Source organism: Phacochoerus africanus, chromosome 15 (genome assembly GCF_016906955.1).
Source record: "Phacochoerus africanus isolate WHEZ1 chromosome 15, ROS_Pafr_v1, whole genome shotgun sequence".
Taxonomy (NCBI): Eukaryota; Metazoa; Chordata; class Mammalia; order Artiodactyla; family Suidae; genus Phacochoerus; species Phacochoerus africanus.
In genome coordinates, this window is record NC_062558.1 from 120,642,780 (window position 1) to 120,714,868 (window position 72,089).

Sequence of the window (72,089 nt, forward strand, 5' to 3'; positions counted from 1 at the left end):
AGAGGAGAGAGAAGTGGGGGAGGTTTGTAGCCCCCACGCACTGAGTCTTCACAGTGATAGTAAAGAATAGTTTCACCTTCCCTTTAGTTCCCTGGTGGTGCAGGGGGTTAAGGATCCAGCACTGTCACTGCAGAAGCTCGGGTCACTGCTGTGGCGGAGGTTCTATCCCTGGCCTGGGAACTTCCACATGCCACAGGTGCAGCCAAAAATAATAATAAATTTAAAAGACTATATGAAGAGGGGAAGGATAAATTAGGAGTTTGGGATTAACATATACAAGTTACTATCTATGAAATAGATAACAAACAAGGATAGCACAGGGAACTCTACTCAGTATTTGTAATAACCTATAAAGGAAACTCTGAAATACATATGCATATATATTCAGTGACACACACACATATGTGTCACTGAATCACTTTGCGGTACACCTGAAACTAACACAACATTGTAAATGAACTATTCTTCAATTAAAAATTAATTTAAAAATAAAATTAAAGGGCTAGATGGGGCTTTTTACAAAAAAAGGTAGCATGGAAGTCTGTAACCCACTTACAGGACAGGACCAGAGAACAGAACAAGAAAGCATCAATCAGGTTTGAGAGTCCTCATCTCAGAAATTCAGGAAAGAGGGGGCTAGGCCATGGGCTGTGTGCTCAGGACATACTTAGAGCCAATGTGGGACTTTGAACAGGCTTCATTGCCTCATGCCAGGGACTCAGTTGAAAAAAAATGGATGTTGTAGTGACTTCTGTGGCACTGTGCTGCCACAAACATACCAGTTGTGGTGGCATCTAAGTCGGTCTGCACCAGCATCCAGCCAACAAGCACCCTGTGAAGAAACCGTAAAGGAAAAATTATTCAGCCTCATCCCCTGCCCTAAAGGAGCCATGGAGGCAAAAGGATAAACATGAAGTAAAGAAAAGTAAGAAAAATCCCAGAGCTCCCGGTTCTTCAGAAATAATTATCTGGTGAGATTATGGAGTCTGTGATGGAGTCTTCCATTGAGATCGAGTCAAGGGGAATGACCATCAAGGGGAGACTCAGCTCTTTCTTCCCTAAGCCTGTGCCATTACAGATGCAGCAGGATCTCCTTTGGAACAATGGATAATGGGACAATTCCACCTAAAACTAAATCCATCTGAGGCTATGCTTTGCATCATAGCTGCACAAAATAATGTACAAAGAGTGCCTCTTAATAGGTGATATCCTGGTCCATCCAACATAGTAGTCTTTATAAATCTAACTTTTAAAAACCTTCTATATTGCATAAAGCAATATATATACTAGACTCTCCCTATAATTCATTGGTTTTGCCATTATTTTCACAAGCAACAGTTTTGTTCTGGTTTGGCTATCCAGCCTTCAACACCCGCCACTGTTTCCACCCCTCTGTAGCTTATTTGGGAGAATTCCCAAATGTGCGAGGTCTTGGCAGAAGTTAAATCCCAGTCCCTGCCACTGCACACCCTCAACTAGGAGACATCAAGGGGCCACATGGTTTCTTCGGTACCCACTGAGGCAACCCAGTGATGCAGGCTAGACCAGTTAGATGGTCTTGCCTGGAACCTGGACGCTGAGACAGATAGTGCTGAGTCAGGGGGAATGTTTGAAGGTCAGATTCAGCAGTGACAACAGTCTTTTGACACCAACTGTTCCTGATGCTCCAATACCAATAAATCCCTCCTCCTTCCAGAGTTTTTCCTAAACATGGTTTCTTCAGTAGTAGAGACACGTTCAATTATCTCTTCCTCTTCTTCCATCAGTGAAATAGATGCTCAATGAAAGGGCCAGGTGAAACTAATGAACAAAAGATGAAAGAAAGAAAGGGATTAGAAGACCTCAGTGTATCAAAATTTAGTATGAAGTTCATGGAAAAGAGGCCAGGTAGAAGCACCTTAAATCTCCTAGAGTGGATTTGGTTTTAAATGATACAAAAAGTTAACCATACTAAAGTGCAAGAATATATAAGTAACTCCACTTCATGTCTGCCTCATGAGACATTATGTCTTAGGTATTTAATTTTAAAGTCACATTGAGCTTTATGTTTTAATTAATGAATCCTGCTTCATAAGGCAATGAAGAGCATTTCTGCCAATTAGTGTCAGGTCTGTCTCTTACACACCTTCTAATCTGCCCTTGCACACCGGGCCGGGAGGTGGAGGGCAAACGCACATGGATTTGCTCACCCACCAGTACCTTGTGTTTTGTCATCTCCTGGAGTGTCTACATCTGTGTGTGTGTGGATGCTATTCCTTGACCCATGATCATGACAAATACAATTTCCTCCAGAACAGCATCACTAAGTGTGCACCCCCAGCTCCCCAAGCCTTGTGCTACAACCAGCTTATGCAAGAAGTATGTTCACATCTGCAAACGTCCACTGCCTACATGAGATGAACATGGACGCGGGGCTGGGGGCTGGGGTTGAGGGAGACAGCGTGTGTGGTGTGGAGGGAGGAGGCAACATTGCCTCTCAGATAGAGGTGTGGAGTCTCTAAATCAGAACCTGGCAAAATTCCCGGTTCCATCATTAACTGGCTGTGCAATCTTGAACAAATCATTTCATTTCATTTCTGCCTTAGCTTCTTTACATATAAAATTAGAGCTGTTAGAAGAATTAAAGGAAACAATTGTGTAGCACCTAGAAGACGACTCCCTACTTAGGAAGTACTCAGTACTCTGCAAGTACTTAGTAAATGTCTGCTATCCCTCTGCCTCCAACATGTGCACTTTATAGAGACCTCCTCGCCAGTCTGTACAGCAATTTCATAAACTCTGATGCTTCTGATCGTCATTCTTGGGGAGTTCTGGGTTTGTTTGGCTTTTGCAAGAGATCCACTTTCCTCACCAGATGCTCCTTGAACCAGCCGCCCAGGGGCTGCACTGTCACCCACACCCCTCACCAGTGCTGCAGAAGGGTAAGCAACGTGTCTCCTGACTGCCCTTGGAAGGGACGTGGAGGCCACAGCAGGGAGGGGACTGGCAGGGTCAGGGATCTGACCTGTGATCCCTGGGGCAGGTGGCAACACAGAATATGGCGGGAAGGATTTCCCATCCTGGCTCAGCGGAAACAAATCTGACTAGTGTCCATGAGGATACAGGTTCAATCCCTGGCCTCGCTCAGTGGGTTAAGGATCGGGCATTCCGTGAGCTGTGGTGTGGGTCGCAGACGTGGCTAGGATCTGGCATTGCCATGGCTGTGGCATAGGTCAGCAACTGTAGCTCTGATTCACCCCCTAGCCTGGGAACCTCCATATGCCATGGGTGTGGCCCTAAAAAGACAAAACAAAAACAAACAAACAAAAAGCGGCAGAGCAAGGGTTTTGGAGAGGGGGATGAGGGGCAGTATTCCAGGCTGGTGACAACTCTATTGAGTCCAGCAGAAGGAGAATGTCCCCCCAGGTATGGAGTAATATGGGGTTCTGTAGTCTGGGGTGAGAAAAACACAGGCAAGCTGTTGGTATCAGTCAAGCTGGGGCGTTCCAGGCTCCAGGAAGGCAAGGTCAGTAAAGGTTGGAGAATGGGCACTAGTTTTGACTGCACATATTTTCTGTAAGATTTGTACGGAGTAGCATTATTAACCACGCCCATCCCTTTTAAGAAAGGAAGAAAATGTGGTTCAGAGAGGCCAGGAAACCAGGCCAGGGTCATGCAGTGGTAAGAGGTGGGTGAGTTCCACCCCACCTTGTTGGTACCCCTGCACCGCCCCCAGCTGGAGACCAGGAGGCACCAGAGGGCTGAGCAGGACTCGAAACCTGGATCTCAGGCAGGAAGGATAATTCAGAGGCTGAGGTCCTATCTTAGAAGTGGGTGCAAGGGGGGCAGGGGTAACAGGACTGGCAGAAAAAGGATTCAGAATTCAGTGATAGACAATGGGACTTGTCCTGGAGTCTGGGTGAAATGGTCCTGAAGAGGCTAAGGGACCGATGAGGGCTGAAGGGATGGGGACGAGGGAAGAGAAGCCAGAACACCATGACAGTGAGACAAGGTTAAAGGTACTGGCTATGATTGTGGAACAGAGAAAATCCACTGGCTGACCTGGGGGCTCAGCAAAGGATTTTGGTCTTTTTGGTGCTGAGCTCCAGACCACTGAACTAATCAGACTACCCAAGGCTACAGAGCACGAAGCAAAACACGTGGAGAGGCCAGAAAAAGAGGCTGGGGTCTGAGTGAACATAAACCTCTAGTGATCTAACCTAGCCTTTGTTTAAATAGGAAATAGCATTGTAGAAGGATGCTACTTGTTGCAAAGGATGGAATCCACATGGACTCTCCTTTTTTAAGACAAAATGGGACGTCAGGGGGAAGCCACAAAGAGCTACAAAGGATGAGTCAATTTATTTTTTAAGGCTAGGGAGTGAGCTTTGGTGACGTTCTAGCATCTAGCATGGCGAGTCATCTTAGCAGAGGCCAAGGGTAGGCAACTCCAACTAAATGGACTCCCACAGCCTGGGAGGTCTGAGGCAGACACGGAATGTGCCCATGGGACAGAGCACCAGGGAGGCCCTGGAGAGATTCTGTAGAAACCACCTGCCTATTCCACTTGCATTATAAACTGCCTTGTGCTGTAGGCACATTTGGATACGCTGTGTCTCTGTGAGGGACCCTGGGGGGATGGGGGGTGCATCTTTCTGTTCCCATCATACCCAGCTGAGGGTACCATCAGAGCTGGCATTTCAGTCCATCTTATTAAATGAACCCTATCCATATTCCTGCCTACAATCATGGACTGGGTCCAATGACCTCTAGGAGGACACTGAGTGGCAGCCACATGAACCCATGTGATTCCTCCCCTGTCTTATAGTCTGTATTATCTGTAATTCAGTGCCCTTCCTCTGGGGCTGGTGGTCTCCATGCTCTCTAAAGGTCTACACTGCCACCTGCTGGCTGGATGCACAGGCCAGCCCAGATGCCACTGTGCACCCCCTGCAGGGGTTTGCTGGGAAGTCCTAAGGCCTGACTCCCTGAGTTAGGCCTTCCTACCCCCTGCCTGGTGACACTGTGAGCATGGAAGCCCCAGGCTCTCATCCTTATGATTTTCCAAATATCTCATCATCCTTTTCTTCAAAAAATTTTAACTTGTTCAGAAACATGTGTCCTCCACCACTCCGCCCGGACATATTTTAGACTCTTCTGACGCTGGAGGGAAAGAGAGCGGGACGGTAGAGAGAGCCACATCCCTTCCACTCACCCCTTGTCCAAGAGGCTTCAGTGCAGCCCCTGATCACAGCGCCCACGGCAGGGCCTGGTCAGGTTTTCTGTAATGAGGTTTGTTCCACATTCTCACAAATCAGGAATGAGGATGCAGTCTTAATCTCTGTATAAAAACCTTCTCTGACACCTGGATAGACCAAGGAAGCACCAGCACCGTAGTGTCCCCCTGTAAATAGGTGAACTGTATGGCACAGGAATCTTATCTCAATAAAAGTGCAATTTTAAAAACAAGGTTGAGGAGTTCCTCTTGTGGCCCAACAGGATCGGTGGTATCTCTGGAGCCCTGGGACTCAGGTTCAATCCCCGGCCTGGCACAGTGGGTTAAGGATCCAGCATTGTCGCAGCTATGGTGGTATAGGTCGCATCTGTGGCTTGGATCTGATCCCTGGTCCAGGAACTGCATATGCCATAGGGCAACCAAAATGAAAACAAAAACAAGCAAACAAAAAAACCAGTGTTGGGTTGGAAGACAGGTATACATGCTGAGCTAAGTCTGGGGACACACTCTACATGAGCTTCCTAATTCGGTCCTCACAGCCACAGGACTTGCCACCACTAACCTCACCTTACAGGGAGGGAAATGGGGGCTCAGAGGGGTCGTATTCCTGCCCCAGGACTCACAGCTGGTACACGGCATATGCAATTGGCAGTCACGCCCTCCTTTAGCAGTGGTCAGCTGGCTTCCAGGCATCCCACGGAGGCTACTCACCTGTCCTTAAGGAGCTTACAGTCCAGTAAGACACAGCAGCTGCCCAAGAACCAAATGCAGCTCGCACGGGTGTGCTTGACCCACACATTTTCTGTTTTGGTTTATTTTATGTTAAATTGGCTATGAATATTTAAAAACTAGGATAAGCCCCACACACATGCACAAAGGGGTCTCAGCTCCTCTTTAAAATCATGCTTTAACCCTTCTCCTGTGAGTCTTTACCACATGGCCAGTCAGCTGCAGATGGTACCTCCCCTCTCCTCACACAAGGCACTTGCTCTCCTCTCCCCCACATCATGGGTTTTTTTTTTTTTAAGTTCATTATTGTTAAATTTAGCACAGATACAAAAGACAACAAGAAAGACATTTGGGGCTTAATGAACTATAACGGACACCCTTATAACCACAACCCCTGCTATTCCATTTCTTCTGCCCTAAAATGTTGCTGTGAAAACTTCTAAGGGCAGTCTCATGTTTTTCTGCTGTAAGTGACCACATCATTCATTAGACTACTAAATGATTTTTTTCTTTAAAGTACAATGAGTTTTTCCTGATGGTTATCTTGGGGTTCTCAGGTCCATCAGACACCCTATTGCTTCCTTCAGTTTCCTCCTGCACAGCTGCTGACAACATACTGGTGACCTTGTGTCAGCTCCCACTAAGTTTGTGGGGATATTTGTCACCTGTATTTGGTGTAAATCTCATGCATGAGTTTTAGTGTACTATCCTGGCTTCGCTGTGTTTTTATGGAGTGATTTGAAGAGATTCAACAACTAGGATACAACTGCCACCTTGCCAGAATCTGCATTTTTTTGTTTTCAAATTCTGAGCCTATGAATTTCTCACTCTGTGCTCCATCTGCTTTCAGTAACTAGCAACTACAGTAGAGGCATTAAAATTGTCAAGCACCAGAGTTCCCACCGTGGCTCAGTGGGTTAAGAACGCTATGTAGTCTCCGCAAGGACATGAGTTCGAACCCTGGTCTTGCTCAGTGAGTTGAGGATCTGGTATTGCCATGAGCTGTGGTGTAGGTCACATATGGGTTCACATGTGATGTTGCTGCGCCTGTAGCGTAGACCTCAGCTGTGGCTCTGATTCCACCCCTAGCTCAGGAACTTCCATCTGCCACAGGTGCAGCCCGAAGAACAAAAGTCAAGCACCTGCCTGCCCTGTCCTCAGCCCTCCTGTTATGCCCTTCTGTCTCCCCCTAGTGGTAAACTTGCTCAAGCTGGGAAGGTGTCACAAAGCGCTACCCCTGAGTGTGTGTAAATCCCAAGCTGCTGGGAAACACCAAGGGCAAGCCCTCCCTCACAGCTTGTGATACAACAGCGGTTCCTTTCACAACTGCCCACTTCTCTCTGATGAGAAATGACGTTTGGTACCACTAGACAGCTAGAGCCCAGGCACTAGCCCTCAGGGCAGACAAGCACAGGCCCCTCTCATAGCACAAGCAACAGAAGGATTTTTTTAGCAGAGTGAACAAGCTGAGGAAGGCAGCCCCTGGGGTAGTCACAGCAGAAGCCACACATCCATTCCTTTTATTAATTAATTTAAGGGCCTCACCCGTGGCATATGTAAGTTCCCAGACTAAGGGCCGCAGCTGCCTGCCACAACAGCAACACAGGATCCTTAACCCACCGAGTGAGTCCAAGGATCGAACCCTCATTCTCATGAATACCAGTCAGGTTCGTTACCACTGAGCCACAACAGGAACCCTTCCGTACCCTTTTTTAAATCCTCTCTTGTACCTAAGACCTAAGAGGGCATAGAGTAAGCAAGACAAAGAGCAGCTTCCTTGGTATTCTTCCGTAAATTTAGCATAATGCTCTTTCTGCACCCAGACGTCTTTCTAGTCACTTATTTAAAAGTGAAGAGTGATTCTTTTTATCCGTATTTTTAACTCTCCATCATCCCCCTGAGCACATTACAGTTTTATTTTGGTCCTCGCTCTTTCTGGGGCCATGTCACCTAGTTTACGGCTCATGAACTTCATGCCAAGACATGCAGGTCCAGGCAGGAAGCTCCCAGCACCAGGAAACTCTGCTTCTTGGGCTTGAGCCAGTTAAATGAAACTTTGCTCTGAGCCTGCCTTGGGAAGTGACAGGCTTAACAGTCTGGTGAACAAACAGTGGAGTTGCCGTCACACTTGACTTACAGTCTGTTTGAACTCCAAAATCAGCTGCAATTCACGGCTCCCATTTCCTGAGAAATAGGAAGATTCAGGATGTCACAGAGGAGATGACAGTCTGGGTCCTAAGGGGAGGGCCTCCTGCTTTTAGAGGTGATGGATGAGAAATGTAACTAATAAGCACTATTATTTGAAAAGTCCAAGTCCAATCTTATGGGACATAGTAGAAATATGGCCAAAGGTGAACCAAAGGCATTCCAGAATTGATCTTAGGTGGGTCAGAACACATTCTGTTACTGTGAGGCACTGCTTCCATGTCATCCTGGTCTTGTTACAAATATAACCTGAGAACTCGCCATCAATCATGCTTCCTTCCACACAGCAAGTTGGAATCAATAATCCTTGGGAGGAGAGAAGGCAGGAGGGGTGGCAGAAATGTTGATAAATCTGTTTTTAGGTGCTTGGTCAGTTTAGACTCACCCTATCGGTAAATTTTTTTTTGCCAACACCCCGGTTCTGAATGGTAAATATAGTTCATTTTCTGCTCCCCAGATGGAAAGCGTAATGGCCCTTGCCAACCATGCTTTGGTGAAAGGCTAAAGTATGCTTACTCATCTTCACTGCCATTCAAATCAAAGATGTGGTTTCAGAGTCAATGAGACTGGCTTTCAAAAGGACACAGCCATAAATAGAATTGTCTATACTGATTAATAGCTGGATCTATACATACCAATACGGAAAAATAACTTGGATATATATTGCCAAGTTAAAAAAGGAAATTGCATATATAGAGAATAGCCCAATGTCTGTGTGTGTGATGTGTGTGTATGTGCATCTGTGTGCATAAATATTCCTTTATCCATTCCATATATTACTGAATACAAAGAAAGAAACTGGTGAAAATGTTTAGCAAAGAGTGGTTTTATCTGCACGGTATGACTTAGGTTGGGTTCCTAAAGAGGAAGACCCTAAGACAAGGATCTGCGTGTAAATGGTTTAATGGGACATGGCTCCAGGAAACACTGGTGGGAGAAAGGGAAAATAAGACAGAAGAGAAGGAAGAACACAAAAGGTGTGCTATTGAACTGGTTCCCACAGTGAGCAAGGAAGGCTCAATCCCCATCAGAAACCTCAGCAGACAGTGTAGACCACGCCTCAGACATCCCAGCCAAGGGATGGAGAGTCGGTTTTCTCCCACCTGACCATGAAGGTCTGAGGCCTCAGGGGCATTAGCTCTGCCAGCCCTTCAGGTTGCCCCACATGTGCAAGTCCAGAGAGAGCTGTAGGACAGGGAGTGGCAGGCACCTGCCAAAGACCACTGTTTACAAGTAATGAAACAATGAGACATCCACAACATCTACTCTAAGGCAGATCATGGAAGACTGTCATTTGCAGTGTGATTTGTGTGTGTGTGTGTGTGTGTGTGTGTGTGTGTGTGTATCAATGGCATATTTCAAAATCAGGAAAAAAAAACTGATAGTAAAAATATTCAACAAAATATTAGGTTTTCTAGAGGAAAAAACAAAACAAAATGAGGCTTAAAATTAAGTCAGAAAGTAGGCAGGGAGGCCTGGGGTCTCTCCTCAAAGGGTCCTTGCACCAGAAAACATGCCCTGGAAAGGAGCCCGCCCGCCTCACACACAAGTCAGACAGTGCTGGGAGGAGCGAGACGGTGGAGACAAAGCCCATTCTGACATTTTATTCACTGATGATAAATACAGTCTCGTGCACAGGAAGGTGGCCATGAATGATGTACTAGCACCGGAACGTGGCGGTCGCAGACCGCTCACTGCTTCGCCATCGCCAAACACTGGATCCCCTGCGGCTGCTCAGGGCATCGCCCCTGATCCGAGCACTGGGCTTTGTGGGGAATCCTCCTCTGGGGCAGCAATTTATTCTTTGCTAGTTCTCAACAATTTAAAAAAAAATCATAAAAGATCAAGTGTTTTCAAGAAAATATCAAAGAGGATAAGAAGATTTTCAGTTCTTCTTAGAGTCTAAAAGTAAAAAGGGGAGGTAAGGAAAGAGAGAAAAGGGGGAAGATGTTGGGGGTGTGCCAGGCTTCTTCCTTTCCCCAGAGCGTTTTTTAAAAAAAAATCAGGGAGATATTAATGCTGTTTGGAGATGGGCTGTGTCTCTCTGATGAGCCACTCGAGCGCTTCCTGGCGGCCCTGTTTTTGCAGTTCCTTCCCGATTACATCCCTGCAGGTCAGATGGTAGTTGTTGAGCCAGTCACACTGCAACAGAGAAGAAAGAGGAAACTTCAGTAAAGGCTGCCTGGAGAGCAGCGAGGCCCATGTGCTGAGGCACAGGAGCAGAAAACCCTTTCTCCCTGCTCAGGGACAAGTGACTTCCTTGTGTTCTACTTCCCTGGAAACAGATGGGATGAGGCCACATGGCTTACGGTAAGAATGCTCCCAAAACAGTCTGGAGTGACTGGGGGTGGGGGTGGGGGTGGGGGGCAGCCTCAGCGGCCACAACAATACCCCAAAGGCCCTGGCAACCTGCAGTTCTCATATTCACAGCCAACCAAAGTCCTCTGCTGCCACCTGGTGAAAAGTTGATGGGAATGCAGACCCAACCCCAAAACTGTAAAGTTTCTAAAATAGTCTATTTGGAAGGTGATACAGTGCACTGACTGGTATTTTAAAAGCCCAGTGGACAGAATCTTGATCTTGTTGTGTGATATGACTATGCCTTACTACAGAATGAAGCCCCAGATTTACTGAGTGGTATATATATTTACTGAGTGGGAAAAGAAGCCTTTTACTAAAAGAGAGAAACATACTCTGCTTGGTATATTAAATACTGTCCTCTACTTGTTATTTGTGGAAACCTGCTAATGACCCCAAGGCAAGAAGATATTACCTGTCCTATAAAATTGAATTGGCTAAAAGAACAGTTCAGTGATTTGGGTATGTAAGGTACAGTAATAACACTGGACCAGACAAAGGCCACCAGTCCCTGTCCACTGTCATGGGGTGGACTGTGAGACACAGGTTAACAAAACTTTCTCCCTTCCTGCTTAATCTTCCTCATGCACCATTTCCCTGAATAAAGTGGAATGTGTCGCATGGGAGAAATGCCTCCTGACTGGCACTCATCCTGTGGACAGCAAAGACAACGGGACCTAGAATTACTTGGCAGAAACCAGAGCCTTGGGCTTCCCAAGTGTGCCAAGTGACTTACTAGTGGAGTCCCTTGCTAACACCCTGGATGCCGTGCCCAAGGGCCACTGGAAGAGATCGGTTCCTTGGGGCACAGGGCTTTAAGCCAGGTGGCGCCCGGGTTCACTGCTGTGTTCTCACTCCCTGTCACCTAAGCCACTGCTGAAGTTCAGAGGAGTCCAGGACCACAGGAGAGACTCTTCCTGCTGAGGAGACACACCTGACACTGTGCTACTGACAGGCCGCTTCCTCTTCTGAATCCACACACTGAAGAAAGCAGCATCAGCAGGGCCTCTTTGGGTCCTGTGAGCGGGAATGATTGGCTGACAAGAGCACTGATGGTCAAGGAGAGGTGCCCAGGCACGGAGGGAATCGAAACAGAAAGCGGATGAGCTTCCTATCACCATCTGTGAGCTGGACAAGGCAGAAGAGGGTGCTTCTGTCTGGAAGAACCAACTTCCCTCTAGCACCAAGCATGCAGCCCAAGGGGCTCCATGAGGACACGTTTCTGCCTCAAGAGGCATGAAGGCCCCTGGGGTGAGGCCAGTAACAGAAACGTCTTATTCCTAGAGTAACCCCCACACTTGTCCTGCCTTTGGCTCCCGCTAGTCATTTGCTTATTGCCGGACTTCTGCCCACCTGCCTTGCTATGAAATGTGTGTTCTTCTGGCTTCTGGCTTCTGGCTTCCTGGCTTGGGAACTCTTCTGTCCATGAATCAGGCCTGACCACTTCACATCTGAAGGATGGGGTGGTGCTGTTTCTGGCTCCCTGTTTTGGCCCTCGTCCCTGTTCTGATCTTGATCACTGTCTGATTCCTCATGTCTTCCTCCAGGTTCCTGACTCTGCCACTTCGCCTGGCCTCAGGAGCATGGGGACCCACACTAGTATCTGAAGGGGTTTCGAGACTCTGTGACCCATGAGCTTGACAAGTGAGCACAACAGTGAAGGGTTTCACAGCCCAGAGGGACCACCTCTCGGTCTGGGTGAAAACCAGGCATATGATAGATTTTACTTCCCATTTCCTCCATGTTCCATGCGACGTGAGGAAACAACCTAGCACGTGCAATAGCCACCAGGTCCCACCAGCCGTCTGGAAGGGAAGACACACGGCCCGTATTTGCTAAACACGCATCAAGGCAGCTATGGCCCCTGCCCTCCTGGAAAGCAAAGTACACTATTCCCACCCACAAAACTACAGCCCCACAACGGCAGGGAGAGCAGGCCTATCTCAGCCTAGAGACCCAAAAAACACAGGAAAGGGACCTACAGTCCTCAGAAGACATGGGATTTTCATTCAAGTGGCCTAGACTCCACCCCACACACACCCTTCTGCCTCCCCCGAGACTCCCTCATTACCTCTTTGTCTGTAAGGGAATCCACGTCTATCATTTTGGTCTGTATGGGAACCAAAGTTAGAGGTTCAAAGGTCAGGCTTCCCCGGTTATTAAAGTTATACTGTGGGAGAAAGAAGGAAACAGAAGCTTTTACTCCTCTTTACCACAATGAGCCACCATGAGGTCATTCCCACCAGACAGGACTATCCCTCAGAGCCAAGTGTGACTAGGAATCGAGAAGTGGTTAGCGGGTCCCCATCTGTAACAGACAGAAGCCACAATGAACACAGTGGATGCCACTTTCCATGAGCTGCTCCGCTGTGCAAACCACAGCCCATGGCAGCGGGAAAAGCCAGGCTGGGAGCGCTGGAGGCTCCTTCCCGGCAATAGATCCAGCCCGTCTGCTGTGATGCAGAGGAGGCAGGTGGGGGCGTCTGGAAGCAGGGACAGCTCCGGGTTTAGTTCTCAAGACTCCGCTAAGCTCTAAGTCCCCCAGCAGATTCCATGCGGCCTGGCCTAACTCAGCCAGGCCCATCAAGTGACGTTTAACAGGTCTGTCCAGGGCATGTGGCCTGGGAGAGCCGGGGCACACAGAGCAGGCAGGTCTCTGTTCCCGGCAGGGCTTGCGGGAGTGAGGGGAGAGGCCGCTCTCAAGAATGGTGACTTCGGTGTAGAAACAGCAGACCCCTGCAGTCTCACTGCAGGCTAAGGAAGCCACTTCCCACCGACCGTTCCAGTTCCAAAATCAGCCATGGAGAGGCGCAAACAGGCCTTCCAGGTAAAGCCTAGCACCTAAAGGCTGCGGTCTCTTAGTAATGTGATGGGGAGAGGGCACCACACCTGCCTTATCACTCCTCTGCAGGGCCAGACCCAGGGGATAACTCAGGCTTCCCCAGCTTTACCTGATAAAAATCACCTGGGCGCTTGTTAAAAATAGTTTCCAGCCCCTAGCCCTGGAGATTCAGTGTCTGGAAGGAGGCTTCACGCAAACATCCCCCACAGCAAAGGGGCCTTCACGACAAGAAGCTGCCTCCAGTAAACACAGAGGCCTGAGGAACATCAAGCAGGGGTCTGCCTAGGGCTCTCTGAGGTCTGGCTCAGGATCCCAGGTCACAAAGGATTTTCTTCCTGACTTTGAAGAGGAGAATGAATTCCAGGAAAGGCCTCAATATCAAGGGAAGGAAGCTCCATTTTGGCCACAGAATGGCATACTCTTTGTTCTAAGGACAAAAGTCTTCATCTTCCCCATCAAGGAATGAGGGAATTTTAAAAATAAATAACTACATAATTACTCACCTTGGTCTTCACAGGAACCACCAGGACAACATTCTCAATGCGAATTCCAAAAGCCCCATCTTCGTAATACCCTGGCTCTGAAACAAACCAAGACCCCAAGTGAGAAGCAGCCCACGATGAAGATAAACACGGAGACGCTTTCACTCCTGGGATGACAGCGCCTGTCCCAAGGAGAAGAGAAACAGGAAGAGCCACTCAATTAGGGACAAGAGCCCTGAGACACTCCTTCCCAGGTGGCTTTTAACAGGCACTTGAGGTACAGAGAGAGGAAGGCTCGGAAGTTTCTGAAACAGGGGATCCACCAAATAAATTACAGGGCATATCTATCCATAAGACCTAACGATGCAAGCGTTAAAATACATTCACAGATTTAATGGGAAAAGGCAATATCTGTTAAGTAAGGATGCAGAATATAGACCATATGACCAGTATAATCTGAATGATTTTAAAAAAAGCTACGCACATATATAAACAACCAGAAGCTAATAGATCGAAATATTAAGCCGTGTTTCCCCCAGGTGGCTGGATCACAAATGACTTTCATTTTCTTCTTCATACCATTCTATAGTTTCATGTTTTCTACAATGAATGTTTATCACTTTTATAAACATAAAAGGTTGTTGTTTGTTGTTGTTTGAGTAAAAAGTGACAGGAACGGGAAAGTAGTTTCAACTTACTCTATAATAATTCAAATATTAGAAACAACAAAGAGCTTTCAAAAAAGCCAGAGGATCCACGCGCACCCTCTGGGTAAGAGAGACCTACCATCGGTGACAATCATGCCCGCCTCCAAGGGCTCATCGGAGAATGTTTTATAACTTATGCCACAAGGACCCTCATGAACATTCAGAAAAGACCCGACCCCGTGTCCTGTTCCGTGCAGGTAATCCAGGCCAGAATCCCACAAAGCAGAGCGGGCAAAGGAGTCCAGAAGGTGGCCTGGAAGACATAAAGAACCACTTGACGATATTTATACAGTACTTTTCAACTTGAGAAACACTTTAGAGATTAGATTTGCTATGTTTGGTTCCAGAAGGTGAAACAGAAACCAGTGGGTAAAAGTCCCTGGAGGACTCAGGTTTCAGTGCAACACAAAGAACTTTCTAACAATCAGAGCTCCTGAGGAGGGCAGCTCCCCACCAGTCCGAGCTCAGTGTGAAGCTGGAGGATGCTGGTGGCAGCTAAGGGCTGCGTTAGGTGCCCGGGACATTCCCTTCCCAGTGCTGGGACCCCACAGCTTCAGAATTACAAAGGTGAGATTCCAGCCAGACTGCAGGCAGGCCTGACAGGTGAGGAAATGTGCCCGGGAGGTGAGTGCCAGCCCAATGCCCGGGACAAGCCCCACCCACCAGTCCTCAGGCAAAAAGGGGTAAATCTGAAGTCAGGTTCCCAGAAAAATTAATCCCAACAAAGGTCCTGAAAGGAGGCACTGGCCCAGCACAGAAGGGCAGACAAGAGGCTGCGCCAACTTCCACGGAGGCCCTGAGACCTTCATGCCCTGCTGCCCCCACACGGGCCACCCAATACCAACAGTGGTCAGGAGGTGGGGACACAGCTGACCCTGCACCCGGTCCTAAGCCTGGCTCCCTGGAGGTCCTCTCAGCTCAGTCCGTGCAGCACCCCACTTGCCCTGGCTGGGCCTGAAGTAGGCTGGGGGCTGGTGAGAGAAGGACAGTTCTTCCACTCAGACTTACACATGGCTGATGGCTGCACAAGAAAAAGGCTGCCATATGCAGGAAGGGACCACCTACCTTTGGTCCCGGTCGGGAAAACGGCAGCGCTCACAGCTATGTGGCCCTTGAGGACATATGTGAAGCATTCCTGCCAAAGAAAATCCAGGGGGCATGTTCAGAACAAATCCTGTCCTTTCCTGGGAGTTCAGAAAACCTTGCCTTGTTGTATCAATACCACAGAGAAAAATCAGAGGAAAAATGGAAAAAATCTGGCAGGAGAAAAAGAACTTGGCCTCGGGACCAATTTTCCAGAAAATCTTGAAATTAGATCTAGTAAAAGAGAACTGTCCAAGAGATGACCCCACCAGCCCTTCCCTGACATTCTGAATTACTCTGCCATCTGAGCCCCAGGAAGGCTGGGGCAAAGTAATAAAAAGTACCGGTGACACTAGTAAGGTAACACTTACTGAGCCTCTCCTCTGGCCGGCCATTGCTACTCAGCCCTGCACACTTAATCCCACACTTCTTGATGGAGGCACTCCTGTCCTCACTTTACAGAGATGAAGTAGGCAGCCTGCCACACTGCAGAGTTCATAAGTGGCACCATCTGGCCTTGGAGCCGGGCAGTCCTGCTTCAACCTCTGTGCTCCTCACCACCAACTATACTCAAACGTTAGTCCCTACTGCCTGGACAAGAAAAGTGCTGTTTGGAAGGGTAGTGGCTTGCCAGTAAGGTGCAGAGTCAGAACTAAACCCAACACTGTTCAGTCTCATCTGAGGCTCTTTCTACAGCATAAGACAAGTCACACCACAGGTATCTGGACCCAAGGTCAAACTCTTCTAAGGTGCTGGTGCCTACAAATGAACAATGCAAGGGACCAATACCAGGAAACCTGCCCTGTGGCACCCACACAGCCCTCCTCCCTAGACAAGGAGCTTCCCGGAAAAACGAGCACTCAGAGATTCAACCAATATCTGCCAAGCAGTGACTATGATCCAGGAAACTGCTGGGCTCACAGAACCTTCACAGCCAGCCTTGGAGGCAAGCAGTTTTCTCCCTATTTTTATGGATGGTCTAAGTGCTACATTCAAGGTCATGGAGCCGGTAAACAGCAGAGAGGGTACGAAGCCCAGTCTCCAGGCGCCTGGTACACACCCCTCTACCTTACAGCTGTCTCCTCTTTTCCATGCCAGACAGACCACAAACTGAGCCATGTATGTTATTTCAGAGGGTTCCTAGAGAGTTGAACCTATAAATAGGAACACTGAACTTGAAAATAGAAGGGGGGTAGCTTTCAAAATCAAACCTAGACACTGTTGGTTAAAAAAACATATATTTCACAACTCTACTCCCAACCCCAAAGACATTTCCTGACTCAAGAGAAGGCCAAAGCTGTTTAAACTTGAATCTGAGCCACTTTGACCTCAGCAGACAGAAAGCTTTTAAAATCTCTCCAATGATTAATTAAATGGACATCATAAAGCAGATAAGCCTGACTCCACAGTAATGAGCTATTTTATTGTCCCACATATAATTTTTACTTATTTATACAATCCCTTTTCGCAAGCAAGAACTGTCAGAGAAAGTAGAGAGGGCCTCTCGAGTTTTCTCTTACCTTCTCATATGCCGTAGGGGTTCCAAAATGCATGGTACGAGTCACATCTGTTGTTCCATCCCTTTCCAAAAGAAAGGACAAATTAATTTTCACTCGAAATAAGCTTTTGCTCAAATAGACAGGTGAGGATGTGGAGAAGTTAGAACCCTCATGCACTGCTGGTGGACATGGAAAATAGTGCAGCTGCTCTGGAAAGCAGTTGGCAGTTCCTTAAAATGTTAAACATGGAATTACCCTGTGACCTAGCAATTCCACTCCTAGGTAAACCCCCAAGAGAACAGAAAATATGTTTACAGTAGCATTTTTGTTCATAATATCCAAAACATGAAATAATCTGAATGCCCATCAATGACAAATAAACAAAATGTAGTATATACATACACTGAAATATTACTCAACAATAAAAAAGGAATGAAGTACTGATACACACTATAATAAGGAAAAATCCAAAAGACATCAGGCTAAGTGACAGAAGCTAGACATTGAGGCCACATGTTATTAACCCATTTATATGAAATGTCCAAAACAGGCAAATCCATGCAGACAGAAGGTAAACTAGTGGCTCCCTGAGTAGATGAAATGAGAAGTGACTGCTAACAGGAACGGTGTCTCTTTTAACGGGTGATGAAAATATTCTAAAATTGATTGTGGTGAGAACTGCACAACTCTGAGAATAAACTAAAAACCATTAATTGCACACTTTAAGTTGCATGGTTTGTGAATTATGTTTCAATAAAGTCATTATAAAAAATAAAATGAAACAGAGTGAATGCCAGGATGGCCCAGTATAGTGGGAGTGAACTCAGCCCTGGCACGCACGCACACACACTCTTGGTCTACGATGTGAGGACTGTTTCATGAAAGACACCGTCCCCGGGGGTATGAATGAGAAGGAGGTGGACAAAGGGATGGAGAGCAATTTACTGGCCCCTAAAAACACTCAAGTGCATCTTTTAGAACATGCAAATCTACCCCCTGACACAGAAAGGATAGCTTCTAGAATCCTGCTAACATGTAGAAGTGAACCAAAATTTCACCACTAACCAAGCAACCCCAATACTCTGAGCCACAAGGCTAGGTTGTAGCTTCCACATACTTGGCTGAGCTCATTTAAAAATAAGGTTCTCCATCAGCCAAAGTCCCAGCTGCAGGGACTGAGGAGAACAGGTGAAAAGGCCTTGCTCGTGCTCTCTTAAGGCAGACGACACCAATGCCAGCTCCTCCTCCCGGGGTCCACATCGAGACCCAGCCTAATCGTGGGTTCTCTGACAAACTATCCTAGATGATGACTGAGAAAGCAGTGAGGCATGAAGAAGGGGATTCAGAATTCATAGGCAACCCTTGTTTCTCATGCATTCATTCAAAATTCTCATGCCTCACTTCATGGCTCTGGAGCCACTGCAAGTCCAGAGAGCTGGCAGGCAGTTTGTGGGCTGGAGCAGAAGACTTCCCAAAGGTCCAGAAAGCTTACTTTTAGTTATTTATTGAGTATTTAACAGCTTCCAACCAAGGCCTAAACATTTCTATCAAACAGTCTTTTGTGGGAACAGAGCTACAACCAGGCTATTTCAACTAGGGGTGAAAAAAAGGACAAGACTTGAGAACAATTCTGTTAATGGGCAGCACAGAATGAGATGACCGGCTGGAGCCTGGCTTATCCACCCACTCAAGTGCCTTGATTCAGCGGAGTCAAGATCTCTGGCAGCCCTGATTCACTTACTTGTACTGTGCACCCGAGTCAATGAGGTACACCTCATCCAGCGACAAGGTCCTATTCGTCTCGGGGACTGGCCTAAGAAGGTAATCAAAAATTAGTTATTCCACAAATGTAAACACTTCCTGAATCCAAGAAGGAATACAACTGTTCTTTGTATTAGTCTCACAACTTAGGTAAGTCCAAAATTACATCAAAATTAAGTTACCCAAAAGGTTAATTATTTCAACTAGTATTAACCTTCTACTAGTCAGTCCCAGTCAATCTATCTCTCCACTAGATGAAGAGCTCAGGAGAAGGAAGAATAACATAGTTATGTCTACCTCCATTTGTTTCTGGAACAAGTGTTCATGAGATAAATTGTAAAAGCTACAAAAATATTAATCAATAGAAGCAATGGGACCAAGCTGGGAAATGGGGAGAGCACAGCCTGGAGTCACTTGTCTTTTACTGGGTAGGGGTCCAGGCCCCTGCCTCAGCCTCCACTACCCTCCCTTAGTCTTAACTCCACCAGGAGCCTCCCCACTGGCTTCTCAATTTGGTAGAAAAACTAAAGGCGTTTTTGCTGGGGAAAGGGATGGATCGTGATGCTCTTACGCTGGAGCAATTTTTCAAATCAACATGAGGTATTTTTAAGTGATCTGATTTCCGGGTGCCTCTTTCCCAGACACTAGGCTGCCCTAAGAAAAGTTAAAAGGGAGGCGAGCATTCCGAGTGTCTGCCCTGCAGGAGACAGGGGGCCTCAGAGAGCTTCTCCTTCATGTCTAGGCAGCAAGGGAGCTAGTGGGCACTCAAGTCCAATGATTGAAAATGAACCAGAGGTGGGCCCAGCTTCAGCACCCTGCCTCTCAACAGGCTTCCAAGAGCCATAACGAAGAAACACCAAAGGAGAAGCAAAATTCTCCTGTCTTGGTCTGAAATTATTTAAGGTGTTAATTACATGCAAAATTCTAGGAAGAGTATCCAAGTAGGAAATTCATCACCTGAGTTAAATATAAGACAAAAACTGACTTCCTTTTGGTATTTTAATATTAGAACAGAAGCATTCATGTGAAAGAACCGTACATTCCCATATGTGACTGTCTCCCACACAACAGCTTCAAAATTTGCCCTAAGACTAAAAACTCTAAAAGCAATTATTAAAAAGCAGGGCCCAAGTATAGCACAGTGAGACAGAGCAAGTGTTCCTTCCCTGCGCACATCACAGATGGGAAGTGAAGAACTCAAGATGCCCCACAGAAGGCAAAACCATTTGAGCCAGGTGAAGCTAGAGCTGCAGCCCAGGGGACGCCAAGTCCCTGTTCCCACAGGTCCACAGGCAGATCTAGCAGTCCTAGACTCATCAGTTCCCCTCCTGCCTCACAGCGGGGGGATGCTCGGCTCTGTGGGCTCCTGGGCTCTCATAGGTCATGTGATAAAAACCCCCACAGGCTGAGGAAAGAGAGAGTACAGATTATCTCCTTAACCATAAAAGGTGCTCCACAAGCTAATGATAAGATTTTCTGGTGCGGAGGTGATGGAGCTCACAGGACATTTGGACTAATGCATCAAGAAGGCTGCTGCTGTCAGAAGGGAAAAACACTAAAAATTCTAATTATTAAGATCCAGGGATTATGAACACAGATACTGCAGCCTCAGAAGGAAAGAGAGACAACCCATTTGAGTGCATCGTGGAGAATGTCAGTGCCAAACACCTAAGCCTAAGAGGCGGCTCCCAAAAGGCAGAGGCTTGGGACTTTAGAGGAAATGAGAGAAAACAAGTTTTCATTCTTTCCCAAATAAGAACAATCTCAACAGACACACGGAGGTGGGCACTGGGGCCTCTGGTAAAACAATGTCTCTCCCCTGCTCAGGCTCCTGTGCAGAAGCAGCAGCAAAGCCAGGCAGCGTGCTCCTCCGCATGCCTTACGCGTAGTGAATGATGGCGCCGTTGGGTCCCGTACTGGAAATTGTTGGGAAGCTCAGGTCCACAAAGTCAGCCTGCTGCCTGGAACAGAAAGACACACAGAGCAGAGGGGCTTAAAGATTTTTATTGTGCCAAGAATCAGGGCCCTCCCAGCTTCATTTAACCTGCCAAGGAAGTGAGCACAGGTTTGTGGGGTCCCCAGACTGACCCTTACCTGCGGAATTCCTCAGCTTTGTCAGCAGCTGAGATCTCCGTCACGCCGCCTTTGGGCACCTACAAGGAAGTGGCTTATAAACCATCGGGGTGTGATAAATTCATGTGTCTCTTACATATTATAGGGCGTGCATTAAAAACTTATTTTTCCTCAATTCCCACGTCCCAATTCCCAGCAATCTACAGGACACAGTTCATGTCTCATCTTTAACAAGGAGGGAATTTCCAAAGGCTCTAATCTAAGGTAGAAGGATTTCTACCCATTTATTTTTCACAAAACCATTTTGCCTCAGTATGATATCCTGAAACTTTCCAAAACTTTATACACCTAAATTTAAAAATTCAAAAGTATCCCACCCAGGATATCATTATAAGAAAGTGATCCTAAATAAGTAAAAAAGATAGGTGCAAACATATTATTACAAGGTTTTTGATAAGGGCAGTTAACAACAATCTAAACATTTGAAAATAGGAGAAATGGGTAAATAAATCAATCTAACCACCAAACATAGTCTCCATTTAGATCATTTTTTTTAAGACCTCAAAGCATACGGAAAATGCTCACACTATGATACTAAATGACTAAAATAAACAAAATACAAAATTGTAGCTGTACAGTGAGAGATATAAAAATAATTTATATTGAAAAAAATAATATACAAAGATGAACAATAGCCAGAGGGGAAAAAGCTGTTACACTGGAGAGAATAGGGGTGATAATTCTTTTTCCAATTTAAGCTACTTTTAAAGAGTAGTTTATATAATATTGAAAGGGAACATGATATTGTTTAATAAGAGAACAAAAAAATCACTTTCGTGTCAACTACAAGGAGTGAAAGGGAAAGAAACTAAGGAGTCAGTTTAACATAAAAAGTTTTATGGGAGTTCCTGTTGTGGCGCAGTGGAGGTAAGTCTGACTAGGAACGATGAGATTGCAGGTTCGATCCCTGACCTCACTCAGTGGGTTGGGGATCTGCTGTTGCCGTGGGCTGTGGTGTAGGTTGCAGACAAGGCTCAGATATGGCATTCCTGTGGCTGTGGTGTAGGCCAGTATCTGTGGCTTCAATTAGATCCCTAGCCTGGGAACCTCCATATGCCGTGGGTATGGCCATAAAAAGACAAAGGACAAAAAAAAAAAAAAAAGTTTTATGGCGCAAATTAAAGTTCAAAATGTATAAAGATCTTTTTTCTCTCAATACAACTTGCCTAGAATATCCACAAAGTCATATTTCCTTATAATGAAACTCCACTTAGTTGTAAGACAATTCCTTAACCAGAAAGGATCCGTGCTGTTAAGGAATTTCCTTCTTCATCCTTGTTACTATTTTCTACAATTAAAGAATTTCTAAATACACACACACCAAATTTCCACAGAGAACTATTGAAAGAGTGCTAAAAGTAGATCAAGAGCTTAGACCTCATGGTGAACAGTTAAAATCACACGTAGATAATTCCGGAATAATCTAGATCCAAGTGTTAAACAAAGACTAGGAACCAACCTCTTTCTCCAGCCAGTTAAAGAGTTCACAGAGGGCAACGGCATCTTTAATCTGTGCAAATAATGGAGACATTTTTTTAAAGTCACTACTGAAAATCAGATGGGCAGATTCGGAGCCCAGCCCTAATGTGATACTGAGAGGACTGCACCCACAGGACCACAAATCATCAGCAATCAGGGCTGTACACGCAGGCATTTCCTGTGAACAAGTGTGCAGCAATTTCTACTACAGGGGAAAGGGCTCCTCTGCCAGGGAGTAATTCAGGCACGATCAGGAAGGGGCCCACCCCAGAGCATACACAGCTCCCTCAGGGGGGTCACTCCTGTACTTCTGGAGCAGGAAAGACAGGCCCCACATCCTTCCAGATCCACTGCTTGAAACACAAATCCAGGCCTTTTCAGAGGCTTCACCTTCATCATTTTCATCCTCGCCATCACCTACACTATCATCAACTTCTCTTTTGTGTTGTATGTATTTTGTAAAGATCCAGATCATCCAGTAGTTGATCTCATTCTCTCATTAACTCTGGAAGGCTCACAAAGGTTCCAACCTTGTGCCGAGTTCAAGACCACTCAGCAGGTAAAGGAGCAGGGCCTTCTGACCGCCACACATCCCCTCTTCAGCACGGGCTGCCTTACTCACATGAGCTCGCCTCATGCCTTCTGATTCGGCAGAATTCTTCACAGCTTTGGCGATGCAGATGGGGGTGTAAGGCATACAGCAGCGATGATCCTAGGGCAACAGGCAGTAGCATGGGAAACTAAGCATGGCTCCACTCACCCAAGACCAAGGCAATCACCTCGTGGCCCAGCACACCACACTTAAATCACTGGAAGAGCTCCCACTCAGGACCTACCCAGCTGTCCCCTGGGGCCCAAAGACCTGTCCCTTTTGGTTGGTGACTCTGAGCATGGTAAAAGGAGATTGAGCTCATTCAAAAAAATAAAGTACATCAAACAAGGTATTTCTCGTCCATCCCCCACCCACTTAGTTCTGTGAGACTGCGGGCAGCCAGCCATCAGCAAGATACTCCTTTTTGAGCCTCCGTGGTCATGGTCAGAGTTCACTAACAGATCAAAGCTTGACTGAAATAACCCCTTCTGGCTGCACAAAGGAGGCTTTTTCCCACTGTCTGGGATGCATATGACCAACCAGGGGAGACAGGGGCGCCCTGCTTCTTCCCTTCTTGCACTCAGGAATCAGCTACTGCTAAAGATCTGATCTTAAAGGGCTGGGGAAGAGCCTTCCCAATTTGAGAACAAGTTAGAATCCAGGCCTGTGTTACAAGGGGGTTGGGGTGGATTTTTCACCTTGACTTTGGACTCGCAGAGCCTCTCAAAGGGCTTTCCCTCTCCACTCTCCTTGCTTCTCTCTCTCACTTACCTAACCCCTCAGGAAACAAAGGCAGGCAGGATCCCCAGGGAAGTAAAGCTCTGAGTAACTGTGTCACACAGTGTGATAGTGACCAGGTGCAAGGGCAAGCCAGGTCTAGAGGGCCAAGCCTAGACTCCTCCCAGGATGGCCCACTGCTTAATGGAGAAGAGAGGACATTGCTGGCCTTGGCACAGGCCACCTGGCAGCCAGAGGCCCAAGGTAGGACAGTTAAAAAGAATACAACTAAGGTGGTGTGGACTGCTGCCCCAGGCTCTAGTTAAAATGGGGCTCTAGTTAAAATGGGGCGGAGGGGGGCGGTGGGGAAACAGGTGTCAGCTGCTTACCACCACCAGCAGGGGCTCAGTCGAGGGCAGGGTTATCACTATCATCTGACCTCTGACAAACCCCTAGCTTCCAAAGCTGCCCAGGGCCTCAGGTCTCCTGAACTATAAAGTGTGATGGGGGAAGTCAATTAGCATCTCCCCAACTTTAGCCACTCTCCTGCCACCCGCACAGGTCTTACCTTAGCCGCCTACCCCCAGACCCTGATTAATATCCTTCTTTAGATTCTCTTTCAATTACCTTCGTTTATTAAACTCAACTCTGTCTTAACAAATGATCTGTATAATATATGGTCTTATAGACCAATTATATTTTTAGCATACACTTTTTTAAATTGAAATATAGTAGACATATATTTTAATGTAAGTTTCAGGTGTGTACAACCCAGTGATTGACAATTTTTAAAGGTTAAATGCCATTGAAAGTTATGAGAAGATACTGATTATATTCCCTGTGCTATATATATATATATCCTTGTAGCTTATTTATTTTATACATAGTAGTTTGTGCCTCTAGTGTTTAGACACCCCTATCTTGCCTCTCCCCACATCCCTCTCCCCACTGGTAATCACTAGTTTGCTCTCTGCATCTGTTAAAATGCTTTTAAAATAGGTATGTATAAATAAACCTAAGTTTGAATGTTTCCCACCTAAAATCATCTCTCATGCCACATTCTGGAAAACACAGGACTCAGTGGGTTCTAAGGGCCTCCCTCTAGCCCAAAGGGCTCATCCAGGGAGATGACACCTCTGATCCAACAGCCAGTTCTGGAACTCTGCCCAAGCAACCTTTGCTTCAAAAGCAAATTGCACGAGGCCAGGCCTGGGAAGGGCCTGGCCGCTGGAATGGAAGGTTCAGATGGGCCTCTGGGGCTACCAACCTTGGGGATGGCCTCGCTCACGGCATAGCTGGCCTTGTCACTGACCCACACCTTCTCCCTAGGCGACAGGCTGGCACACAGGACCTTGAGCTCGCTCAGAATGGACTTGTAGGGAAGCACCTGGATTCTGTATTCGGCTTCCAGGCCCAAGTCAAAAAGCAGGTGTTCCTTAACACTGGGGGTGTCTATGCGGTCACCGTCAATGAAGAGCCTGCAGAGGGGCCAGACGCAAGGTGACAGGAAAGGTGGGCATAGGAGTGAGAGGACAAGAACGCAGACACACCCAAGTGGGTCTATCTTCTGGCAATCCAAACCAAGCAGCCTCTCCTTTCTCCCCACCTTTCCCAAACCCTGCTCCCCAATCCGTGTCCCCTGCCCTGTATATGTTGTCGCCTTCACCAGGTGACAAGCCAGGGCCTGGGCACTGTCCTCTTTGATGCTCCTCCTCTCTCCATTGAGATCTTTGAACCTATAGCCTAGACCACCCCCAACCTCTCCAGCTTTCGCTGTGGCCTTGCCCAGTCACTGCCCAGGTTCCTATCGTTGCTCACCTGGAGTAGTGCCACAGCCTCCTAACTGGTCTCCTTGCCTCCAGCCTTCCCTACCCACCCTATTTTTCACAGCAATCATAATTTTCCCCATTATTTCACCCTAATAATAACAGTCTTTATGATTTACAAGCCTGACCAAGTGGTTCCTTTAAGAAACTCATCCCTCGGGACAAGAGCCCAAGCTCTGGAGCTGAGGGAGGCTCACAAGTCCTCCCTTAAGTGGCCTGCCCACCTGTGGGACTCCCACTCCAGGTTCCAACCATCCTGGACCACATGCACTATGCTCTCCCCCGCCCAGAGCCTCTGAAAACGCTGCTCCCTCTGCTGATCGCCATCCTCTCCCTCCTCGCCCCCTAACCCAGCTAACTCACATGTACCCTTAATCTCTGCTTCAATATTACTTTCCCCAAGAGCCTCCTCTGACCAAGTCAGGCCCCTCCCATAATACCCATCTCCCCATCCTACTGATGAGTCAGTGCCCACCGTGTACATGAATCACCTAAGTTCATCTCCCCAACTCCAACTCCAACCCAGGGCCCTGTCTCATTTGCCCCAACACCTAACAGAGACCCTGGCACATGGCAGGCACTGAATAAATATGTTGTCTGAATGTACAAAGCCATTCAAATAGAAGAGCAATGGCAGGAAGGCCACAAGCAGCAGTTTAAAAGATAAACTGACGATTCAACAAGGCACAGCTCAGGGATGGTTTCCTGAACCACTTCGGACCTTCCGAATGACAGGGTCTGTTTGCAGTGGAGACCCAGGATTGCATAATGGAGCCCACAGCCCCCCTGGCGTTGGCTGCTAGAAAACCTGGCATCAGAATCAAATCTGCAGCCTGAACAAGACTTTGCAGCAGGAATTTGGTGAACTGACCTCACTCTCTGGTTTTGTTCTGATGTCCTCGAATACCAATTTTTTTTTTTAATCTCCTAGTACTATAGAGACTTTCAGAGACTTCAAATCACTTTCAGGATTAAAAGAGAAGCAGGATATAAATAAATACCTATTGTTAAGGAAGGCAAGAAAGGGAAGGAAGAAAGGCCGGAAAGGGAAAGGGCAGGAGAAAAGCAGCGCGTCAGCACACGTCAGGGCCGGAGCAGGAGGTCGGGGCTCCAAGGGGCTGGGAGAAGGACTTTCAGGTGCAGGGCCAGCACTCACATGATTGTTTCTAGTCCTATGACTGCATAGGAGAAAAATACCGGATTGTGCTCCACATCTGATCCTCGGAGATTGAAGAGCCCTGGAAAAAAAAAGTTCCTGTCACCTGCCTGACTGAGAGTTTAAGGGGCAGCTTGTTGGGGTGGTGAGCGGGGTTCCACTTGCTAGGGAAGGACTGGGTGGCATCTCTCTCAGAAGCTGGGAACCTTTCTTCCTAGTCCTACCTCTGAGCTGCAGTTGCTCATATCCGCCAAATGATGGCACCAGAACTGTTTCTTATGCTGCCACATCTCCGTCCAGAGAAGGGAATGCGGGAGTTATTAGTCAGAAAAGGGGAAATGCCCTCCAAACAAAGAGTTGCAGTGGTCCCCCTGGTGGTGATGGGTCAGGCCTGGCCTTGCGGCAGAAAACCTCTGGTGCTCCTACTCCAGGGCAAGAAACCACTTTCTGGCTCCCATCTGAGGCAAACGGCCTTGGATAGAAAAACTGAGACCCACCCATGAGGGAGGCCAAAAGAGGCCTCTGTGTGAGGGTCACGGAGCCCCAGGGAGGCGGAGCTTCCCGGCAGAGGAACAAAAGCAGTGAGTCAGCCGGGGCTCTGGCCCTTGAATGAAACCCGAGCCTGCGGCCCACCCACGGGTCTGCCGTGAACCAGGGCAGGGTGGAGGACCTGCCTCCCTCCGCCAGTGTCAGGGGGCTTGGTGAGGTCACTGCGTGTCTGAGAAACCAGAGCACAGCTCTGGTCCCTGCACTTCCAGCTGCTTAACGTCTGCTCTCCTGAGGATCAGAACATAGAAAGGACCCTGCAGTAAAAAGTACCACCTCTGCATTAAAATCACGGCTTCTCAAAGTAAAGCGATGAGGCAGTGTGTTTTACCTATGGGACCAAACTAACACTTTTTTAAACAACAGTACCTGGTACTGGCAAGGGTGTGGCAAGAGGGGTGTATTCATGCACCACTGTGCGACCATTCCGGCAGGTAAATGGCAAGACGGTCAAAAGCCCTACCACACACACACCCTCCAACCCATACCACTTCTAAAAGCCAACCAGAAGCCGCAAGAAAACTATGAGACATTAAGACATGGATTTTGATGCACCAAGTTTGATGGCAGCATTGAAATAAAATCATGAGGAAACTGGACATAACTGAAAGGACATACTTAGGAGAATGGCTGAGTAAATTATTATACAATCCTATGGTGGGATATTTAATATTCACTGCAAATTATGCTTATATATGCATAGAGTATCCTGATACACTGGGGGAAAAAATCAAGCTACAAAACCACATATGCACAGAATGTTAACAGTGATTCTCTCTGTGTAACAAGATCACAGGTGATACTTTTTTCTTCTTTCTACTTCCTCTGCACTCTCCAGATTTTCCACAATGGAAATGTGTTTTTTAAATAATCAAAGGGAGAAATTAGCTTTCTACGTTATTTACTCTGATGCTAAGATTATTAAGTTAATTAGGGATACAAAACACTGATACTCTTGACCAAGTCTAGGGGCTGGGGATTAGAGAGAAAGGACACTGTACAGTAAGCTCTCTTTCTCTAGTGAGAAACTAAAAAGATAAGACAGTGCCTCTTCTCAGGTGCCTTGGGTCAAATCCAATCAGAAAACAGCAGAGAGAATAAGAAGCTTCAACCAGATTCCTTCAGGTTCTAGAAGGCACTGAACAATTCCATGGGGGTCGTTTCAGGGCTTAAGATTAAGAAACTGCTACTGCATGAAAAGGCCTGGTGAAGAACTTTTAATTCCTGAGTTTTCTGAAGTAGAAATATTTCTAGAACATCATTACTGTGAAGAACTTGGGGAAATACAGGCAAGTATAAAGAAAAAAATATCTCCTGTGATCTCACTATTACACGTATAGAGAGACATGAATGTTGACAGACCAGGAAGTTTGGATCGAAATGTGCTTTTTCAGAGGTGTCACAGGCCTGAGTACACTGACCAGAGGGGAACATTACCATGACTTAACCTTAGCCCCTGGCTGTAATTCTGCTCCAGATCCCCCTCCCCTACTCCCTATAATTTCTTCTCCATCCTACTTGGCACTCACTTGGTGACACAGTCTTTTGCTTATTCCCTGGCCAGTCATGAACCCACAGATTCCCAAAGAACCAATGGAGAGGATAGAGAACATGCCCCAACAGTGAAACCAGGGCACTCACACGCAATCTCATCCAGGGCAGTGACCACAAACCACACGACATTCCTCTCGGCCATTTTCAACCGAAGGTCTGCAACCTTGTCTTTCCAGGAGATGCCTGCAAGAAACAAACCTGCTTGTGACTCCAGCCCTGGTCTGGTCCCAGAGTTCTGCAGGAACCAAGTGAAAGAAGCCATTCCAAACATCCTTAACCAGCACCATAGCCTAAGGAGCATGTTATCTGAGCTGACCCAAGGCCTGGATTCAAGCCCCCTACAAGAGAAGTAACTCTGTCTAAGCTAGTTGACTCTTGAGAGCCCTGACTGCCTCACCAGCAAGATTAATTCATTTGTTCATCCAATAAATGTCTATGAAGCATCTGTACTTTCCAGGCCCAACTATCTGCAGGTACCGTACCGGTCACTGAGGTTGGAGCTCTGAGCTACACACAATCTCTGCGCTCTTGGGGCTTACGACCTATGAGGGAAGACAGATTACTAAACCAGCAATTAGTTACACTTCTGTAAAGACTGTTGCAATGGAGGAAGCACAGGGAACTTTGAGAACACACAGCCCAGCAGAGAGAACTCACTGACTCTTAGAGGTCAGAAGAATATACCCACCACTTTACATTCCCACAGCCTTTCAGTGCTAAGACCCAGGCACTCTCTACATACAACTTACTGTGACTTTGACTTTTAAATCACACCTGTGCTGTCAGACACAGCCAGGGCCTCCCTGCTGCTCCCCAGGATGAATCTGTGGCCCTGGAGGCGCTCACCCCATCATCACCACCACCACCACCACCTGCCCTGAAACAGCACCTGTAACTCAGGGTACAGCCACCTGTGAAGGGGGCAGGCATCTGTCTTATTCAGCCAACACACAGCAGTGTCCTGCACACAGTAGGTACTCATGTGTCAGTTGAACAGAAGCCTTACCAGCCATATATGTTCTCCCCTCTTGTACAAGCAAAAGGTCAGAGCCCTGTTCGGTTAAACAAAATCCAAAATACACTGATGGAAATGTTTAGGTGACCCTCGACCACCCACTGGACCCATCCCCCCAAACTGCAACACCCTCAGGTGAGGGCGTCACAAGGAAAGCGAGCTGGCGGCTGCCTCCACAACCAAACACTGCTTTGAAGATCAGCTCGGGAACGCTGTTTAAAACTTGGCTCAGAGTCTGGGCTGTAATGCTTTCTTCCCAGGACCCCTCTGGGCAACGGGCCCACATTCCAGACATCCCCCATCCACCTCTCCTCTTCCATTTCGACAGCAAGGCTCCCTCCCCTGCAGCCCCACCTCCCAGGCCTCTCCCTCCACACTTCTCACTGTTCCAGAAATCCACACTTGCATCTCCCACAGAACTTGCTCCTTACTCACCAATGTCACACAGGCCCAAGAAACCCACCCACCCCCCAAAGCCTTTAGAGTACAAGGTAGATGGGGGGGGGGAGGGCGTGGAAAGGTAAACCTACAAATGCTAGGTTTAATGCTAGACAGAAGAAAAGGAAATGGAAGCTAGAAACCTCTAGTCTCTGTTTCCAGTATCAGACATGTCTTAAAGGGGCAGTAAGCAACTGAGTGGTAGAAAAGGCATCTCAGTAGCACCCAGAAGAGCTTTGCAAAAATAAACTATGCCAAAGTAGGGGAAAGTAGGTGACAAGAGTAGAAACAAACTGAACTGCTTGCATCAAATGTCTCAGGGGCTTGGGCAGGTCAAAATCCCCCCATCAGCTCAAGCTCCACTTAGATTCAGAAAACCTTCAGTCAAGTGTAGGGGCCGATGGTGAAGGCCTGCAGGGCACGGCGTTCCGACCTGTGTAATCCAGGCCCAGGGTGAGGAGGGGCTTGCACGGACGCTCAGGGCGGTCTGTCCAGATCTTGTCCACAAGGTTCTCCTTGACAGGAACAAGGTGGTGGCCCGCGCTTCTCAGAACCTTGGCCATCTTCTTCCAGTAATCTGAGGAGAAGCACACGTGGTCTAGCTAAGAACGGAACACACTTTACAGACAGCAGCACTTTGAGAGCCTGGCACCTTCTGAAAGGCAATATTCCTGTGGCCCTTTGCTAACCCTTCTCCTCACCTTGACCTCTGTTGTGACATCAATTCATGCTGAGCCCTAAATGTTCCACGTTCCACAAGCAAACAAGGAGGATGGAGAGGCATCTAGAACCCACTTCCTCACCCAAGCTGAAAGGGTCTATGCTTACTCACCTGTAGGAATGATCAATGGGTCCACACCAACCCTGGATCCTTCAGGAAGTACACTCACCAGCCAGTCTTCCTGAGTTGGTGTGTCCTTCAGACCTACAGAGGGAAGAACTAATAAGAAACAATTCCTGGGGGCCCAAGCTCATTGTCCCATCTAGCAGGATGCAATTCACCAACATCATGATAGTTGGCGAATTAATAAAAACCAACTAAAGAAGGTGCTTTTACTAAAGAGAATTGACAGCACTTGGAAAATCTAAACTTCCCTTAATCCTGGAAAGTAATGAGAAGTGTAAGACACTATATAAGGAAAGCATAAGGTAAGACGGTATATAAGGGTGAGACAGAAGGAAAAAAAAAAAAAAAAAAGCAGGATTTTCATTAGACCCCCAGTGAAAGGCAATCCGAGAATCACTGCAACGTAGGTATGTGGTGTCATCGTGAAGATCACCTCATCAGCCTCCAGTCACTTTTCCACTACTGGTCATGTGATGAGAGCTTGGGTGGTGATATGGTGAAGGCTGGGGCTGGGAGCCTCCCTGACATCCCACAGCAGGTAAGTGAAATACACGCCACAGCACCCTCCCCTTATCTGGAGGGCAGTGTGGCAGAGAAAAGGCCCTGGGTCTGACTGGAGGGCTGAGCACACGTCTTGGCAACAGAGAATCTATCCAAAGATTAAAGATTATAAGAGGGACACACAGAAGCCCAACATCGTGTCCTTAACGTGGCTCCCTGGGCCTCCCACTACCAAGAGCAAACAGCCCTCTCGGTTTCTACAACACTAGTCACAGGACACCAATCAGCTCTGCAAAAGGAACTGAAGTCATTTTTGATATCCCAGTTTTTCTTTAATCCATCCCAATATCCTGTATGTTTGGGATGTATACTTTTTTCATCAGATTTTTGCTAAATAACATTTGGTAAAACATTAAGAGTGAAAGTTCACATATTCTGAAACAGTACTGATTTTTTTACCATTTTCCCTGAGTACTGATAATCATATAACCACAGAAAGGAAGTTCAAAGGTTTATAAAGAAATGAGCTCATGAATTTCAGTTCTCAAATACTCAGCTGCACTGAGCTGTTATCTTGCTATTTGATTTGGCCCTATATTTTTTCAAACTGCTGAACAAGCCACGTCTTAATGAAGTTTCTTTAATGCCCCTGGTAGAACTTTTCACAGGATGAAGTCATGTTATCTACTAGCAGACAGATGTTTGGCAAAACCCTGGGGGTGAATCACTCCCCAACCACACCCACCAGAAACTCCCCATGCAGGAGAGACCCTGAGGAGGTAGGCTTAGGGAAGAGACAGCACAGGGAAGAAACTAGAGAGGGGCTTGGAAGGGAGGAGCCATCCCCAGGATTGTTCTAAGGAACAGGCAGACAGTATCTGCTCCTCTGACAGTCTGACCCCAAAGTGCTATGCATCTAACAGCTGGAGTTACAGCCCCAAGGAGAGATGCCCACACTCCAGGGGCACGCTAAATGATCCACGGGGGTGCAAGTAGAAAGGATCAGAACTCCCATCTGTTCTTTTCCTAAAAAAACAAGCAACTAATTTTTGCTTGTATTTGAAAATACAGATGGTCACTAGCACATCCATATAAGTCTTATAAAGTAAATATATATACATGCAGACACATGAGCCATCAACAGAGGCATGTAATTAAAAAGTTTAAAGGTGTAGTAACCAATCCGTTTATAACAGCTATACAACCCTGAACATCTGTGTGTGTGTGTGTGTGTGTGTGTGTGTGTGTGTGTGTGTGTGTGGAGAGAGACAGAGAGTGAAAGAGAGAGAAAAAACTGGGGTAACATCACCTATAACTTCAACGTTTCTGTATTTTTTAAAAGATTTTTGAGAGCGTTCCCTTCGTGGCTCAGCAGTTAACGAATCTGACTAGCATCTGTGAGGACGCAGGTTCGATCCCTGGCCTCGCTCAGTGGGTTAAGGATCTGGTGTTGCCATGAGTTGTGGTGTAGGTCACAGATGCAGCTCGGATCCTATGTTGCTATGGCATAGGCCGGTGGCTACAGCTCCAATTTGACCCCTAGCCAGGGAACCTCCATATGCTGCGGGTGTGGCCCTAAAAGGCAAAAAAAAAAAAAAAATCTTTGAGAAACAGAAATTTAAAATAAACCCACTGCCAAGATAAAAAACATTCCTAACTCCTAAGACAAACAACACACATTTATGTATATGGAGATGGTGTGGCACACATGTACACACACACACACGCACAAACACGTTTTACCTCAGGAGGCTCACTGCTGGGATCTTGATGTCAATTCAACTCAAATTGTGAGTCTAGTAACAATGTGGTTTCCTCATTACTTCCGACAACAAAGAAATATCAGGTATTTGGCCTCATCTTCTTTTCCTTACTCAACCCCAGTAGCCCTTTCCCCCTCCTTCTATTGTCCAAGTTCAAAATTCAGGAGGCAGAGACCTCTGTACAACCACTAAACCCAAGTTTCTACAGACTATTTTAATGGCAAGGAAAAACACAGCACAAAATTAAGTGACAAACCAGAGTACACACCCACACATAGATACACAATCGTTATCCAGTAAGTGCTGAGCTCTATTCTTCTCATATATTATCTCTTTAATTCTCACCATTTTTGTGTGGGACTTACTATTATCATTCTGTATTACAGATGAGGAAATTGAAGCACCGAAAGTGAAGTGACTTGCCCAAGAAAGTTCCAGACCCATGCTTCTGCCCCTCCTCAGAGGGAGAGCTTTCTAGCTTCTGCTGCCAATGGCCTCTTACCTTTATCTCACTCTGAATCATGAGGCAGCAAAGAGCAGTGGGAAGGTCCCCAGTACATGAGTCAAATGCACAGCAGGCTATGTGAGCTAGAAGAGAGCAACTGTCCTCTCTGGCCCTCAGTTTCTCCTCACTGACATGAGTATCCTGAACCAGGACCTTCCAAAATTGAATGCATAATGGTATAGATATATAAGCACGTAATTTTCTTGGTTTTCTTAGTGCCATGAACTGTGTCCCCTCAAAATTCATACATTAAAGCCCTACCCCGAAATGTGACTGTATTTGGAGATGGAGGTAATTAAGATTAAATGAAGTCATGGGGTGGAATTCTTTTTTTTTTTTTTTTTTGGTCTTTTTTGTCTTTTTAGGGCCGCACCCACGGCATATGGAGATTCCCGGGCTAGGAGTCGAATCGGAGCTGTTGCTGCCGGCCTACACCAGAGCTGTAGGGGTAGAATTCTAATCCAAAATGATTGGTAGCCTTCTAAGAAGAGGAACAGAGGGAGATCTAGCCATGAAGGAAAAGTGAAAAGGCAACCATCTACAAGACAAGACGAGAGCTCTCACCAGAACCTGACCACACTGGTATCCTGACCTCAGACCTCCAACCTCCAGAAATGAAAAAGTAAATTTCTGTTGTTTAGGCCACCCAGTGTATGGTATTTTGTTGTGGCGGGCTGAGCAGACTAAGACACTTTGGATTCTAAACAGTCCATGGCCCCATAATGGGTTAGGACTCAGAAGCCCTGAGAGCACTAGGGTCCCTTCCCAGAACTGGCCAACTAAGGTTGAGATGGCCAGGCCTCTACGCACCCATCTTCATGAGTGTCCAGTTGCTGTCCATCTGCTTGGCAGCCTGGAGAAAGTAACGCCCATCTGTCCACATGGCCGCGTGCTCTTCTGTGATGATGGCTGTGCCTGGAGCAAGGGAGCAAAGAAGTGAGAGTGGTTTCTCATAACCACCAGAAGCTGCACAAAATGGCAGCAGGCAGGCAGGCATGGCGAGAGGCACCAGATCCTGTGTGGCTTCACTGGCCACCACCAGCAGGGCAGATGCGCCTTTAACTCCAAGGAAACTTCCAGGCAAGAGAAGATGATACACTGAGAACCAGCTGTGGACCAAGCTCTGAAACAAACAGTCCTGAGGCAGCCCAAGCTACCTGAGTACTGGTTCCCACACAGAAAGGACCCCACTTGTACAGCAGGAGTCAAGGCCAGCAGAACAGAGGTCTACAGACCTATGGCCACAAGGGCCTCATAGTCAACAAGACAGAGGTGGAAACAGTTCCTGCTCAGTGATCACAGCCATCTGCTCCACCAGACACCCCAAAGGAGAGACCACAGGACCCGGTGAGTATTCATGGTGACTCAGTGGTCACCAGTAGGGACTTTATGCCTCATCTCCACCTGTCTCATTCTCACAAGCCCGGCAGAACTCAGGGCTTTCAACGGAGGTGTCAGCTAAAACATGTCCTAATGTGCCAAGAACACATCAAAGAAAACAGTACACTAACTGCGAGGAGAGGGGCTCCCACCAAGTCTAGCAGTTTAAGGGATAGGAGTCTGAAGGGGAAAACCCACCTTAAAACTCAAGGGCACAACAATTTTGGGAAAGTTAGTACAGAGCACCAATATAGCTCAGCATTAATCTTTATTATTTAAGCTGAAAGTGAAAACAGAAAAATCAAAAGTCAAGCACTTAGAGAATTACACAGGACCAATAAGCTAAGGAGGGGATTTCAAAAGTGCTATGGTGTTCCATTTCTTTTTTTTTTTTTTTTTTTTTTTGCTTTTTAGGGCTGCATCCACAGCATAAGGAGGTTTCCAGGCTAGGGGTCAAACAGGAGCTGTAGCTGCCAGCCTACGCCACAGCCACAGCAACACAGGATCCGAGCTGCGTCTGCGACCTACACCACAGCTCACGGCAACATCAGATCCTTAGCCCACTGAGCAAGGCCAGGGATCAAACCTGTGTCCTCATGAATGCTAGTCAGATTCGTTAACTGCTGAGCCATGATGGGAACTCCAGGGTGTCCCATTTGTTATTAGGAGTGCTAGTTAAATGGGCTGTTCAGGTTAATTGATAACATTTTTCTTTACACATGTTACATTTAATAAAAAGTTCAAAAATATTTTTTAAATAAATTGTTTTAAGACTAGAAAAGCAAAGGCACAGAGAAAAGGGTCATGAAAACATAAGCTTAGGAGCTGGGGGTGCCAGGACCACGTTCCCTCTGCAGAGGCTCTGGTTTGCATCTTCTTTGGGGCTTTATATCACAGGCTGAAACTAGGTCCAGTTATTTTGGGGAAGGTGAACAAAAGTACCAAAGAACAAAGAGGGAATTTAGCGACTCACCTGCAGAGCCATCGAATCCAGAGACGAAGGCCCGCCGACAATCACATGGAGCAATGTACTCACTCTGGAAGACAAAAAGGACAAAGAACTGGACCTTGATCAGTCTCAGGCCAACTCATGCTCAGCCCAGCAGGACTACAAAGGCTGGCAAAAGCCAGACACCTGCCTTCAAGAGACTGACAGTCTAGCTGAAAAGGCAAGCTCAGCATTTAAAAAAAAAAAAAAAATTAGAGCGCACTGCAGAAGACCCTAATTAATGAAGGGCTAAAAGGGCTTTTCCCTTTAGCCTCAGTTTCTTCATCTGGAGAACAAAGCAAGTTAAGAGAAACAGATCAAAACTGCCCTTTCCTCACTGAGATCTTACTCAAAAAAACAAACCAATAGCCTTCTCCCTTCCTTGCCACTGACATTTAGGCATCTGCTATTTTTCTGAAAAGGCTGGATTTCTGTTTTATGTGCCAATAGTTCTCTAACTTGAGTCTCTCTAGGTATCAGCCTATTTCTGAATTTCCTGTTTGTGTCCCCCTCCAAGGCAGTGTCACCAATCTCTCCCACGCAGACCCTTGTCCCTTCCTGTTAGGGAACGAAGGGAAACGCTTCCTCCAAGCCAGAAGGCTTCAGCAAAATAAAACATCATGTTCAAATCCAGGTCCTTCACAGCTGACAATCCCTTGCCTCTGTATGGAATGGGATTAGGGTAAAGAAAGTAAGAGGTTCCCAGTCCTAGAGAGGGTGTGGAGTCCTCATCTGTATGATAACCTCTGGAAATAGCCAGTGAGGCACAGAGAGTTAACTAACTTGTCCAAAGTCACACAGCTAATAAGTAGCAGAGGCAGGATTTGAAACTGGGCAGTCAGCTCCAGAGCCTCGACTCTGAAGTCTTTATACCACGCTGCCTCCATAAAACACACCATCTCTCATTCTCATAGTGGCTCTACAGGATAAGACCAAGAGCAAATGAAAAAACTGAGGTTCAAAGACAGAATCTTTAAGTAACTAGCAGGTCAACAGCCGGGCCAGAATCTGGTCTGTCTGAGACCCAGAGCCACTGCTCCTTTTACTGTTCATAGATCTTCCCTGAGCCAAAGGACCTGGCAGGGTCAGGAATGCTTAGGATAGAGAATGGGGCCACTGGCTGACCCCAAGGCATTTTAATTTTAAGTTGACATGATGTATGAGGAAAAAAGGCTCCCATATCCCACTCCTGCCCTGTGGGTAAGAACTGTTCCCTTCCCCGAGGCAGCCACAATCACAACCTCATACCAGTCACAAGACCACAATCCAGAGAGGTGCTGGAAGGGCCAGCAGAAAGAACCATGAAGACAGGAAGAAGGAGCTCTGGGAGCTGCAGGCCACACCCCCACTGGTAGGCCAGCTATGTGGTCTGCAACGGGCCCCCTTGCCCCTATGTGGTCACTCCCAGCCTCAGCCCCTCACTCCTACAATGAGTCATTTCACACTGCTGAATGCAATAGCAGGCAAATGTTCTATCCCCAAAACACACAGGAACACTGACTAGACAGCACTAAGGACACAGAAAGAAATGGCCACCAGCATCATTTATTAACTGTATATTAACCCAGCAATTACTGAGCGCAAGACTGAAAAAAAAGAGAGAGAGAAAAAAATAAAAAATGCCAAAATGGGAGAATGGGTTCCCACCCTTCTCCTAGGACTGTTGTGAGAACAGTAAGTGAATGTTTAAAACAACTCACCACAACCTGAGAGTGCCTCATACACACAACAGAAAAGATAATATTAATCCCTTCTTCCTGGGTGGTGGAAAGTGTCCAAGAGGCTTGGAAAACTAAGTTAACAAAAACAATCCTTGTGCTAAAAATCAGAGTGCCCAACAGGGAAGACACAGAGGGGACACGCTTGACCAACCAGAAGGTTCCCCTGACCTGGGGCTCACCCACCTGACAGACCACAGTGACGATGAGGCAAGGGGCTGGCAAAGAAGGAACTGCAGGCAGGGTGGGGAAGCCTACTGGGGAAGCCTACAGGGCCCCACAAAGGTCTACCTAGAGTTGCCCCTCAACAAAGGCAGGAGAAGAGAAGTGGAATTAACAGCAGGTGGACGTGTTTGGTTTGGGAACAAGATGAGGGCTGGGGCAAGAATGTCTAGACATGACCTAAGTGGTCAACATGCCAGAAAGACATCGCTGACCAAAGCTGTCACCTCCACATAACAGGATAAAGCAGAGGCCAGACAAGCCTGGGCCTCCCACTCTTTCCCCCCGGCCATGAAGCTGGCAAAGCCCAGGACCATTGTCCCCAGAGAGCAGCAGAAGGTCTAAAGTAAGCCAAAGCTGAAGCATACTAGGAAAAGGCACAAAGAAACACAGCTGTTGGCTTCTCTAAAACTGTCCATTTCTCTCCATCTCTAATATGCCCCAGTCCAAGGCTCCCTCATCGCTACCTGGACCACTGCCCCTGCAATCCACTCTTCACACACAGTGAGCTTTTCAAAATGTGTGTACATTTATATCATGGTAGCATCCTGCTTAAAATCCTGCAATGACCTCCCATCATCTTAGGATAAAATCCAAACCCAGCCCAGTCCCCAAGGCACAAATGAACAATCCAGCAAGCAAAATAAGACAGATATCAGTAAAACATTAGCCCTAATAAAAAGCCACATAAATTATGCTACATATGCAGAATGGTATCTGTCAGTTTCAAGCTCAGATCTGCCTGGAATCCATCAGGCCAAGCTCAGAGGTTTGACCTGGGCCAGCACAGACAGGGGAGGAGAAGCAGGAAGGCAATCCAGGGAGGAGGACAAGTTCAAGAAGGCCCAGAAGCAAGAGGTTTGTGCAGGACAGCATGCAACTAGCCTGACTGCTGGGACAGGAAGTTGAAGGGAGTGGCAGCAAAGATCCTTGGGAAGGCAGGCTGAAGACAACGGTCAAGGACCTCAAACATCACACTAAGAGGCTTGAACTTTATCCTGCAAGCTCCAGAGGGAGAATAAAAGTTCAAGACGGGGTGGTGACATGGGTTTTAAGAAGAATGAGCAACATGGCCACATGCAGATGGAATGGGGCAAGCCAGGCAGATGGCTGGGTGCCAAAATAAGCTGGCCCGAAGTTATATGGGCCCTGAGGTGAGATCTTTCCCCTCCCCGGCACAGTGCCTCAGACACACCAGGCACTCAACAAAAATGAAACCGAAAGAGTAAAAGGCTATGTGTTCACGGGAAGTCCCAGAAGTTAGACTGGGAATAGGAGACGAGAGCTACCGGACCCCAAATACTAAGGTTACTCCCCTTCTCTGGCATTTTCTTCTCTCTTAAATGAAACCAAACCAAGGTATGTGGGAAAACAGATAGCTGCCCAAAGATTCATGCCCTTTCCTCAGTGTACAGTCACTGAAAAGTGGTTGGTGGCCCCTCCAGAACTTCGTTTCTCAGCCCCCCTTGCATCTAGGTGGGGTCACGTGACCAGCTCTCAGCCCTAAAATGTGGGTGGAAAGTGATGTCTGAGTCAGGGCGAAGACAGACGTGTCTCCTGCATATGCCTTTCCTTTCCGCCTGCTGGAGCAGTGGCATTGTAGGGTGGAAAGTGCCTGGATCCCTGAATCACCCACCTATCTAGTGGAAGAAAGTTACCCACCAACCAGGAACACTCACTGCTACGTGAACAAGAAATAAGGCTCCATGGCACCAAGTCACCAAAACTTTGAGATGGGTTACTGCAGCTAGCCTTACTCCAATTAATACAGTGGATAAAATCACAGTGGGATAAAAGTCACCACCTCCACCCCAGGAGAGAGCCCATTTAAAAACTACAAAACAGGAAGCCAACTCCTGGAAGAATGGGAGTAGGATCCAAAGAGTTTAGGAAAATCTGATTCATGTCTTCCAGAAGGAGGAACTATAAACACAGCCAAAAACTCAAGTTGGCAGAGTCACCCCAGCAAGAACGTGATCCTTTGACTAAGCAGAGCCCAAAAAGCAGAATAAGGGGCCTTACAGAAGGAGAGGATGAAGAGTTCAAATTTCTCAAAGGTAGTGCCAACGCAGTTCTGGCCCCAACGAATGGTTCCCCTGGTTTGGGGCCAGTGGTACCCACAAATCCCAACATTTGACTGAGATGGTTCATGAAAGCACCCAGATTACAAGAAAGAATGGACAATTCCTCACTGAAAAAGTCCCCCTGGGCCCAAACTCATTAACAGCACAACCCTTGTTCTGAGTTGAAGAGGAAAAACCCTTAGAGCTGCAGAGGACAGGGAGGGGCAGACCCCTGGAGTGCCAAGTCCTTGCACAATGATGCATTTGGGGTGCATATTCTCTCTTACACGCAACAGTGTGTGGGTGTGTGTATTTGTGTTTTGGAAAGTACAAAGGACTGAATTCAAGATTCCTCTTCATTTCTCCAACACCCTCCCTCCCCCACCCGTAGGAGAAATTCCATCAACCCAGCATCTAGCCTGAAATGAAACAATCAGGAACAAGAGCCTCAGAGAACAGCAGCCTCTCTATTACTGAGGAGGCTGTTGCGGCAGGTCACACACAAAGCCAAGCCTTCCTCCTCAACCTCACAGTCCTGGCAAGGACCCAGAGTCCCACTTAACAGCTGTCTCGCCTGTGCCCCACCCCCTCCACAGAACAGAACCAAGGAATGCGGAGCTTCTCATTCCTTTCTGTGGATGGCACCACAGACCCTCTCAGCTTCCAAATTTTTCAATCTCCTCGGCCATCTGCCTCAAGGTCCACGCTGGATCTATCCGCTGCTTCTCCTCCACGTCCTTCCCGCTTCTCTGCTCCCAGCACCCAGGCCCCCTGTACACCAACTGTGGGATCCTGCAACGGCCTCTAAACAGGTTTCAGTTCCCAGTGTCTCCCTTTTCCACCCCACCTGAACACTGCTCCCAGGGATGGATCGTGTCACTCCCTTGTTCAAAGACCTTCCGTTGGTCCCGAATGTCTAATAAAAACCTAAATTCCTGACTCCGGTGGCTCCTAAGTGGCCCTGACCAGATCCCTATTATTCTTTCTTCTTTAAGGTTATCATATATATTCATGTTCTCCTACTTCAATGGATTTGCCCACAGTATTTCTGACACCTCTCTATCTCCAAGCACGCCAATCCTACCTGTTCACATTCCAATTTAAATGCACTTCCTGGGAGTTCCCTGGCTGTCTAGAGGTTAGGATTTGGCACTTGCATCACCACAGCCAGGGTTCAATTCCTGGTCTGGGAACTGAGATCCCACGTCAAGCCGCTGCATGCCATGGCCAAATAAGTAAATAAATAAAAATGCACTTCCATCATGAAGCCTTCTTGACTCTGCCAGCTCAAAATATTCCTTCTCACCTATGAGTTCAGTTCACACTTGATCTAAATCTGTGCTGGCCTTTAACAGTACACACTGAATGCATGTAGCTACTGAGCAATTAAAATATGGCTAATGTGACTGAGAAACTGAATGTTTATTTCATTTTAATTAATGTAAATGTAAATTTTAAAACTGATGCTTAAGACTCCATTATTACAAAACTTCGCATGTTTAGAACAACTTTGGTATGTAAGTCCATTTTTTTCAACTGTAAATTTTATGAAATCTAAATAAAGATGACATATTTCCAATGAACATTCCACATTCCAGTTGAGATGATTTGTAATGAAATACATACTGAAACTGAAGACTTAGGAAAAAAGGAATGTAAACTATCTCATTAATAATTTTCAATACTGGTGATGTGTTGAAATGATCATATTTTGGACATACTGGGGTAAATAAAATGTATTATTAGAAATAATTCCACTGTTTCCTTTTACTTTTTTTTTTTACTATGGCTATTACAATATTTAAGGCTACATATGCGTCTCATATTTTTCTACTACACAATGCTGAGTTCTTTCCTGTGACATTTACTGGTTGTATTTTGTGTGAGCATTTGCAGCTGGTGCCATCTACTCTTTGATCTCTTTAAGGGGATAGTCCCCCTCATTCATTTCCATAACGGTAATAATAGCAATAATAGCAGCTAATATAATGAGACTTGTCAGGTGACAGACAAGCTTTATTAAACATTTACATCTATTAACTCTAATCCTAACAACAGCCCTAAGAGGTAAATACGTCGCTGTCCTTTTCTAGCAGATGGGGAAACTGAGACCCAGAGGGCTTAACTGACACTTGGGAGTTTGAGGTAATTTACTTGAGGTCAAGCAGCTAGTTAAGTGGCAAATCTGGCACCTGAACCCAGTCTCTAAAGCCCATATGCTTACCTACATGCTAACTGCTTGCCCTCTACAACTGTCCCAGTACTTAGCTTTCAGATAACAGTCAGGAAATATGCACCAAATAAACAAAATACAGCTTCTCCCAACTCGCAAGGCAGATGGCTAAACTACAGCAACAGAAATGACTGCTAAAAATTATAAAAGAAAAATGGGTAGGAGGGCAGTGGTGAGGGGGTGAAGGAGAAGAGAACAGCAAGAGTATAAGAACATAAATTTGTGAAGCCTAAACAAATAGTGACCTCTGCAATAAAAGAGACAGCTAATATCAAGCAAGCTTAACTTTTCGTGTTTTCAGGATGTTTCTGGAAAACACATTTTTCCAGGATTAGAGGTTCAGCTTCCTCATCTAGGGAGAAATTATCCAATTCTGAGATTCCAGATCCATTAGCTGGAGAAGAAACACTGAGGGAAAGCCTGGAACATTGCCTGTGTTTGGTCAGTGTCACTGCCATTCCCAAAGTTGGATAAGAAATTGCTTTGGGTGTACTAGGCCACACCTAATGTCAAAGACAGAGAATTCTTAAAAATTCATCAGGGTATTAGACCATAAGCCAGCTTTATGATTTAAAAAATAAAAAAGGGGGGCTCAGGAACAGCACCCAGGACCAAGAACATCAAGATAAATTTGACTTGGCTATAAGAATGTCTTCTGTGAATAAACATACAGATTTCATCCTAACTCCAGGCAAAGGAAAACCGAAACTGAAATACCAACACTACAAAGCTTCTAACACACCCTTAACTGAAAACCTTCAAAGGTTAATGCAAGTAATATTCACAAGTCAAATCTTTCCATTCAGTGAGGCCTCATCTGGAGGTGAAGATTCACAAATAAAGCAGAACTATTAGGAGTTTGGCTGGGGCTCCATGGCAGTCTGTGAGACCCTTTCAAAGGAGAGACCCAATTTCAGACGACAGCATGCTGGTGTTGTAAGGATTAACAGGGTAAGGCATTCCCAGATAGCTAGCGGGTAAAATATTACTTCTGGGTGTGTCTGTGTGGTTGTTTCTGGAAAAGATTAACAATTGAATTGGTGAACCCAATAAAGATTGCCCTCACTGATATACATGGCAGCATCTAAACTGTGGAGGGTCTGAATAAAACAAAAATAAAATTAAAGGAGGAAGGGCAAATTTGTTCTCTTTTGACTGAGATGACATCCATCTTTTCCTGCTCTCGGACTTCTGCATTCCTGGTTCTCAGGCCTTTGACTTGAATAGGGACTTACACCACTGGTGCCCTCTGCAAGCTGAAGAACCAGAAAAGCCAGTGGTGTAATTCCAGTTCAAATTTGAAGACCCCACGAACCAGGGGAGCTGATGCTGTATGAGCCAATGTCTCATAATGTCTTTTTGTTCCCCCGCCCCTCTTTCTACACACACACACACACACACACACACATGCACATACATATACATCCTACTGGTTCTGTCTCTCTGGAGAACCTACTGACACAAGAATTTACAGATGACCTCAAAAAAACTGCTATATCATGTGCTCCACCATCCTGCCCAATACTGAGATAGAACAGCTACAGTCAAATCAGACTACGGCAACTGCCTAATGCTTGAAAGGCAGACAATGAAAAACACTACAGGCGAATCCAGCAGAGAATCCATGTGACTGGAAGCCCAAGTCCAAAGGCTAAAGCCCAGGTCTGACAGAAGGCAGGGAAGAACCCATCAGAGAAGCCCCAGGCAGGAGAAGAAAAAAAGGAGCTCCCTGAACACAAGGCCAAGGTCTGCCCTCCTCAGGGTAGTGCATCAGCAATATAAAGGTCCAGACCTCTGCCTCTTCATCTGTCAACTAATTCTTCCACAAGCTATCAAAAACTAGATATTATACACTGGAAACAAGCAAGCCAGGGCCAAGTGAAAAAGTTTTCAGTGAGAACCTACTGGACACAGGTCCCTATGCCTAGCCCTGAAGGATAAACTCAGATGTGGGTTGACAGCTGGAATCCTACAAACACCAATGGGTCTAGGGGAAAAGAAAGAAAAGGGAGTTCCCATTGTGGTGCAGTGGAAACAAATCTGACTAGTATCTATGAGGATCCGGGTTCAATCCCTGGCCTCACTCAGTGGGTCAGGGATCTAGCGTAACTATGAGCTGTGGTGTAGGTTGCAGACATGGCTCAGATCCCGCATTGCTATGGCTGTGGCGTAGGTCAGCAGCTGCAGTTCTGATCTGACCCCTAGCCTGGGAACGTCCATATGCCACAGGTGCAAGAAAAGAAAGGAGGGGCTAATGAGTTCCATCACCAGCCCATCAGCACTCAGTACCTGGTGGGCGTCTCCCGATGGGATGATGTAGGCCTGGATTGGTTCTGTCACATACTCCAAGTTCTTCATGGCTTGTCTCAGCTGCCGAAGCAGCTCTGAAGTTACCTTTGGAGCCATTCTGCCGTCTGCAACAATAGGAGAATTTGTTCCAAAACCTGATGCCCCACATAACTCAATGACTAGTTCAAAGGGAGCCTTAAAGAAATATCTACCATGTCTTCCCCCAGCCCATCCACCTCTATGTCTTTAAACCGACTGCCCCAAACCAGACCAACACCAAAGCTGCCAGAAACTCTAAAGCTCACAATTCTTTTTTTTTTTTTGGTCTTTTTTTGTCTTTTTTGTTGTTGTTGTTGTTGTTGTTGTTGTTGCTATTTCTTGGGCCGCTCCCGCGGCATATGGAGGTTCCCAGGCTAGGGGTTGAATCGGAGCTGTAGCCACCGGCCTACGCCAGAGCCACAGCAACTCGGGATCCAAGCCGCGTCTGCAACCTACACCACAGCTCACGGCAACGCCAGATCGTTAACCCACTGAGCAAGGGCAGGGACCGAACCCGAAACCTCATGGTTCCTAGTCGGATTCGTTAACCACTGCGCCACGACGGGAACTCCTAAAGCTCACAATTCTTAAATACCATTTACAAATGGCTATTTGTGTCAAGAAAAGTTGAGTTACTAGTATTCATTTCCAAAGTGAGCAATAACCTCTTTCACTTCAAGGACTTTATTCTAGGAAGACAAACAGATGTGCAAAGATATAGCCGTTTAATTTGTTTATAGTAGTTAAAAAAGGGGAGGGGGGGTTCCCACTGTGGTGCAGTGGAAATAATCTGACTAGGTACCATGAGGTTGCAGGTCCGATCCCTGGCCTCGCTCAGTGGGTTAGGATCCAGCGTTGCCATGAGCTGTGGTGTAGGTCGCAGATTCGGCTCGGATCCTGTGTTGCTGTGGCTGCGGCATAGGCTGGCAGCTGTACCTCCAATTCGACCCCTAGCCTGGGAACTTCCACATGCCGCAAGTGCAGTCCTAAAAAGAAAAAAAAAAAAAAAGCGGAGGTGGGGAGATACCTAACTGATTAAATGAACAATGGTAGACTATGAAACAGTTTAAAATTTCATAAACCAAAAAAATTTACATAGATCTATATTTAACTTACAAAGATACCAAAAACACTGGTAGGTGATTTAAAAACAGATTACAAAAGAATATGTATACATTGTTCTTATTTAAAATTCTATATGTGTAAATGCATAGAGAAGTTTCTAGGTCAGTCACTCAAGTGTTAATTAATGGTATTAAACATATATGGATAGAAGGATTTGGAGTGATTTTATTTTTCTTCTTCTATTTTACTGCTTAATTTTAACTGCTTTAAAAGAAGTTTTATGTTTTTGTTAAATAGCCAGCCACAGACTGGAAAAGGTTAGTCCACTAGAATTTAAAAGTCTAAGCCATGTGCCCTAGTGAATACCTACTACCAACTGGGTATAGGACCTCGGGGAGAAGGGGATTAAGCCATCAGCGCTCTGAGATCTCCTTTCTAAAATATGGTGGGACTGGAAGAGATCCAGAGTTTTCAAACTGAGCCCCACAAAGTGCCAGGGATCCTGAGGAGTCTAGCATCCCAATAAAACTAGCTAGAGTCAACAGTTCTTAAAAAAAAAAAAAAAATCAGAAACAGAAATTCAAAAATCATTCAAAAGAAAATGTTAGGAACATGAAATGTAGTCTTACTGGAAATCCTTAAACTTTTACTAATTTTTAAGTGATCAAAATCAGAATATTGCCTCTTAGTGTGTAGAAGAGACTACTTCTTTGTAGTCAAGACACAGATGATGCAAGCTGACTTTAAAATCGATTTAGTTGGTGCTTCAAAAAAACACCTTTTCTCAACAAATATTGATATCGGTGAAAAGTTCTGATAAATCATACTATATGATCTCTCTACATATGACTAGAGAGATAACTATATCATAGCTCTAGTCCCATGAGTACATATCAAAACAACTTACACAAAGAATTTTACTGAATCCTATATATTGGCACAAAACAAAATATTAGAATTCAAAGTAGAATAATGAGGTTTTCCAACTCATTTTAAAATAGATTTTATCATTTAGAGCAGTTATGGGTTCACACCAAAACTGAGCAGAAAGTATGGAGCATTCCCATATGCCTGCCCTGCCCCAAATACCTACAGCTTCCCACATTATCAAGATCCCCTACCAGAGTGGCACATTTTTTATAACTGATGAACCTACATGGACACATCGTGACCCCCCAAAGTCCATAGTTTACATTAGGGTTCACTCTTGGTGGTGTCTATTCTACAGATTTTGACAGAGGTATAGTGACAAGCATCCATCATTATGGTACCATGCAGAACAGTTTAATGGTTTTTCATTGCCCTAAAAAATCCTCTCTGCTCCGTCTTCATCCTTCCTTTCCTCCCCCAAGCCCTGGCAATCACTAATCTTGTTACTGTCTTCACAGTTTTGACTTTTCCAAAAAACCACACAGCTGAAATCATACAGTATATGGCCTTTTCAGATTGGCTTCCTCCACTTAGCCTTTAAGGTTCCTCCATGTTCTCCCATGGCTTGATAACTCATTTCTTTTTAGCTCTGAATAGTATTCCATTGTCTGGATATATCACTATTTATTTATCCATTCACTAACTGAAGGACATGTTGGTTGCTTCCAAATTTTGGCAATTATGAATAAAGCTGCTATAAAGTTGCAGGCTTTTGTGTGGACATAAGTTTTCAAATTCTTTGGATAAATACCAAGGATCATGATAGTGGGGTGATATGGTAAGAGTATATTTAGTTTTGTAAGGAATTGGAGTTCCCGTAGTGCTCAGAGGAAATAAATCTGACTAGCATCCATGAGGACACAGGTTTGATCCCTGGACTCACTCAGTGGGTTAAGGATACAGCATTGTCATGAGCTGCGGTTTAGGTCACAGACACAGCTCAGATCTGACATTGCTGTGGCTGTGGCGTAGGCCAGCCGATACAGCTCTGATCCAACCCCTAGCCTGGGAACCTCCATGTGCGGTGGGTGAGGCCCTAAAAAGAAAAAAACAAAACAAACAAACAAACAAAAAAACCTACTGAACTGTCTTCTTTTTAAAAAAAAAAAAATTTTATTATAGTTGATCTACAATGTTCTGTTAATTTCTGCGTACAGCAGTGACCCAGTTATACATACATATATATATACATACACACACACACATATATATATACATTCTTTTTCTCACATTATACTCCATCATGTTCCATCACAAGTGATTGCATATAGTTGCCTGTGCTATACAGCAGGATCTCATTGCTTATGCACTCCAAATATAATAGTTTGCATCTACCAACCCCAAACTCCCAGTCCATCCCCCTCCTTTTCCCTCCCCCTTGGCAACCACAAGTCTGTTCTCCATGCTCATGAGTTTGTTTCTTTTCATTTGTGCCATATATTAGATTCCAGATGTAAGTAATCAAACTGTCTTCTAAAGTAGCTGAACCATGCTGCATTCCCACCATTAATGAATGCAAATTCCTACTGATCCACATCTTCACCGTCGTTTGGTATTGTCAGTGTTTTGGATTCTCCCAACGTATTTTTTAAACAAATAAAAAAATACCTGACTTAACCAAAAACATCCTAATGCATAATGCTGTAAGTAATGGAGGGTTACATACATCGAGGTTGCTGTACCACAGGTAATCTTTAAGAATTTACTCCCTGACTCACTGGGGCTTGTACTCTGCTAGGTAAGGATCCTTTTTGGCTCTTTTTCTTTAACAATTTGATCTTCTTCTTCTCCATCATCAGCAGCACCCTGGGCTATAAAAGCCTCAGTTACCATGGTCATCTCCAATCAATTCCTCTATGAGGTACGATACTAATCTTGGGACTCACTGAAAAAGTGTCCCATTGTATTCATAATTTGCAAGAGCAGCTTTAGCTATAAACCTCAGGGTTTCATCTCACAAGTCTCCAAAAGACAGAAGGACTCAAAGACAGAGTCACTGGAAATGGTTCTCCTCATTATTCAAACAGCTATGCTTCCTATATTATAGCTGCTTCTGAATAACTTCCAGAGGGACATCCAAGAGACATCCTTCCCTTTTGCCTGATCTACTGAACTATAATTTCTCACCTATCTCAAAAAGAGGGATCAGAAGTATCTAATCTGATCTAAATTTAAATGTCAACACCTCCATTGGGTTCAAAATGAAGCCTATTGTGACCTCATAAGCTTTCAGCAACTGAAAACTTTATTATGACATCTTTCAGGAGCTTCAGAATAGATCTGTATTTCCAAACCACATTTCTGAGAGCAAGTTAAGACTGTAAAAATTCAAGCAAAAACATAGACATCTTTTGGAGTGCTATTCCAACTTGGCTGCACATGAAAACTACCTGGGGAACTTATTTAATTAGCCTGGAACACAGCCTGAGCATCTGGAATTTTAAAAAGCCACTATATAATAAATCCTAGTATATTTTCTTTCAAGATCACTAACCTCCTTATAGTATTTGCCTTCTAATTGGGCCTACTCTGACTTAAGGAATTTGATAGCACTGACTGTGTGTTTAGAGTGCTGACTATAGTCTGTATCAATATTATCAGTTACTCTGAAAGCCTTCTCCCTCAAATCTGGAACAAGACAGGGATGCCCACTCTCACCACTGCTCTTCAACATAGTTTTGGAAGTCCTAGCCACAGCAATTAGACAAACCAAAGAAATAAAAGGCATCCATATAGGAAGAGAAGAGATCAAACTGTCACTGTATGCAGATGACATGATACTATACATAGAAAACCCGAAGGACTCAACCCCAAAACTCCTTGAACTGATTAATAAATTCAGCAAAGTAGCAGGATATAAGATTAACATTCAGAAGTCAGTTGCATTTCTGTGCAATGAAATATTAGAAAAGGAATACAAAAATACGATACCTTTTAAAATTGCACCTCACAAAATCAAATACCTCGGAATACACCTGACCAAGGAGGGAAAGGACCTCTATGCCGAGAACTATAAAACTTTAATCAAAGAAATCAAAGAAGATGTAAAGAAATGGAAAGATATTCCATGTTCCTGGATTGGAAAAATCAATATTGTAAAAATGGCCATACTACCCAAAGCAATCTACAGATTCAATGCAATCCCTATCAAATTACCCATGACATTTTTCACAGAACTAGAACAAACAATCCAAACATTTCTATGGAACCACAAAAGACCCAGAATCGCCAAAGCAATCCTGAGAAACAAAAACCAAGCAGGAGGCATCACTCTCCCAGACTTCAAGAAATACTACAAAGCCACAGTCATCAAAACAGTGTGGTACTGGTATCAAAACAGACAGACAGACCAATGGAACAGAATAGAGAACCCGGAAATAAACCCTGACACCTATGGTCAATTCATCTTTGACAAGGGAGGCAAGAACATCAAATGGGAAAAAGAAAGTCTATTCAGCAAGCATTGCTGGGAAACCTGGACAGCTGCATGCAAAGCAATGAAACTAGAACACACCCTCACACCATACACAAAAATAAACTCCAAATGGCTGAAAGACTTAAATATACGACAGGACACCATCAAACTCCTAGAAGAAAACATAGGCAAAACACTCTCTGACATCAACATCATGAATATTTTCTCAGGTCAGTCTCCCAAAGCAATAGAAATTAGAGCAAAAATAAACCCATGGGACCTCATCAAACTGAAAAGCTTTTGCACAGCAAAGGAAACCCAAAAGAAAACAAAAAGACAACTTACAGAATGGGAGAAAATAGTTTCAAATGATGCAACCGACAAGGGCTTAATCTCTAGAATATATAAACCACTTATACAACCCAATAGCAAAAAAGCCAATCAATCAATGGAAAAATGGGCAAAAGACCTGAATAGACATTTCTCCAAAGAAGATATACAGATGGCCAGCAAACACATGAAAAAATGCTCAACATTGCTGATTATAAGAGAAATGCAAATCAAAACTACCATGAGATACCACCTCAAACCAGTCAGAATGGCCATCATTAATAAATCCACAAATAACAAGTGCTGGAGGGGCTGTGGAGAAAAGGAAACCCTCCTGCACTGTTGGTGGGAATGTCAACTGGTACAGCCACTATGGAGAACAGTTTGGAGATACCTTAGAAATCTATACATAGAACTTCCATATGACCCCGCAATCCCACTCTTGGGCATATACCCAGACAAAACTCTCCTTAAAAGAGACACGTGCACCCGCATGTTCATTGCAGCACTATTCACAATAGCCAGGACATGGAAACAACCCAAATGTCCATCGACAGATGATTGGATTCGGAAGAGGTGGTATATATACACAATGGAATACTACTCAGCCATAAAAAAGAACAACATAATGCCATTTGCAGCGACATGGATGGAGCTAGAGACTCTCATCCTGAGTGAAATGAGCCAGAAAGACAAAGACAAATACCATATGATATCACTTATAACTGGAATCTAATATCCAGCACAAATGAACATCTCCTTAGAAAAGAAAGTCATGGACTTGGAGAAAAGACTTGTGGCTGCCTGATGGGAGGGGGAGGGAGTGGGAGGGATGGGGAGCTTGGGCTTATAACAACAACAAAAAAAATTTTTTTAATTAAAAAAAATATCATCAGTTACTGACTTCATCAATAATGTCAACGGAACCAATGGCAGGCACAAAATCCTCAATTACAAACTGATAGCCATCAAAGGCAAAATGGAGCCGATCAAAAGCATCCTCTGCTTCCTTCATCAGTTTCACTCCACTACACTGGTAACTTCACACTTCCCTCCACAAAGCCACCTTCACCACTATTTTTTTTTTGTCTTTTGTCTTTTTTTTTTTTGTTGTTGTTGTTGTTGTTGTTGTTGCTATTTCTTGGGCCGCTCCCGCGGCATATGGAGGTTCCCAGGCTAGGGGTTGAATCGGAGCTGTAGCCACCGGCCTACGCCAGAGCCACAGCAACTCGGGATCCAAGCCGCGTCTGCAACCTACACCACAGCTCACGGCAACGCCAGATCGTTAACCCACTGAGCAAGGGCAGGGACCGAACCCGCAACCTCATGGTTCCTAGTCGGATTTGTTAACCACTGCGCCACGACGGGAACTCCCACCTTCACCACTATTAACATCTCCCCTGCTCCTTCCTTCCTCATCCTTGATTTCCTTCACACTTGGTCGGTGTTCTTGGTCTGAGGTACCCACTCCTTTGTCACTTATATCAGACACAATGAAAGAACTCCCAACACCACAATCAACAGATAGGATGTGGTAAAGGACAGTGGCAGGACTAGCAAAGGGGAAAAGACAGCAACAGGCAAAGACAGAGGCAAAGAATGGGCTGTGGCAGTGGAGGCAGCTATAAGGGAGGTGGATACAATGGGCAAAGGTGGTTGAGGTGGCTGTGGCCACAAGGACAATGGGCCTTAAAAGTAACTGAATGGGTGAACAGCTAGAGCTGAGGAGAAGACAAAGCAGGTTCCATCAGAAGACCCAGCTAATGAGGTAGCAGCAATTGAAATAATAGTCAAGATGGAGGAGATGAAAATCATGGCTGGTAATCCTCAGAGGGTAATTTTTATGAGGATGAAATGGGCTACTAAATATAAAGCACTTAGAAACAGTACTTGGCACATAGTAAATGTTGTATCTGCAATTGCTAGGTCTAGATACGCAGCTAACTATGAAAGCAATGTGATAAATGGTGCAATAGATGTATACATTGCTTCTCCTTAAGGCAGGGACCATGTCATCCTCACCTCTGAATCCATGTATCTAGCTCAGCACCTAACACATGCATATACTCACTCACTCAAAGATGTCTGAATGAATATTACACCTTTGCGTCTATGACCTTTTCAGACTCAACATAATAAAGAGTAATGAATCTTCAGTGAAAGAAAGCTCGAATCTTAGAAAATACCACATTATAGCATCTGCCTATTCCACATCCCATTACTTTTCAGAAATGTCAGAAGCCGCCAAGAGCTAATCAGGGTATGCAGGGAAGTGGGGAGCCAAGAACAACAAACCTGGTCCATGATGTACATTGCCAGGTATTTTTAAATCATGCTTTAAAAAGAATGACTCATTTAAAAGTCTCTTGCATACGTGGGTCTGCTTTTAGAAGTTATGAAACATTCAGCCTTTATCACAAACAAAAGACTTTTCACCGCTTGGAAATACATGAAGAGCACACCCTATTTACCTCATTGGGTAGCTAGAAAAATTTAACATGACAACGTGTGTGAAAGCAGCATGCACAGCATCTGGTACACTGCAAAAGCTCAAGAAATATTATTTGACTCTGGATCCGAAGCACCAGCTGGGATTCCTACATGCCTTGTTGTAAGAATAGAAGGGGCTGGTTTACTCCAATTTCAGCATCTTAACACTTGCACAGATGCCAAGCTGCTCGTCCAGCATCAACAGCTTTAGAGATGGTGGTTTGTTTCTCTGTCTTACTCTGAGTGAGGTAGCCAAAGGCTTTACATACACTAGTGGTTAAGTCTCACAATAACCCCCCAGGGATTCACGGCTCCCATTTTACAGATTTAAAAAACAAACGAACAAAAAAAAAAAAAAACAGGAGTTAAATACTTGCCCAAGTTAACCAGATCATCAGGACCAAGACCCAAGGTCTATCCAATTCCCAAGTCCATGCTCTATTATAGTATATTATATTATCTAGGGGACCTAACAGAGGCTCTAAGGCACTCTAAGACCAAAGGATTCAAAACAAGTGGGTTCTAGTTTCCAGCTGGGATCTGCAACCTCAGGCAACCAAAGCTCCCTGAACCTCTATTTCTTTATATGTAATAGAAAGAAAGAGAAGTTCTCTTCAAACTCTAAACTCAATGATTCTATCACTTTTTCCCTTTTCTACTTCCACTTTTTCCCATTCATTCCTCTCCTCCCTCCTAATTCAGCCAAGACTGTGCTGGATACATCGACATTTTTAAAGAAAAAAGACCTAAAATTGCACAAGTTATAGCACTGATCTTCCAAAGAGAAACCATTTATAGCTCCTAATGTGCTTCACAGGACTGGTTTGTTCAGTCAACTAGACGTAAATGCTGTAGTTCTCCTGGGTCGTCCACAGAAAAGCACTTGTTTTACATGGGACAGAAATACAGAAATACACCACTTTTCAGAATTCAGGTTTCTGGCAACCCAACAATATAACTAACCAGTTCTGGAAAGAGGATATGGCTCCTGAAACTTTCCTCCAAAAGATTTTCCTGAATGCCCACTTTATAAAACACGATAATACATTATAAAAATTTTTCTTATCTCATAGTCTTAGGATGAAAACTGAAAGCTAATCTCTAAAGCTGTCAATAAAGGAATATATTAGAAATTAGAAAAACTAGAACAGGACTTTTTTAATACAATCTACCACCACCACCATCACCACCACCCCAGGAACAGGAAATCAAAAACCATAATTCTCTAACTTACTACTGAAAAAAAGTGATGTAAGCAACAGCTCAGAAAGCCAAAAGACGAAATGGTTTTTAATTTCCAGATATTTATGCCCTCAGCCCCCCAGCCATGATCAATTAATTAATCCCTTACCCTCTCTTCTCTCCCAGCTTGGGGTTGGAGTGGGAGAATCTAAAATCCTTTTGAGATGTTCCATCTAAGTAATAGGCAAAATTATTACCTGTTTCTACACCTGGGTATCCTGAACGTGTCACCTCGTTAGGTTCAATTATTCTTAAATTCTTCAGCTGAAAATCCTGGTAATTTGCCCTAAGAAGAGAAAGAACAGGATGTTGCAGACTTTGACCTTAGCAAACGTGGCAAGGCTTAGTCAGAGAGGGTCATCAACTTGACTTAACAACTAGAAGAACTCTCACCCCAGTATCAGTGATGAAATAACTAAGTTTCAGATAAAACATAAAAACATCACCATCGCAGGTAAATAGTCTCAGTTCCGGCCTTTAATTTGTGAATTCTCTTCACCTACGTCTAATCTCCTATTTAACTTATCTAAAAATATTTTATTAGCAAGGACTATATTTTTCACATGCACAGTTCTATTTGCTTCTTTTACAAATCTGCCTGTCCTTTCTTCATGGTGTCCTTCTCTATGGTTTCTATTCCTTCTCTTAGCTTTAATTATTTGGGGCCCTTATTTTATAATTCATTTCAGACTCTCCATTACAAGATCTTGGAATAGTAATCCTCAAGTTTACTGAGGCTGCTGGCTCCCTCTTGGTGGGTCATTACTTTTCTTATAGACTCACAGACTATCTACCTATGAGAACGAGAGGTAGCCTGGATTGTACAAGCACTATTGACACTGTTGTTTGCTTCTGAGATTAATTCTCACTTTAATTCCTGAGCTAGGAGATTTACACACAAGTCTCCTGTCTCCATTTGGGGATAGTCTGATGCTCTGAAACCCAACTACTATGAAGGCCTATAGCATCTATAATCCCCTCAGATTCAGCTTATCCCCTGCCATGCAGGCTTTACGTTCCCCTACATTTCTGGCACCTGAGGATTTCTCTTCCAAGTCCATTCAGTCAACAATGCAAAAATGAAATTAAGAAAAGTTCATCATAACAGCATCAAAACAATAATTGCCTAGAAATAAACTGAACAAAAAAGATACAAAACTTATACTCTGAAAACTACAAAACACTGTTGAAAGAAATTAAAGAAGACCTAAATGAATGGAAAGATTTTCCACGTTCATGGGTTGGAAGACTTAACTATTGTTAAAATGGCAATACTCCCCAAAATAATCTACAGATTCAATGCAATCCCCATCAAATTCCAGCTAGGTTCTATGGAGAAATTGACAAGCAGATCCTAAATGCAAAGAATCCAGAATAAGCAAGACAATCATGAAAAAGAACAAAGTTGAAGGATTCACCCTTCCTGATTTCAAAACTACTAAAACAGTCATCAAGAGAGTGTGGTACTGCCATAAGGATAGAATTACCCATCAATAAAATGGAATTCAGAAATAAACCCTCACAATTACCATCAAGTTTTTTATTATAAGAGTACCATTCAATGAAGAAAAATACAGTCTCTTCAACAAATGATGCTGGGATAGCTGGATGTCCACATGAAAGAATGAAGCTGAACTTCCACCCTCACATAGAAATTAACTCAAAATGGATCACAGACATAAATGTTTTCTTAGACGAAAACATAGGCATAAATCTGCCTGACCTTGAATCAGGCAATGATTTCTTAGATATGATATCAAAAGCACATGCAGCAAAAGAAAAATAGACTGGACTTCACTAAATTAAAGACTTTTATGTTTCAAAGGATGCCATAAAGTAAAAAGACAACCCATAAAATGAAAGAAAATATTTAGAACTCATATATATATATGATAAGATTCTAGTATCCAGAGTGTATAAAGAACTATTACAACTCAGCAATAAAGATAAATATTAAAGCTTTTAAATAGTCACAAGTTCTGAATAGACATTTCTCCTAAGAAGATATACAAATGGCCAAAAATCATACGAAAAGAATTTCAGTATCATTTTTCATTAGGGAAATGCAAATCAAAACCACAATGAGATGCCACTTAACATCCAGTAGGGAAGATTATAATTTAAAAAAAAAAAAAGCCATAAAATAACAAGCATGGGCAAGAATGTGGAAAAACTGGAACACTCAGACATTGCTGGTGGGGATGTAAAATGGTATAGCAGGTTTGGGAAACAGTCCAGCAGTCCTCAAAAGAATTAAATACAGAGTTAGCCAGCCTATGATCCAGCAATTGCACTCTTAGGTGTACACCAAAGAAAACTGAAAAAATTAGGTCCACATAGAAACTCACACAAAATGTTAACAGCAGCATTATTCATAATATCCAAAAAATAGAAACAACCCAAATGTCCATCAATTGATGGATAAATAAAAGTAGACTAAACATTATTTGGCAATAAGAAGGAATAATTACTGATAGATGCTACAACATAATAAACCTAGAAGACATTTTATGCTAAGTTACAAAAGCCAGTCAAAAAAGACGTGTATTGTATGATGCCACAGGCAGTGTCCAAAATAGACCAATCCATAGAGATAGAAAGTAGATTAGTGGTTGCCTAGAGCTGAAGTAGAGCTGGGGAAATGAGGAATGACTGAAAATATGAGAGGATTTTCTTTTGAGAAGAATTAAAATGTTCTAAAATTGATCACGGTAATGGCTGCACAACTCTGGGAATATTCTCAAAACCACTGAATTGTACTTTTTAATAAGTGAATTGTGTGGTACATGAATTATATTTCAATAAAGCTGTTATAATATTTTACAAAGTAAGAAAGCTTTTTCTTGGACAGAGATATGTCACATTCTCAACTGATTTCCCTTGATTTCATATGCACATTTACAAATGGTGAGCCAAGAAAGTCAATTTCTCTATATATTCCAATTTAACTGGTGCCAGTGACTGGCTGACACACAAGACAAGAGAGCTGGAGGGAGGTTATTCAGAAGTAGCCTTACTCACTCACTTTACAAGAGAAGAAACAAAGGTAACTTGCCATGGGCCATACACATCAGGAGCTCCAAAGCCAAGACCAAAAATCAGATCTGACAGGTAATGCTTACAGAGAACTTGAGTTCAAGATGTCTCCATAAGGATCTCTACCTTTCTGTAAGGATCAAAAGAGCCACAAAGCAGCTAAATATTAAAACTGTCATGTTCCTGCCATACCCTGGTCACTGCAGAGTCCAAGATCCATCCACCTTTCATTTACTTGAACAGACACATTCTCAGGCTCTCCAACAAAGCAAGGCTATTATTGAATGTTAGGACGAGAATGTACCTCAGGAACCATCCAATTCACCTCCCTCCTCTAGAAAGAAACTATTTGTTCAAGGCCTCAAAGCTATGTGGTGAGAGTTAGTTTAGAACTAGGGTCCAGGGCTCCCAACTTTCAGCTCAGTGTTCTCTTTCCCAGGCCTTCTTCAGCCTACACCTTCTCAACATCATGATGTGCTATGAGAAAGGTAAGAGGGGAGTTCCCGTCGTGGCTCAGTGGTTAACAAATCCGACTGGGAACCATGAGGTTGAGGGCTCGATCCCTGGCTTGCTCAGTGGGTTAAGAATCCAGTGTTGCCGTGAGCTGTGGTGTAGGTCGAAGACGCAGCTCGGATCCTGCATTGCTGTGGCTCTGGCGTAGGCCGGTGGCTACAGCTCCGACTTGACCCCTAGCCTGGGAACCTCCATATGCCATGGGAGTGGCCCAAGAAATGGCAAAAAGACAAAAAGAAAGAAAAAAAAGATAAGAGGAAAGAAGCATGCAGAGAACTTTTTTTTTTTTTTTTTTTGCTTGCTTGCTTGCTTTTTAGGGCCACAACCGTGGCACATGGAAGTTCCCAGGCTAGGAGTCAAATTGGAGCTACTGCTGCCAGCCTACACCACAGCCACAGTAACATGCGATAGGAGCCACGTCTGCAACCCACACCACAGCTCATGGCAATGCCAGATCCTTAACCTACTGAGCAAGTACAGGGTCGAACCAGCATCCCCATGGACACCAGTCAGATTCACTTCCACTCTGTCACAACGGGAACTTACTGAGAATTTCTTTTTATAAGATGGCTATAGCACATTTCTCTCCCTCTTTTTAAAGAAATCCCAGCAGGGTTGTTACCCTCTGCCTTCCCCCAGCCCATGATGAGAATCATACATGTATATCTCTCAGGATGGAGCAAAACAAGGACCAAGATGCTCAATCGAGCCTGTGAGGTGAGGCAAGGGCAGAATGGAGGAAGTTCTAGGGTGAAAAAGGAGGCAATGTTATTTTGCCTACCCAGAATCCAACCCTCCTCCTTTTGATCAGAGCACCTTGGTTTTTCCTTCTGAGAGTGTCTCTTCTCCATTTTTAGTCCACAGAGTTAGTTGAAATGAACCTCGCTCACTCACACATCAAGTTCTGGATCCCAGGCCTGCTCAAGCCATCCCTCCAACCACAATTACCGGTTCAGGGATGGACGTAAGGAACAAATCAGTCCAGTGAGGATCACATCTGGAATTTCCGCTCCAACCATTAGGTAAAAGGGCCCTGTTTCTGCTGGGACTGTCAGACTAGATCTGTTAAAGGAGAAAGTCTGCCTGAGAATGAAGCCAACAGTGAAGAAATCAGAGCCAAGAGGTACCAGAGAGAAGCCAAGTCTGATGCCAGTGCTGGTTTCCTAGATGCCCCTGCACTAGAAGCCGGCTCAACCCCTTACCTAAGTCCATCTAAGGTCAGATTCCATCACCTAAACTGAGTCATATTTACACTGAATGGCACTCAAATTCTGCCAGGAGGGGAGGTACCTGGGGCAAATAGCCTCCCATCTCTCAGCCTTTCAGTGGCCTCTTGTGTGAGGTAAGGAGACTCTATCAGCAAATGCTGAAAGACCCTTGTGCCCCTAAAATGTTGGGATTCCGTGAGCCCATCAAAGACCAACTAGGTCCTCAAAGGCTACTTCTCAGCCTAGGCCCTAACTCATTATCCACTTGTGGTACCCCATTTCCAGCAGCCCTATCCCCATGCAGGTTAGCCGCACCTCAAACACCCTTCCACAGGGCTGGGCAGGTTCTCTACTCATCCCTAACACGCTCTGCGGAAGCCAAGGCCAGGTCAAGTTTGGCCTGAGATCTATCAGCTCACAAACACAAGCACAAGCCACGGCCTGTGTTCAGCAAGTGAGCCGGGCCATGCTGCCAAACCTATTCATTCAAGTTTCAACTGGTCAGAGGATGGCTGACCCCATGTAGATTGCCAGGGAATTTGGCTTCTGGCCATTGGGAATTCTCAACATATCTCTCAGTTTGTTAGCTGCTCTGATAAGTACACCTTGATTGTAGGGGAAGACTAGGCTGAAACCTATTCAATGTGAGACCAGCGGATTATCCTTCTCACCTCCCTGCATCCAGGGAGTACCCAGGGCAGGTCACTGGTAGGATGATACCTCTGAAACCACTTGGGTAGGGAAGGGCCCGTGGTGGCCTATCCTTGTAGTGGTGACAGATCAGCAAGTCGAACTGCAGGTGTCACATTGTCAGGGTTGTACTTTGAAGATTAGATTCTCAGGATAGAGCGGCGAGGTCGAGGGCGAGGTCGACGGCTCGCCCACCTCCCCGGCCCCGGGAGAAGCCAGAAGGGGTCAATTTCCTCCCATAGCGGGGCCTTCTAGCCTAGCCGAGGAAGGGGCGGCGATGGCCACAGCTCCCTCCGGCCGAGTACTGCACCTCTGCACACACTCTCGTGCGAGGACGCGGTTCGGGCTGCCCAGGGCTGCCAGAGGCCCCACCGGAAACGAACCGGAACTTGCCCGGCTGCAAGGCTCCCTCCCCTTGCCTTGGCTCGAGGAGCTCCGGCCATCCCTGGCCGGCGCCCGACTGCAGTGGGCTGCCTGCAGCTCCTCACCCGCTTGTCCCTGCCCTGCGGAGTGCAACAGGCGCGCCCGGGCCCCGGGGGCCGCGCGATGCCCGGACGCCGGCTCCCCGGCACATTCCCCTCACCTTACTCGCGGTGCCTTTCTGGAGGCTGCCATTCGGCGGTGACGTGCCCAGGCTCACGTCAGAGGAGCGCAGACCAGCTGATCACCGGTGGGCCTGCGGAAGGAAAGGAGGGGGGCGCGCGCGCCGAGCCGGCCACGCCCCCCTCTGTGGCGTGCGCCCGCGCCGCGGCCCCGCCCACCTTCAGGCCCCGCCCTCCGCTGGGGACGTATCAGCGTTCCCTTCGCAACCCACATGGCTTCTTTCCCTTCGGCGAGTTAGGGGATGGAAGCCGTGCAGCGTCGGGTTATTGCTGTTCATTTTTCTCGCCATTCCCCAAAGAGGTAAAAGAAGGGCTCTGTCTGCTGAAGGGATTAAGGCGCGATGAAATTCCCTTCAGGGATTTTCCAGCCTTTAGGAGGAGGACGGGATCAGTTATGGAAGTAGTACCTCAGCGCGGTCTCACTTCCTGAGGCGTTAGCATTTCTCCTAAATCACTCATACAGGCAAAATCCAGCTGCTCACAACACTTGGATAGCTAATAGGCACCTCAAACTTGACATGTATGAATGGCGCTGGTACCCACCCCCACCCCCCACAACCAACGCACCAAAACAAAGCAAAACCTTGCTCTACCAAGCAATCAGCGACTAGATCTTGGAGTCATCCCTGCCTCCTCTTTCACACTCCACATCCTGTCTTAGAAAATCGTTTTGACCGCGTCTTCAAGACTGATCTAACCACTTCTCACTACCTGTCCCCCTTGTCTCACCTCTAGGTCTGCATCGCTACTGCCTTGCCCTTGTGATTGATTCCACTGACTTCCCTAATGCCTTGGGCACCCACAAGGTCTAGCCTAAACACAGCAGCCAGGTCAGTTCTTTGAAGTCTGAAATCATGCCCCTGATCTACTTAGCACTTTCTGATGGTTCCTCATTTCACTCAGGCTAAAAGCTCTGCTTGCTTTGCCCCTAACCATTTCCTTCTGTTCCCACACTGTTCACTCTGTTGCAATGAACCTGATCTTCTTGCTATCCTTGATAAAGCCAGGCATCCTTATGCCCCAGGGCCTTTGGACTTGTTCTTCCCCAAATACCCAAGCTCCCTTCCTTACCTTTTCCTCACTTTGCCTTCAAATCTTTGCTCAAGTATTACCTTTTCAATGGACCCACCCTGATCACCCTATTTAAATCTGTAAACCGCCCCCAAAATGGCTAATCCTCTTACACTGCTGTTTTTTTCCATAGCACTTATTACCTTTTAACATGATAAAGAATGTATTTATGTGTGTTGTATTCTGCCTCCCACCTTACACACACACACACACGTGCACATGTGCCATTGTCGTTAGTATAGTAATTGTGTCTGTGTTTTTTAATGATGAGCAAAACCTGACCTGTAGTAAGTGCTCATTACATATTTTTTTGCATGAGTGAATGTTCTCAGAATGTGCAGTACTCAAGGGTAGGAACGCTGGCTCTCTTGTTCATTTTTATGACCCTGGTGCTTAGAGCAGCATCTGGCACTGAGTCAGCGCTTCAGATATATTTGCTAAATGACAGTGACCATCTTTTTAAAGCCATCTACTCGTCTTGCTTTGACCTTGGGGAAGGACTTATACACCTGTATCAAGTAGGTTCTGCTTCCTGCAAGAGCTTGGAGTTCTAGTTGTTATTCAATAAACATTTAGACAAACTAAATCGGGCCTGTAGAAAAAGTATAAAAGAACTAAAAGATGTGGCACCTTGGAAAGTAGCAGATGTCTGTTCTATTTCCCCGACTTTATGGAGTCAGAAAAAAAAAAAAAGATTGTAAATAAAATGACTGGTTCCAGCCCACATCTGAAAAATGGTGGGAAAGATCAAGTTATGAGAGAAAAAAAAGGAGATGTCAGAGAGACAGATAAGTGGAACCTAGAAGGAACAGGTATTTCGTAATCACATCGCCTAGGAGGAGTCTGCTCAGGATTGATCACATCTGGCTTTAGCAGAGAGAGTTCCCTGAACCGGATTTGAATTTCTATTTGCAGGATAGCAAATCACCCTCCCCTTCTTGAATTTCTTTCAGGAAAACCACGGGGAGAAATTGTTGAGCTGAATTATCACCAGAGGGTGAAAACGCTAGGTTTCTTTCAGGCTCTTCTCCTGGCTCCCCAATCCTACATGTTTGAAAAGGCGGAACAGTCACACTAACATTTACTGAGAGCTATGTGCCTAGCCCACAACATCCTAATGAGTAAAGGACTGCAATCCTCATTTTACTGGTTGAGGAGACAGATTTGCAGATTGTCACTTGCCCAAAGTCCAAAAGATAGTGGTTGGAATGTAGTATACATTCAAGCATCAGGTGGATTCCTAGCTCCCAAACACTTAATCACTAAGTTATGAGGAAAGAACCCTAGAGGTCACTCATCCAACTTTCTGGTCCACACAGTGGAAGGAAGGAGGCAACTGGATTCAATAATTCATCATTCAAATTCAGACTGGTTGGGGTTTTTGATTTTTTAAATTGTAAACAAATTACAATGTTGTGTCAATTTCTGCTGTACCGCAAAGTGACTCAGTCATATATATACATTCTTTTCACATATTATCTTCCATGATGTTCTATCACAGGAGACTGGATACAGTTTTCTGTGCTACACAGCAGGATCTAGTTGCTTATCCATCCTAAATGTAATAGTTTGCATCTACTAACTCCAAATTCTCCCAGTCCATCCCACTCCTTCCGCCTCCCCTTTGGCAACCCCAAGTCTTTTCTCCATGTCTATGAGTCTGTTTCTGTTCTGTAGATAGGTTGATTTGTGCCACATTTTATTTTTATTTTTTTAAAGACACAGTGCAAATGGCTTTTGTCTTGATTGATTGATTGATTGATTTCTGCTTTTTTAGGGCCTTACATGTGGCATATGGATGTTCCCAGGCTAGGGGGTAGAATCAGAGCTCCAACTGTCAGCCTACATCACAGCTCATGGCAATGCCAGATCCCCAACCTACCAAGTAAGGCTGGAGATAGAACCCACACTCTCATGGATACTAGGGATACTAGTTGAGTTCGTTTCTACTGCTCCACAACTGGAACTCCTATGCCACATTTTAGAACCCACATATAAATGATATCATATAGTATTTGTCTTTCTCTTTCTGACTTAATTCACTTAGCATGAGAATCTCTATTTGCATCCATGTTGCTGCAAATAGCATTATTTTGTTCTTTTTATGGCTGAGTAGTATTCCATTGTGTATATGTACCACATTTTTTAATCCATCCATATGTCAATGGACATTCAGGTTGTTTCCATGCAGACCTTTTTTTTTTTCTTTTTAGGGCTGCATTTGTGGCATATGGATGTTCCCAGGCTAGGGGTCCAATCAGAGCTACAGCTGCCGGCCTATACCATAGCCGACAGCAACACGGGATCCAAGCTGCATCTGCAACCCACACCACAGCTCAGGTCAACGCCAGATCCTTAACCCACTAAGCAAGGAAAAGGGATCAAATCCGAAACCTCATAGTTCCTAGTTGGATTCATTTCTGCTGCACCACAAAGGGAACTCCTGGATTGGTTTTAAATGTAGCCAGAAACATTGTGTGTGGAAACATGTTGTGGATTGAACTGTGTTGTCCCCACATTCACATGTTGGTGCCTATCAGTATGTCAAAATGTGATCTTATTTGGAAATGGGGTCCTTGTAGATGTAGTTAAGATGAGGTTGTACTGTGGTAGAGGGGACCCCTAATCCAAATCACTGGTGTCCTTATAAAAAGAGGAAATCTAGACACAGAGAAAATATAATGTGAAGATGACCACAAAAAGCAGAGCAATGCATCTACAAGTCAAGGAATTCCAAGACCAAAAGAGGAGAGAGGCATGGCCCCTGGGAAGGGACCAACATTGAGGATTCCTTGATCTGGGTCTTCTAGCCTCCAGAACTGTGAGACAATAAATTTCTGTTTAAGTCACCCAGTATACAGTAGTTTGTTATGAGAGCGCTAGGAAACAGTACAAAATGAGTTCTAAATGTCCAGGTCTATGAATTGTGCAACTGTTAATCCAGCCACACAACCTTCATCCATTATCCTTCTGGTAACCATCCTCCTATTTCCCTCTGTGGACCCATCCCTTCCTCTCTCATTCTCAGTCTGTTATTTGGTGAAACACTTGGATTCTAAGAGTCTATCATGACCCAGGCACGAGCCATCATGATAGGCTTAGAAATGTCTTTGACACAAGTACAACGAAATTTCCATGGTGAATACTGGAAGAGGGCCTTTTTCTCCTTTGCCAGGCAAGAACCTAGATGCATCCCACTCTGGGACTGCTGCCTCCACATGCAAGATGTGAATGGCACCAAAGCAGCAGAAGGCAGAACAGAGAAAGAGAAGCAGAAACCTCCTAAAATGGTTTAAGCTCTGAACCCTGCCAGGCCCAAAAACAGATCTCCCACTGGATTTTGCAGATGTCAACCAAAAAATTTCCTTTTGTGCTTAAGTCACTTTGACATGGATTTTCTGCCACTTGCTATCAAAAGATTCCTCACTGAATCATTTAAGTTACCTTCCATCTGTACAACTGGTTTCTGTGCATGAAGTAGATAAAACTGTATTAATATCAACAATCATGAACTAAGAAATGGAAAAAGTAGATTATAAAGAAGTAGATTATAAGATGTAATATCCCATTTTTATAATTACATATACATGTATCTATACTTATATAAATATATTTTTTAGAATACAAGAAAAATGATCCACAAAACATAACAATGCCTATCTCAAAGTGACAGAATTTGGGATAATCTTAATTTTGCTCTGCTTCTTTGGGTTTTTTGAGGGTTTTTTTTTTAATTAAAAAAATTAATTAAAAAAAAAAAAGCTCAGGAGTTCTTGCTGTGGCACAGTGGGAGCGTTGGGATGCAGGCCCAGGCACTGTGCCAGGTGGGTAGGTTAGATCCTGGGTAAAGGATCTGGTATTGTTGCAGCTGTGGCTAAGGTTGCAACTTCAGCTCTGATCTTACTCCTGGCTCAGGAACTCCATATGCCATGGGGCAACCAAAAAAAAAATCCTCAAAGTACTAATCATTTATTTGATCCTTTCTCCTTTGAAGACAGAATGGGGAAATGGTACCATCCTTCAAATCTGAGCACCAACATTCAACTTGATAACTAGTTGAGGGCCTGACCATTGATTGGGTGGGGGGGGAGCTTGGGGGTGGGGGGGACCTGGCCACATCCTCTTTGGTAAACCCCCAGATGAGAGGACTGAAAAAAATAGAGATTCCTGTAGTCTATCAAACAAAATTACAACTTCAGAGGATGGATTTAACCTTTTCAAACATTTCAATTTGTTCCAATAAAATCGATAGTTATAGGCATAGTGATGAGTGAGGCTCTAACAAATTGTTATAATACGGTCTTATTTTCTGTGAAGTTCACTGAAAGATAGGCTTGTGGTTACACCCTAGAAAGGAATCAGAGAAGAAAAGCCAACTTCCAGGATTGTAGAGTCTGCCAAAACAATGTACGGTAAATTAAGGGTGGGAGATACATTTGGCTCAGTTCAAAATCCACTCACCCTTTGTATTCAATGAAAACTGAACTCAGACCTTTGATATCTGAGTTCCATTTACTCTTGGCAAAGTTCAGTTCTCTGGTTTAAAAAAAAAAAAAAAACCTTTCAGGAGGCCCAGAGCATTTCTTGGACATCAAAAGTTTCTTGCACAAACAACACATTGATGAGCTAAATGTAAATAAATCAGAAACATACAGAGTAAGTGACTCTAAAACATACACTCCCTTCTGTGCTATACAAACAAAAAAAGACTCAGGGAAGGCTTTGTTTTTTCTCTTTCTTTAAGGAGTATTCCTTTTCACCATATTTTATCCCTTTCTCAAGATATCTTTGAGGGACATTGGTAAAATGCAGCAAAAGAGAGTGTATCCAGCTGTTCCTGATGTTGATTTCTCACAATTCCTTCCTGGCTCTGCCCTGAAAACTGAGCTTTGGATAGAGGTAGCATAACCTAGTGGTCAAGGTCAAGAGACATGTTTTGGCCCTCGCTCTGCTACTAAAAAGGCATGTGACTTTAGAACTGGCAGATCACCCTCTTCTCTGGTTTCCTAAGAACTGGGTTTGATAGCCCCTTCCAGATCTGCTAGGCATTTGATCAAGTCCTAATAAAAGGACTTGAAGCTGGAGGCCTCAAAGATATGTGCTGTGTGGCCATCGCTGTATTCTTTTTTTTCCATACCAGGTTTACGGGGATGTAATTCACATAGAATACAATCACTTATTTGAAGTACACAATTCAGGGAGTTCCCTGGTGGCCTAGTAATTAAGGATTCAACATCGTCACTGCTGTGGCTCATGTTCAATCCTTGGTCCAGGAACTTCCCGCATGCTGCTGGTGTGGCCAAAAATAGTAATAATAATAAAATACACAATTCAATGTTTTTGAGTATACTCACGGAGTTGTGCAACCATCATCACAATTTATAACATTTTCATCACACTGAAAAAAAGCCTATACCCTTTAGCAACCACTCCTCAATTTCCTTTATCCTCCCCACTCTAGGCAAACACTAATCTTTCTGTCTCTATAGGTTTGCCTCTTCTGGACATGGATTCCATTAATGGAATCATGGTATATGGTCTTTTGTGATTGGCTTCTTTCACTGAGCATAATGGTTTCAAGGTTTATCTATGGTGTAGCATATATTAGTACTTGATTCCTTTTAATTGCCAGATAATATCCCCTACAATTCATTAGTTGATCGACCCTTGGGTTGTTTCTATTTGAGGGATATTGTGAAGCTTCCACGGACCTTCATGTACAATTTTTTTGTAGACATATGTTTTCATTTCTCATGATTATATACCTATGCACAAAAATGTTGAGTCATATGGTCATTCTATGGTTAAATTTTAAGGAAATACTGAACTGTTTTCCAAAGTGGCTACACGTCTTACATTCCCAACAGCAGTGTATGAGGATTTCTGTTTCTTCATATCTCCACCAACACATGTTATTATTTTTCTTTTTGATTCTGGCCACATTAGTGGCTATGAAATGTTATCTCTCTGTGGTTTTGATTTGCATTTCCCTGGTGGCTAATGATGTTGAGCGCCTTTTTATGTGCTTTTTTGGCCATTTGTACGTCTTCATTGGCAAAATATCTATTCAGGAGTTCCTGCCGTGGCGCAGTGGCTAACGAATCCGACTAGGAACCATGAGGTAGTGGGTTCGATCACTGGCCTTGCTCAGTGGGTTAAGGATCCAGCGTTGCCATGAGCTGTAGTCTAGGTCGCAGATGCAGCTCCAGTCCCATGTTGCTGTGGCTCTGGCGTAGGCCGGTGGTTACAGCTCTGATTAGACCCCTAGCCTGGGAACCTCCATATGCCAAGGAGTGGCCCTAGAAAAGATAAAAAAAAAAAAAAAATCTATTCAGATCCTCTGCCTATTTTGTTGTTGTGATTGTTGTTGTTTTGTTCTTTTTTTGCTTCTTGCTTCTTTTTTTTTTTTAAGGGCCGCACCTGTGGCACATGGAGGTTCCCAGGCTAGGGGTGGAATCAGAGCTACAGCCACTGGCAATGCAAGATCCAAGCTGCTTCTATGACCTACACCACAGCTCATGGATCCTAGTCAGGTTCCTTAACCACTGAGCCATGACGGGAACTCCCTGCCCATTTTTAAATTGCATTACTTGATTTTCTTATTATTGAGGTGTAAGCATTTTTTATATATTCTAGATGCAAGTCCCCCATGGGACGTATGATTTGGAAATATTTTCTCCTATTCATTGCATTTTTTATTCTAATTAGATAGCAGCATCTAGAAAAAAATCCATATCTTCAACTTCCTTTGGCAAATCAGAAGATTGATTTAATAGCACTGGTTCTTCCTCCTATATAGCAACAAGCATGAATGGAGCAGGGCCTACTCCCTTGAGATCAGACAAGAAGCCCTTCATTTAACTATATTAACTTTTCTATTTCACCCGCTAAGCCCCTATACACTTCCCAGTTTGTCATTCCTTCTAGAGAATTTGACAAAGCATGGACTAAATTTCAACTCCATTGAAATTGCCCTTGCAATTGAGTTAAAACAACTATTTCTTACTAGAATGTTTTCACCTTTGGCACTTAAACACAGAATCCCCCAAACTTAGCACAAACCAGAAAATTCTCCACTCTTCCTGTTTTGTGATTTGGATTTTCTGAGGCATGGGGCAACTCACTGGGGCTTGGCAAGACCTCCAGAGTTTTGGCAGACCTGTTTGTACTGATGTCATTAGTGTCCCTTGCCATAATGCGTCTTCATTACTAACTCAAACCAGCCAAACTCAAACAAATGGAGCTAAAAAAAAAAAAAATAGAGTAACAGGCTGCCTGATCTTCAAAACACTGCATAAAAATACCAGAAAAATAATTTCATACTTAAGATCATAGCCAAGAATGAAAATCACAAGTTCTGATTGTTAACCATCCCTTTCCCTAATCATAATTTGCCTGCTAAAAGCAGGCCCCCCTTAGAACAAAATAAGAATTTCTATAATGATGTATTAGTAATATAACCTAGTCTATAACATTCTTTTCCCCTGTTTTTCATTAGCCTCTGTTTAACTATTTACTCATCCTTTTTTTCTTTTTTTCTTTTCTTTTCTTTTTTTTTTTTTTGTCTTTTCTAGGCCCCCACCCTCAGCATATGGAGTATCCCAGGCTAGAAGTCTAATCAGAGCTGTAGCCACTGGCCTACGCCACAGCCACAGCAACTCGGGATCTGAGCCGTGTCTTCGACCTATATATATCACAGCTCACGGCAATGCCGGATTCTTAACCCACTGAGCGAGGCCAGGGATCAAATCCAAAACCTCATGGTTCCTAGTCGGATTCATTAACCACTGAGCCACGACAGGGACTCCCATTTTTTCATTTAAATATTTTTATCCTTACCATTCTTTTTGTGAGCAACTTTATTGAGATATAATTCATATAACCATACACATCACCCATTTAAAGTGTACAAATAGGAGTTCCCACCGTGGCGCAGTGGGTTAAGCATCTGACTGCAGTGGCTCAGGTCACTTGGCGGTCCAGGGAAGTATAGGTGAGGTTCCTGGCCTGGCACAGTGGGTTAAAGTATCCAGAATCTGAAGCTATGGCTCAGAGTTAATCCCTGGCTTGGGAACTTCCATATGCTACAGGTGGGGCCATAAAATTTTGAAAAATAAAGTGTGCAACTAAGTGGTCTTTAGTATATTCACAGAGCTGTGGAACCACCAACACTATCTAGTTTCAGAATATTTTCATCACCCCAAAAAGAAAACTCTTATATTTTAGCATCACTACTCACTTCTCCAATTTTCCCCAGCCCTGGGCAACCATTAATCTGCTTTCTATCTCAGTGTCATTGCCTCTTCTGAACATTTCATATAAATAAAATCATACAATACATTATCATGTGTGTCTGGCTTCTTTCATTTAGCATAAGGTCTTCAAGGTTCATCTGTGTTGTAGCATGTATCAGTGTTTCACTCTTTTTATTGCAAAATAATACTCCATTGTATGGATCTGCCATGTTTTATTTACCAATTCAAATGAATATTTGGGGTATATAAAGAACTCATACAATCCCATAGAAAAACAAACAGATCCAATTAAAAATGGGCAAAGGACTTGAATAGAGATTTTTTTCAGAAGAAGACATAGATATGACCAACAGGTATATGAAAAGGTACTCAATACTACAAATCCTTAATTTTAATTGATATCTGGGTTGCTTCCACTTTGGGGCTATTATGAATAATGCTGTTATGAACGTTCATGTGTAAGTTTTTTTGTAGTTATAAAACTTAGCTGTGGATTGCCAGGTCACAGGGTGACTCTCTGCTTCATATTTTAAGGAACTGCCAAACTGTTTTCTAAAGTGGCTGCTCCATTGTAAATAAATGAGTTGCAATTCATCCACATGCTTGTCTGCTCTTACTATTTGAGTGTGTATGTGCACGCGTGCGCATGTACTTTTTAGGGCTGCACTGGCAGCCTGTGGAAGTTCCCAGGCTAGGGGTCAAATTGGAGCTGCAGCTGCCAGCCTACACCACAGCTCAAGGCAAAGCCAGATCCTTCACCCACTGAATGGAGCCAGGGATCAAATCTACAACTTCATGGATACTAGTAGGGTTCACTACCACTGAGCCACAATGGGAACTCCCTGTTCTTACTAATCTTGACTAATATGTTTGCCTTCCTTCCTTCATCAATTCTTCCTAGATTTCACTGAAATTTCTAATGACTTTTGCCACTGGGAAAGAGAAATGGCACTTCATTTTAGAGAGAACTCTTACTTAGCCTCTTTTCAGGGAAACCATTAGAAAAAATAAACTTCAAATTGTTCCTTTACTCTAGTAAATCAGATTTTGTTCCAAGGTGCACCATAAGCCTGAGTCTCTAAGCACCTAGTCTAGCTATTTTAGATACAAACAAAAGAAAGTAATTCAATCATATAAATTAAAGCCATAAATTTATGGAATTTCAGAACTTGAAGGAACCCTAAGGATCCCTCCACCAATGCTTTCATTTTATAAAGGAGGATGCCCAAACCAGATTCATGTGAACAAGGCCACAGAGCTGGTTTATTGCAGGATAAGACTGAAACCCAGCTCTGCTGATTCTCAGCTATCAGTCCTGTCAGTTCAATCCTGTCACTCAGTCATCTGAGAAAATCCAGCTTAGCAAACACTGGGGCAGTTATAATTTCAAAAGCAAGGGCTGCATTCATATATACACCAAGCAAAGTGAAGAATTAGGTGATTCCCTGCATAATTCCTACACAAAACCCACTCACATCAAAACCTAGATCCAAGGTTGTGAATTGGGTACCAGAGGGCTGAGCCTAGCCCACAGATATGTTTAACTTATGCTACATAGTATTTTAATATTTTTAGAAAATAGTTGCAGGAGTCCCTTGGTGGCTTAGTGGGTTAAGGATCCAGCATTGTCACTGCTATGGCCAGGATTCAATCCCAGGCCAGGGAACTTCCACAAGTCATGGGTGAGGCCAAAAAAAAAAATTGTTGACAGTTCATAAAAATGAAGATATTTCTCTCTCTCTCTCTCACACACACACACACACACACACACACTTCTAAAATCTATTAACATGGGCCTGCTGTGATTCCTGCTTAAATTTTGCAACAAACAGGCTGGAGTTGAGCAGTACCATCCACTGCCCCCCCCACCCCAGTAAGCCCCATTCATCATTCCCCCCACTGCCCCCCACTTCATTCCAGAAAGTCTTTGAGTTTAGGACTTAGTCCAAATAATTGAGAGCAATGTGAGATGCTGGTGCATTTGCTATCTGCAGGAGGACCCCTACTCTGCATGGCTCTCCTTAAAGAGAGAAGGTCAAACAAATACTGGTGGGCAACTGAGATCTTTGCAGGCTTGGAGGGCTTATCAGGGGAGCAGATGATCAAAACAGGAACACCAGAGTACTGGGAGAAGCGGAGGGAGGGGGAGTCTGCTGGGCCTCTGCGGGGCCTCCTTTTGGCCTCAGTTCACAAAATAAGCAGCAGATGCTGCAAGGCAGCCACAGATTTCAAAGAGAAACCAAGACAGCGTGTTACCTCAGAGCCCAAGTCCCCACAAGGGAAAGTCTTGGAACGGCATGCTCTCTTGTGAGCTGGGGCCCTTCACCTCCCCTGGTGTGAGGCGCTGAGCTCTGCCT

The 72,089-nt window shown here is 44.8% G+C and overlaps 1 protein-coding gene across 4 annotated transcripts; it reads right to left on the reverse strand.

The window, feature by feature from the left end:
• Window positions 1-9,738: 9,738 nt before the first annotated feature.
• On the reverse strand, window positions 9,739-60,513 carry XPNPEP1 (X-prolyl aminopeptidase 1). Of its 4 annotated transcripts, XM_047759879.1 has the most exons (22): window positions 60,388-60,506; window positions 58,855-58,968; window positions 54,555-54,643; window positions 44,847-44,971; window positions 36,307-36,370; window positions 34,764-34,868; window positions 31,170-31,262; window positions 30,771-30,914; window positions 28,972-29,067; window positions 26,785-26,866; window positions 25,070-25,280; window positions 23,116-23,205; window positions 22,474-22,524; window positions 20,976-21,034; window positions 20,765-20,842; window positions 18,862-18,933; window positions 17,142-17,202; window positions 15,604-15,673; window positions 14,618-14,791; window positions 13,853-13,929; window positions 12,579-12,677; window positions 9,739-10,291 (listed from the first exon to the last, which is right to left on the reverse strand). In XM_047759879.1, exons 1-22 carry the CDS (start codon window positions 60,417-60,419, stop codon window positions 10,163-10,165), a joined length of 2,115 nt encoding a protein of 704 aa, XP_047615835.1. In that variant the 5' UTR covers window positions 60,420-60,506; the 3' UTR covers window positions 9,739-10,162. The 4 variants fall into 4 exon arrangements, with proteins under 4 accessions (XP_047615835.1, XP_047615836.1, XP_047615837.1 ...); XM_047759880.1 differs by lacking the exon at window positions 58,855-58,968 and having other exon boundaries at window positions 60,388-60,513; XM_047759881.1 differs by lacking the exons at window positions 54,555-54,643; window positions 58,855-58,968 and having other exon boundaries at window positions 60,388-60,513.
• Between the last annotated feature and the right edge of the window lie 11,576 nt (window positions 60,514-72,089).

What these genes read in the sequence shown, in the direction of transcription:
- XPNPEP1 (XM_047759879.1), bottom strand. Translation starts at nt 60,419, where the DNA reads ATGGCAGCCTCCAGAAAGGCACCGCGAGTAAG. An exon ending in TTACGTCCATCCCTGAACCG is followed by an intron (nt 54,644 to 58,854) that starts GTAATTGTGGTT and finishes TTCTCTTCTTAG; the next exon opens with GGCAAATTACCAGGATTTTC. An exon ending in AAGGCATGAGGCGAGCTCAT is followed by an intron (nt 22,525 to 23,115) that starts GTGAGTAAGGCA and finishes TTATTTGCACAG; the next exon opens with ATTAAAGATGCCGTTGCCCT.